Here is a 71,184-nt window from a genome sequence, read left to right as displayed (position 1 = left end):
AGACATAAAGAGGTGTCGGGCCCTGAGGCGATTTCCTCCCTGAGTACCTCCCCTGGGGGGTCACTTGTCCTTCGATGGGACTCCCAGGTGCGTGTGCACGTGTGCACGCACACACACACTCACGGGCACGGCAAGCACCACAGGTATCCGTGGATTCATCGACCTGAAATGGAGGCCTTCGCGGGTCTCACCCCCCCACCCCACCACCCCCCCCCCCCCCCCCCGCCGGCCTCCATGGTCAGGGGCACCCATCTCAGAGCCTGTCGCGGGACGGGGCCACAAGACAGTGACCTGTCAGCTCAGTCCAGCCTGCAATGCTCCATGTGGGCCGCACAGGGTTGGAGAGGACACCAGACGAGACGTCAACGCTCCACGTTGAGTCTTTCTTGAATAAGCCAGCAACCCAGACTCTGTCCTTACTGACATCACTTGGCTGGAGCCAAGCAGCTCGGGTGCCCGGCACGGCGCAGGAGGGAACCCCGCACTGGCCCCGAGGGGGGCTCTCTGCACGTGCGGCGGGGCTGGCTTCTCGCGGGCCCAACACCTCCATCTGTCTTCGCGTCAGCTTCCCCGGAATGAATTTCCTCAGGGCTAGAGAATTGCATCTTTCATTCTGCTCAGGTGGGAACCAGCTGGGGGCCTAAACACAGAGCCTGTGGGTGGCGGGGCCCTCTTGACCTTCAGTTACTAATTAAACCAGTGCCAGAGGCTGACCCGGGGCACGGGGACACGGCGCTATAGGAGTGCCCCTCTCGCAGAGGCTTCTTCCCGCGGTGTCCGCCCTGGTCTTGCTCCGACCTGCTGACAACCTGAGGCGGGGGGATGAGTGCCAAGGGAGCACCTGATCCTGGGCTGGCAAGTGTGTGGGGGGTGCAAACACCCCTGTCCCCTGGGAATCTGCGACAGTATCGGGGACAGTTCCGAAGAGTAAGGTCATCATATACATTAGCCTCATACATCAAGCATCCTATCTTACGTCGCGTGACCATGTCCCTTTCATCCTAACAGCTCATGAGGAAGACACTCACGGCCTGTTTCCATAGGGAGACCCTGGAGGCTCCGAGAGGGTCAGGCACTTCCTTGAGGCCACACAGCGGGTCTGGGGCGGCCCTGGGAACAGAGCCAGGCATCCCGTGGCCCCAGAGCCCAAGATATGTCTGCTGGCTGTCTCCTCACCCTCGTTCTCCTGCCTCTGAACACACACGCTCAGCCAGGTGCTGGGCTCCTGCCGTGTGCCTCAGAGACCGCAGAGAGTGGGGGACCCTCTTCTCGGACAGACCCTCTGTCACTGCCTCAGGGGGGCGGCCCCTGCCGGATGGAGGGGGACGTGGGAAGAAACAGCGGGGGAGCCTCCAGCGTGGAGTTCGGGGAAAGGTCCTCCGTGCCCCTCCGTGTTCCTGCCGATGGGTGCTGGGGCCAGTTCTGCTATTCTGTCAAGGCCGCAGAGAATAGCCTCACACCTGACCTACTGTGCACACGCGAGAGCCTCCCTGTAGGAGAAAGTCCTAGAACATCCTTCGGCACTTGGTGAGTCCTGGAGAAATACTCATTACGTAGATGAGTTTATCTAAGTCCGGCTGTGATCAGCAGGGTCACACGTGCGGTCGCTCATAGATGCGCCTGGTGGATTCTCCTTGCCCTTCCCCATCCGCCTACTCGTTCGTCACACCATCACATCACCGTGACACCGCCGTTACCGCGACCTCTACCGCTGCATCACCACCATGACCATCATCACCACTGTCGCCACCACCATAAGCACCATCATCACGATGACCACCGTGGCCATCGCCACCATCCCCATCGTCACCGCCATCACCATCGTCGTCATCATCATCCTCACAGTGAACACCTATTGGACGCTTCCGTTCGCACGGAGCTGGGCTACATCCTTTGCACACGTTCACGTACCTCAACTTCCCCCCACTCACTTGTTGAGTGAGCTCGGTTACTCAGCAACTCTCAGGAGGGATCTCACTCACCTTGGATGCTCTACGTCCGATAGTCATTCTCCTCCTGCATTATCCTCCCAGTAGCACGCATTGAATGCTTACTGTTTACCAGGAAGGATAAGCTACTCACGTAGTTCTCACGGGAGGGCCGTTGTCATTCCCGTTTTATACGAGAGGCAGCTGAGCCCCCAGGGAGGTAAACTCACCTTCCCAACAGCAACCAGCCACGGAGAGCAGAGCCTGCATTTGGACCAGGGAGTCTGGCCCCACGGTAGGGGTCATTAGGACCACCCCGCTCCCGGACACACAGGCCACTACCCTGTGACCTGGCCCCTCCTCCGTACAGAGACCGTCTCCCAAGTATCTGGAGACCCAGCAAGCGGGAGAGCCGTGGGGCAAATGCGTGGGCGTCGGATCCCAGATGGAAGAATGTCACACCGAGATGTGGTTGAGCTGGGAAAACGTGTCCAGGAAGCAGACACTCTGATCGGCCACAAGGCTGGCGGTTCCTCGGACGACTGTGTGAGGCTTCCGCGGCAGACGTCTTAGCATCTTGCCGGGAGCCTCTGCTGCTCACTTCCCTTCACTGCAGGGGAGCAGACAGAGAGACTCAGGTGCTCAGGTGCCGAACGGACAGAGCCCCGAGAACATGCCATGTCCCCTGTAGCCAGAGTAGGTGGTTTCCAGAAATAGACTTGGATGCCTACGGTTTCACCTCCAAATTCTCGTGTGTGTGCACGTGTGCGTGTGCGTGGAGGACGCTGTGTTTCCGTGTGTGCCCTCCAAAACAAACTCCCAGGACAACTGGGCTGGGAAGTGCTGTGTCTCTCCCTCCCTATTTGAGATTCATAAACACATTAGCTCATAAAATCTCTAAGCAACCCAGTGTCCTCTAGAAGAGAAGAGAGAGGTTCCCCGTGGTCAGGCCAGAGCTCCCCGGGGTGCTATTGAACTTGGGGCTCTTTATACAGAATGACTAAGAGCTCTGGGAAACGCTGATCCAGAGCAAGTTTTTAAATCTTCATTATTAGTACGAGAGTTTCTTCCAATTCCCAGTCCCCAAGCAGACCCTGACATGGCATTGAAAAATATCAGGCAGGTTTGTTTTTGTCGTAATACAATCTCAAGTGGCAGAAACACAACTCAAAGCAGCTCTCGCAAATACTAGAATTCACTGCCTCGTATAACAAAAACATCCAGGGTGACGGCTTCAGACGTGGCTCGATCCAGGGGCTCCTGTGACAGTTCCGCGGTTTTGTCTTCCCTTTCTGTCTCACAAATCTGATTCCCTTTTCGTGCCATGGGTCCCCATGTGGGATCCGAGTCTCACGAACACCTGCATCTTCTAGAAAGCTCAGCGCTCTTCTTTCTCAGTCATTTAGGTGAAAAATCAAGAGTGTCGTGCTCCGCCCAGGGCTCCGTGTCCGCCGCCGGGTGAGTCTCCGGCAGGGGAATCTGATGATGCGGTTAGCTGGGCTTGGGTCACAGAGCCATCCCAGCTCGGGGGAGGAGCCAGCCCCCACCGCACAGAACGACGGAGGCGATGGCGCTCCAGGGAAAATGCAGGCTCCGATCCCAGAAGGGCGTGGGTTGCGTGCGGATCCAGCAACGCCAGCGAATGCCCGTCATCCTTCTCGTCCCGGATCGCCCGTGTGCCCCTGCCTGCCTCCCCCGGCCTCCTCGGGCTGGACCCCGTCTTCCGTGTCTGCAGGCCACACCAGGCCCGTTCCCCCCGCTGTCCTCCCAGTGTGTGTGTGACACCTGCTCCGTGACACCAGCTCCTGGCACACACGCCCGCGGCTCCCAGGAGTCCTGTTGGCACTTACTGGGCAGGAGCATGAATGACTGAATGGAACTGGACACAAGTCAAGGCAGTTTTCTGCTCAGCAAGCGGTGGTGGAGGGAGTGAACGAGGCCGCCCGCGGGGACATCCACTGTGGAGGAGGTGGCCTGACCCTGGCCAGTGGTCAGGGCCCCCAGGGCTGTCCCCAGATGCGGGGGTGCCCTCTCCCGGGGAGCCCCAGGCTCTTGGCTGTCCTGATGCTCCGGAAAGAAGTGAAATAGCAGAGGAGCTGGTTTCTGTCCGGATTCCTGGAGTCACATCTCATAACTCTGGTGGCTGAGGGCCTTTTCTCAGGCAGCATCTGCCAGACGCCGGCCAGAAACTGTGTGAGGAGTCCACAAGGCAGACTCCCGCGGCGGACTTCTAGAAACTTCTAGAAACTTCTAGAACTCCTCCTCCTCCCAAGGCTTCCTCCTGGCTTTCTGTGGGCCATGGCAGGGAGTTGGGCAATTGTGAGTAACCCAGCCGGACTGTCCATGGAAAACCCTCGGGTTATTTTCGGCACCTGATAGTAACTTCCAGACCCCGAGGTGGTGGGGATTTCCGTGTTGTCCTACAGCCTCCGACCTCTGACCGGGTTGTGCGAAGCCAGGTGGAGCAGCTGGGGGCCTGCCTGGTCATCGTCACGCCCTGTACTGGGAGGGCCTCAGAGTGGCCCGAGTCGAGGGCGTGTGTACATTGGGACCACCTCGGATCGCCTTGCTTAGACCTGACCGGGTTCCATCTGTGGGGGCGGTTGACGTGCCAGACCCAGGGCAGGATCTTTACTCCCTGCCCAGCTTGGCCCCAGCACCCTCCCATCCGCAAACTGGCCCCAGGACTCTGTCTGACCGAGCGAGCGTGCAGCCCGCCGGCCTTCTGGTTCCTTCACCGGGACGTGCGTGGGTGGGGGCGGCAGTGTCCCCATATGCTCTCAAGTCCCCATGCAGGGTGCCCTTCCAGGGCTGTCTCCCCCTTGAGTGCATCATAGATAAATAGGCGTCCCAGCTGGAATGAGGCTTCCAGAACAAGAGGGGACGTGTGAGCAAGCTCACCCTGCGGCCGGCGGGCTGGGTGCACAGGGGACCCTCGCCTGGGGGCCAGGCTGGGGGCAGGGAAGGGGCCTGCGGTGTGAGAACGCAGAGGGCCTTCTCAGGGCGCCCGTCCCGCTGGCCTGAAATTTTGTCATGGACGGTCATTTCCATGCTCCAGAATTTAAAATAAAGTATTTGAAATGCCCGCAACTCTTAGGATTCCCAAGCACCCACATAATTAAAGTTGCTTTAGCTACACTGCATCTTTTCTGATCTGAAAGCAAAAGCAGTAAATATGTCAGCCGCAAATCGATAAGACAATTATTCTGTAATGAGTCCCAAACACCGTGAATTAAACTGACAAGTGGCTACGGGCCTCCTGGGCCTTCTCAGCCTCCGGACGCCGGCGAGGGCAGCACCGGGGGGCAGGAAGGGCCTCCCGGGTCAGGGAGCACGTCTGTCTCTCTTCCCTGGTGGGAGGAGGCAGTGCCATACTGCAAGGCTGGCCTGTCCCCGCCCCCCGGTGTCCTGGCCTGTCCCGCCCTCCTTGCAGCCGGGCTCCGGGTCAGCCAGTGTCCCCAGCCCCGGCTTCCAGCAGAAGCACCGGTTCCGCTGCCTGAGCCCGGCTCCACCAGGCTCCCAGCTCTCACCGCCCAGAGCCGCTGTGTGCTCGCCCCGCACCGTGTGTCCTGTTGTCCCCTGTTGTCCCCATCACGGCCCCAGGAAGCAGCTCCTGTCTCCACTGCTGCATCCCTGCTCCCCGAGGGGATGGTATCGGGAGCGCATTTCCATGTGTCTGGAACCTCTGCTGCCGACCTGACCACTGTGGTCCCTGTGTCCTGCGCCCAATGGCCCAGGGGTGAGAGGCCACCTGCAGGGGTGAAGGACGAAGATCGCTGGTTCTGTCCCGCCTCGGCCCTGCCAGCAGCCCCCAGCTCTCCCGTCTGTAAAGGGCTCTCACACGGAGGAAACTCCTCTTGGTGCAGCTGCCCGAGGCGCTCCCGGGCTGGTCTGTCTGCAGGAGGAGCAGGTGTCTCTGGGGAGGGACTCCACACCCCCCCCCCTGCTCCTTCCACACGTGACGAGTGGACCCCTACAGCCCTAGCCCAGTTAACAAGAGGCCTCAGTGAGCTTCAACTGGAAATACTATTCCCAAAAATCTTCTGTTTTGATGTTTCAATTTTTTTTTTTTTTTAAATTTTTTTTTCAACGTTTTTTATTTATTTTTGGGACAGAGAGAGACAGAGCATGAACGGGGGAGGGGCAGAGAGAGAGGGAGACACAGAATCGGAAACCGGCTCCAGGCTCCGAGCCATCAGCCCAGAGCCTGACGCGGGGCTCGAACTCACGGACCGCGAGATCGTGACCTGGCTGAAGTCGGACGCTTAACCGACTGCGCCACCCAGGCGCCCCATGATGTTTCAATTTTTAAGAAAAAGCCAGCATATTTTATGACCCATTTCTCACGACCGGTTCTCTCCCATACAGGTTTTCCAGGATCTAAAGTTGAAGGTAAATGGTCCATGACAGTTTGTTTCTGAGATGTGAGTGTTTTAATTGTATTAAATTTGGGAAATTTAGAACCATGCAAAAATGAATTTTTATTTTTACTTTTTTAGTATTCTGCCTAATCCAAATTTCTGCATCCAAATTAACTGCATCCAATTCAATATCCAGGCCTGGTCAGTTCTGAGTAAATGTGTCATATCACAATCAGATTCAGTCAGACTGTACCTCCACCTTCTTCACAGGAGATGTGGGTCTGGGTGCATCTGGTTTCATGACCGTCAGTTCCCTCTGCACAGACATCTGTGGAGATGTCCATCCGGAGCTGGTCCTTGTGGGCGGCTGGATGGAGGGATGCAGGGATGATGGGCTGATGGAGGATGGATGGGTGGAGGGATGCAGGGATGATGCACTAATGGAGGATAGATGGGTGGGGGGATGGAGGGATGATGGGCTGATGGAGGATGGACGGGTGGAGGGATGCAGGGATGATGGAATGAGGGAGGATGGATGGGTGGAGGGATGCAGGGATGGACAGACGGAGGATGGACGGATGGAGGGATGCAGGGATGGACAGACTGACAGAGGATGGATGGATGGAGGAATACAGGGATGGATGGAAAAATGGAGGATGGACAGTGGAGGGATGCAGGGATGATGGACTGATGGAGCATGGATGGGTGGAGGGATGCCAGGATGGACAGACTGATGGAGGATGGGTGGGTGGAAGGATTCGGGGATGATGATCTGATGGAGGATGGACAGGTGGAGGGATGCAGGGATCATGGACTGATGGAAGATGGTCGGGTGGAGGGATGCAGGGATGATGGACTGACAGAGGATGGATGGATGGAGGGATGCAGGGTTGGATGAACTGATGGAGGATGGATGGGTGGAGGGATGCAGGGATGGACCGACTTTTGGAGAATGGACAGGTGGAGGGATGCAGGGATGATGGACTGATGGAGGATGGGTTGAGGGATCAGGGATGATGGACTGATGGAAGATGGACGAGTGGAGGGATTCGGGGATGATGGACTGATGGAGGATGGACGGGTGGAAGGATGCAGGGATGAGGGACTGATGGAGGATGGGTGGAGGGATGCAGGGATGACGGAATGATGGAGGATGGATGGGTGTGGAGGGTTTCAGGGATGATGGACTGATGGAGGATGGACGGGTGGAGGGATGCAGGGATGACGGACTGATGGAGGATCGATGGGTGGAGGGATGTGCACAGTGGTGTATGATGTGTCTGTGACCCTCTCCTCCACACCCCACTTCAGGCCTCAGTGACCAGCTCTCTCTCACTTCCTAGCAGTGGCCAGCCTTTCAAAGGCAAGGACCTATGTGGCTTCATCCACAGTCTCACTACCACCAAAAACATCTTGAGGAAATCATCACAAAAGGAAACAGGGGAAGTCCGGGTCGGACATTCATTTGTCCCAAGGAGGATGTGAAAACTCAGTAGAAATTTAAGGTGAGTCATCGAATGAACAGGTTTCTTGTAAGATGGATTAAAGTGAGACAATTAAAATAGAGTAGGATCCCCTGGTGGTGTTTGGGGAATTGAGACATGGTTGGTTCACATAATCCCACCTTCCCAGTTGTGCCTCAAACCAATTACATCAGGATCTCTGGCCATTCCAAAGCCTCTCAGGTGATGCCAATGGGCAGCTACTTTGAGAACCATTAGAGCCCCTCTGTCCTCCTTGGGCTCTGGAGGTTTCTTTCCCACCCAAGCATAAGCACAGGGTGGAGTGGGGAGTGAGCAGAGATCTGGGGCAGTCTCCAGCTCTCCTCTCAGGACCTACTTTCCTTCCTCCTTCCTCCCCAGAGCCATGGACTCCAAGGGCCAGTGAGCTCAGAATACATGCCCTCTTTGGGTCGAGCCCTCATCCCTGGTCAAAGTCCTAGATGGGCCCAAAGAGTTACACTTGTCTCTTGGACATCCAGCCTCTATTTCCCTTTTCATAACCAGGTGTCCATTTCTCCCTGGGGCCATTCCCATGGCCCAGGACTTCAGATGTGGCCTCACTCCTGGTGTCCAGGGGTGGGTCATGCATCCAGGCCTGGGCCAATCAGACATTCCACCTGGACCACACCGATAGGAAAAGTGACAGGCATGTTACCCAAACCAGGACTTTCAGCCCAAGCAGACATTATGCTTGAATGGCTGGGAAGTGGTGGGCAATCTTTCTTGAAGCTTTAGAATTATGAATTGAGAGGATGGTAAGGTTTGAGTTGTTGGACAGAAATGCTCCAAGAACGAAGCCAGTATAGACAAGACGAGATGGGCCCCGTTTACATCACTTAAGCCCCTGAATCAAGCCAGATCAGAAACCCACCCCAGATATCTCAGGTACATACACCAATAGTATCTCCTTTCACTTGAGCTGGTTTGGTGTGGGTTTCCTTTTGTTGTTGCCGGCAGAAAGGATCCTGACATACTCGGCACCTGCAGGTCCTCGTGACCTGGCCCTGCCCTCCCCCAGTCTCTGGCACACCGTGCTCCCTGTCCTCTCGAAACTTGAGAAACAAACATCTTATAGAAGCTCAGCACGGGGAGCCAGATGGTCTGGTTCCGATCCCGGTCCTCTCACTCATTGTCGATGGAAATGTAGGCAGCCATTACTCCCCACGTGCCTCAGCATCCTCGTTTATAGCGTGGGGGTGTCGGTGTTACTGTGCTCGTTGCCTCTTTGCTCGGGCTGCGGTGGGAATTAAAATGCGAGGCGTACTTAAAGCAGTGAGCCCTGTGTTAGTGCCAGCTGTTGTTATGACAATGACTTTTGTGTCTAAGGGGTCTGGTCCTCCCACCTCGGGGCCTTTGCACCTGCTGTTTCCTCTGCCTGGAATGTCATCTATGCTGATTCCAGCTCTTTCAGATGTCAGCTCCCCAAGCATCCATTTAATGCTCCCAAAGATCCCTGTGTTTGCTAGCTCAATATCCACTACATTTTGCAATTCTATGTCTTCAGAGTAGTTATTGTGATTCTGTATCCCTCTCTAAACTGTACACTTGAAGGCGGGGAACCCATCTGTTTTGCTACTAGGATTTATAGCTTCAATATCAAGGACAGAATCTGGTCCCTGAGAAAATACATTCTGAATGAATGAGCTATATGCTCTGGTAATGGAGGCACAGCTTCTTTACTAGAAAAATGTGCCTGATGCCTGACTGTGGCTGACACCCCAGCGATTCCAGGGCCGAGGTCACCCCGGTGCACGGGCTGTGAGCCGCGGTCCAAGCACTCAGGGCTGCGGCAGGGGGCCTCGAGCCACACTGTGAACCCGCAGCAGTCTGGGGACTGTAGACCGTCCATAGTCTCGATCACCTGACCCGGAAAGCGCTCGTCCTTGGACCCGCTCAGCACCTGCAGGCAGTGACAAAGTCCAGCAAGGTCCACAGGGGACACGTGGGCTGTCATACACTCCCCGGATGCACTAAATGGCTCCAACAAGCACGTAATTAATCTCAGAGGAGAGAACGGTGTCCTTTTCCTTCTAAACACTCTCAGATGCTATGAGATTTTAATGAAAACTGAGACAGGTATCGGTCTGCACTAAGATCACACGTGAGACCTGTGAGAATGGAGACGTGCCGGGAGGGCCTGGTGACGAAAACACAAGGTCACTGCAGTGACGTTCCCGGACGTGTGTTTGGTTCTTGGCAATCAGAACAGACTTTGATGTCTTCTCAAAGCCTTGCTGCATTGTGAATTCGCACAGAGCCTTCTTTCTCGGCTCCCTCTGCTCTGTCAGCAGCACCGGGACCAGCGACATTCTGGGAGTGGAGCCGAGGGTGAGCCCGGGCAGAACTGTCCCAAGGGGATGGCCCAGCCCCCAAGCCCGTCCCAGGGTGGGCAGGCCTGGGGGATGCGGGGTCTGTGTGTAGGAGGTGAGGAGCCCCGCCCTACCGATGCCCCTCAGCGTGGCCCTGCCCAGATGTTCCCAGTGCCCCGGGGTGCAGGCATCTCTCTGTCCTCTCTCCTTGCTGTCCCCTCATCCCTCAGGAGGGCGGGAGCTGGTCCCACGCTGCCAAGCCCCGACCCACCCCACCCCTCCCTGCCCCAGCCTTCCTGGGGACAAACCAGCAGACGCATCACTAGCTCTGCTGGCTGACTCCAGAACGCTCCACGGTCCTGAGAGGCCAGGGTGATGGCCTCCAGTAGCCCAGCTGCCATCACCACCCATGGCTCTTCTTCCTCCTCTGCCCTGTTTGCTTCAGCAGAGGGCAGCGTGGGCCTCAGAAAGTGTGCGTCAATGGTGAAGAGGGGTTCACACCGGTCTGGGCTGACTCAGCCCGTCGTACCCTTCTGTAGACGGGGAGGCTACAGCTGAGGGGCCAGGCTCTGCCCGCCTCCCTGCAGAGCTGGGCTCCAGGCAGGAGCCTGGGGACACAACCTGCTGGCGACATGCAGGACGGCTTTTCCCTCACCCTCCTGCAGACCTCTCCCTGCATTCATCCGGAACCCAGCCCACATTCTCGGTGTCTAACCCGAGACAGACCGACAGACAGACAGGGCCTGACCCTGGACCTCCTCAGCGTCCGTCATCATCCATCATCATCGCTGTCGGTGTCCGCCGGAGGTCGGGCCCTTTAACGACGACGCTCACGTGAGGTTCAGCATGGCTCCCTTACGTGCTGGGGTCAAGGAGAAGTGTGGTCAGCCCTGAGAGAAAGGCACTTCAGCCACGCCCGCCAAGGGAGCCGCACACTCAGGGCCCCCACACCGCAGATCTGTGAGCAAACTGGGTCGGTGTATCCCCAGGCCCAGCCTGGGAAGGAGCCCTGCTGGGAGGAGCCCTGGTCTGTTGGGAAGCTGCCCCGGAGCATCCGTGGCGGGCGTCTGCCGGGGTCCTGACGTCTGCGAGAGCGAGGACGTGCCCCGTTTTGACCTTGCGTTGGAAGAGGTAGGGCGTGGTGAAGCCCCTGTGCAGCGTGGTCAGCGCTCGGGGCCTGGTGTGGTGTCCGGCAATGGCGGGGGTGCGGGTGCCAGCAGGGGACGTGCGGGAGCCTCTCGGGGGGGGGGGGGGGGGGGGGCGGCACGGGAGCTAGGCCTGGATGGGGCTGTGGGGAGAAAGTTCCAGACACGCAGGTGGGGCCGGGCCTGGTGCACTAGGACGGGGAGGGGACCACGCGTGGTGGGCGCAGAGCGGGGCCCACAGGTCCCGTCCCCGAGCTCGGGCTCCAGGAGAAGCCCGCGCGGACGGGGACGAGCCCGCGCGCCTCCCGGCACTCCCTTCCCACGTGGGCACGTCCAGGGTGGAAGCCACGCCGCTCTCCCGAAGGCCCTTGCAGCCGCCCTGCCCCCCGTGACCCGCGCCCGCCAACCAGAAGCCTCCCGTGAGCCTCCGCGCGGGAAGAGAGCCGGGGAGGAAGATGGCGCCGGGGTCTGTGAGGCCGCGTCGCCTGAGGGGACGGTGTCCCCGGGGGGGCGGGGACCCAGCGGCAGCCTGGGGTCCGTGGAGGAGCCCGTGCACGCGGCCCCCGAGTCTCTGCCCACGACGGGCCCGGGAGCGTCCCGACGTCCCCAGCGGCCGCCCAGGGCCACCTCCCGGGGCGAGTTGAAATGCGCGGGCTCAGACCCGTCCGCACCGCCTGCGTCCCAGGCCGCGTGTCCCCCAGGCGCAGGGGCCGCGTGTGCGCCTTGACCTCGGGGAGCACCTGCCCTGCGCCGTGCCTGGTCCCGCTGTCGGCGCTCCTGTCGCTACAGGTAAGACCCTGATGACGGAGGAGCCGCGGGCGGGACCCCGCCGGGGAAGGGGACCCGGTGTTCCCTGTGTGTGTCCCTCCTGCCGCTGGACGCCGGGGGCCACACCCCTGCACACTTAGACCCGAGCACGTACACGAGTCACGCGCGCCAATCCAGGAACATTCATTCACTCACACGCACGGGCAGAGCTACAGAGACACGGGCTGGGGTGACGTGGCCCCCCGCCTCCCTGGAACTGCAGGAGTGACCCGAGCCTGCCGGACTTCCGCCCCTCATGCCCGTCGTCCGACCTTCGCACTGACGTTGGACACCCACAAGGCCACGGGGCGGGGTGTGGGGGGAGGGTGCCGTAAGGAGCGGCCACCGCCCCAGGCCGGGTGGAATGTCCTCGTTCCTGCCTCGGGGGGATGGGGGGGGTGGTCACTGGGCTCAGCTCCGCTGGCCGCACGTCGCTGAGGATCAAACGCTAATAGGTTATTATCCTATTATCCGCGCAGGATGTGGGGGGGGGGGGCTGCACAGGGCAGAGCGGGCTGGGACCCCAGGAGGTGACACAGCGTGTGCCATTCGTGCTTCGGCAGGGGCCTCGCGTGTTCCTGATCGGCTTTGAGCACCGTTTGTAGCCGGGCCAGGTCTCTCCCAGTAATCCATTTCTGGGGAAGAAAATCACATTTGAGAGAGTCATTATGTAGTATACTGCACTTGAAATTATAATTCTACGAAATCTCATTACGTCTAGACTAAAAGGAATTGAATTTTGATTATTTAACTACATTTCCTGCTGCTCTAAGGAGACGGCTGTTCTTCTAAAGGCGCTCTGCCCCATTCGTTACGAGTGCTGTTTTCAGAGCAGCGCGCTTGGGGGCTTCCAGAAATCTCTGGCATCTCAGCGTTTGCCCAGGGCGTCGTTCTGGGTCCCCAGGCCCCCTTCCTTTCCCCCTGCATTTCCCAGGCCCCGGGCTGGGCTGGTCTCTGCCTGGACTAGTCCATCAGAGGCGGTGGTGGAGGGTCAGGGCGGAGCACCCGGAGTATCCCCTCTGCCTGCACCTGTTCCTGCAGGGGCTGCATCTCCGCCAGGGCTGGGGCGGGCGCTGTGGCCAAGCGCAGGGAGCCCCACCCCTCTCTCGGTCTCTCTGACCCCGGTGCTCGGGGGCAGGTCGCTGGGCTGACTGACCTTTGGCTTCTCGGCTTTTCCACACTGACCCCTGCATTAACCCTCCCCGGGTTGGAGCCCCCGCAGTGATTCCTGTTTACCCGGTTGGACCCTGGCGTGCATGCTCCTCACCAGGCCTCAGGCCTCTAAATCCTTCTCCTCCTCTTCCACCCCCACCCCTACAGACTCTCATCACCCTCCAAGCAGGCCCCAGGACCTTTGTTCATGCTGTCTGTTTTCAGGAGTCCTCCTGCAACCCCTACTCCTCTTTGAAGTCCCAGCCCAGGTGTGGTCTCCACAGGCCACCGGTCTTGAGCCTCCCAGGTGCAGAGATGAGATGTGCTGGGTCCTCCCAGAGCCCTCGTTTGTCCCCTCTGGGTGCTCAGCAAGAGCACGTGGTGGTCTTGTCACACATGTTCACGTTCATTCTTGTTTTCATCGGTTTCCCCCCAAGTGTCCATTGATGCTGACCAGTGTTCCCAGCTGCAGTGGAGCAGGACCGTCTGGACTTCCTCAGCTGTAAGTGCGGAAATGTCAGCTCAGACTGGCTCAAGACAGAGACTGTGTTGACTGACGTGAGCTAGCTCTCCGTAGTTTGTTGGCTTCAGGCACGGCTAGATCTAGGACATCAGCTTACGGTATCAGAATGCTGTCTCTTTACCCCTCTTGGCTCTGCTTTCCTCCGTGTGGGTGCTGGAGGTGCAACAGGGAATGAGAACTTCCGGTTGCAAGTGACAGAAACTCTGAGGAGAATTGGCTTAAACACAGAAATGTTCACTGATGTAGGTAACTGACCCGTCCGTGGGTAGTTAGCTGCAGGCACGGATGGATCTAGGAGACCCGTCGGCATCTCTGGGGATTCTCTGTCCTCGGCACTCAGCTTGCCTCTGTGTTCGCTGCGTTCTCGGACAGACGCTTTTCGCGTGGTGTCAGGATACCTTGGAAGGTGGCCAGGCTTATATCGTAGTCTCGGAAGCCCCGGCAGAAGTGCTTGACTTGTGCACCGGGTCCACGGAGAGTTTCAGAATTCAGTTTCCTGGTGTCCCCGTGGTCTGGCGTGAGTCACGCGTCCTTCCTTGAAGCATGGCTTGTTACCAGGCACGCGTGGCATTGTGCAGCGGGTGCCCGAGACACAGGCCCAAAGAGACCAGGCACAGAACTGAGACCACAGGAAAGGGTCTGGGCGTGCATATCGGTGGAGGTTTTGATTCAAGACCGTCGTAGGCTTGGGCTGTTGTGATGCGGAGAGGTGGCAGGCACTGGTTTCCCAGTTTTCCCCAGCGGTGACATCTGCGAAAAGTGTAGCAGGACGGCGTCACCGCCGGGGAACTGACAGTGAGGCCCAGTCAGGTGGCGGGCAAGGTGGTGGTCGTCCTGGACCAGGCGTCCAGACGCTTCTCAGCTGTGTATTCCCCGTGTGCCCTGTGCGTCTGTGGGGGTCTCTGGTGGGAGGGCACAGCGCCGATCGGCAAGGCCTTCCCTGAAGGTGCAGGTGACAGGGTCCTTCGAGGCGCGGATTGCCTGGGGACGTCGTCAGAGCCGCAGTAGTTAAGCTTTGGCTTTATAAGGAGGAGGTGTCCAGGCTCGTGTGTGCGACTGACGACTACCATAGACGTTTTCTCGAGAACCACCCCCCCCCAGGATGGCAGACTAGGAAGGGGTCCGTGTGTCCCCTGAAAGTTAACGTCTGACGTGGAAACCACGGAGGCAGCCTGCCTTTGTCCGAAGGGGAGTGTCTCTCACCTGGTGTGACGTCGGCTCCGTGACTGGCAGAGAGCGTGCCGTCTTCCGTCACTCCCTCCCTCGATCACTGTACATGATATTCCAGCACAACACAACGTCCGGCCCTTCCAGCCCCCGTAACGTGGGGCCGCTGAGGGTGTGGATCCGGCATTTTTGTGTCCCGTTTCTCACGCGGAGCGGGGTCCACACGGGGCCCCGGTAAATGCGTGTTGACTGCTGGCCGCCCACCGGCTGCGCCCGTCACTCCTGTTTGCCTGGTCTCTGAGCTGGTTGCTTTCTCGGTAACGTCCCCCCAGCTCTTGCCTCCTGGCTCCAGCCTGAAGTACGTGCAAGGTCCCCGCGTGTCCCAGCGGGTGCTCGGTGAGCTCAGGGTCATCCTGCTTGACGGTGGGAATGAGTCTGGCTGCGGTCAGCTCCCCTCGGGGCCTCTGAGCCGGGCGTGTGGGGAGAGCCGCCTGGAGAACGTCGCTGGGGAGCTGGCCTCACATGGACACAGGAAGGAAACAGATGCCCGTCATCAGTGTTCTGATTTCGTCTGTCTCTACAGTCCTGGGAGAAATCGGGCACTGGCTGCTGGAATGTTCCCTGAGGTCAGAAAGGGCCAGGGTTCCAGTGTAGCATTTGCTCGGCTGCAGACACACCTGGTGTCCCGTCAGGCAGGAGGCACGTCCCTCAGGAACCGTCTCCTCCTCCCGTGGGACACGGTCCTGAAGGAGGCCTCTGTCACCAGCGGGAGCTCCCTCTGCCCCAGCGCCGTCCCGTTTCCGTCCACCCTCCCCTGCGGGGCCCTCGTTCCTGGAGGTCAGTGCACTCAATGTATTCACACCTGGGCGGCGTCTGTCCTTGGGTCCTGTTCTGGGGCCGTGCGTGTCTCCAGGTCAGGCAGGGGCGGGGTGGAAAGTGGGGGCGTCTTGGGGAGGCGCCTGCTGAGAAGGAGGCTTCTGCCAGAGGGGCCTTCCTGCGGCAGGTGGAGGAGGCTGGAGCGCTCTGTGGGCTCGAGTCAGTTTACCTGGGAGTAGCGCCCGGAAACCACACCCGCCACATCCCACACACGCCGGTTTCGGTGGATTTGCTGCTGATCTCGGTGCTAGAAATTGCTGGGCCTCGGGAGACGCCTGATAAGCAGAATTTCACGAGGGAGACAACTTCAGACAAGCGACTGCAGTCCGGTCCGCTGCCAGCGTGGGGGTCTGTAATTTTACGAAGGCGAGTTTACCCTTTCGGGGCTCCTCGGCTAGAAGACGGCGGTGGCTCCTGGGGTGGAAGGAGCCGGCTCAGGTGGGAGGAGGTTGCAGTCCGGCACAGACCCGGCCCCACGATGACCGTTGTTCCTGCCGAGGTCACAGGTGTGACCCTGAGGTCACGCTGTCCCACGCTCCGCCAGCCCCGGGATGGACCTGCTCCTTCCCGCTCTGACTCGGTGGTGACAGAGCTCTGGCCGCCTCATTTCCTGCCAACACCTGGGCAGGGTCCTTCTAAACCTCATCTTGGGTGTCTACACCCCCTCTTGGGTATTTATCCTATATCCTGTCGTTTTGTGTCCAGGACGAAAGTCAGTGTTTATTGCCTAGAATGGAATGGACACTTGGACCCGGCGTGCGCAGTAGCCTTGGTCGTGCCCGGGCGTGGCCTCTGACCGAACCCCACCTGAGCACCCAGTGTCTTCCTGCCTCTGGCCAGCACATCCAGCAGGTGTGGGAGCTTCCTGGTCACAATACCGATATCCCCAACCCAATTTTGAGGAGAAACAGGTGCAGTAGAAGGCAGGGCTGGGAAGAGGTGGGACCCGAACGGAGTCTGGGAAGCCTACTGGGCTGGAGATGCAGCCTGGGGCCACCGGTCACAGGGGGGGATCAGAATGACCTTCCCAGACAGGCTGGGCGGCTGGAGGTTGCCGTGGGATCCGCTGCCATTTGGACACAGACTGGGCAGAAGGGGAGGGGAACCCCTGCCAGAAGGAAACGCACATCTCACCTGGTGGTTCCTCCCCAGTTGAAACACCCTCTGGGGTCAGTGACTCAGCTCCCCTGAGGGCTGTGAAACAGTGGTATCTGGTCATACCTGTTTGCCACCTCTGGTGGCTGCCATTCTCCTGCGAAGCAGAGCCATTGGGAGGCAGGTGTGGCTGAGTCCCGTCTCTGGAATCATCAGTGTACAAAGTAACGGTGGTCCTGGCTAGGACTTGCCTATAACACACGGACACAGAAAACCGTTATTGAGAATGTTTGGGAAAATTAGAATATAATCTGGGTGTCAGCCTGGGGATGTTATAAACTTTTGTAAACATGACGATGTTGTCTATAGGGAAAATGTTGCTCTCATGACTTACATGCAGGCCAGAAAACCCAAAAACTCTTTCCTTCCCTTAGTGACCCCTGAGAGTCACTCACTCCTCAAGAGTACGATGAAATCAGGAAGACTGCGGGCGTTTTGCACGCACATGTGCACACACGCTCACTAGCAGCGTGGGGTAGCCGGCACAGCTCAGAATGGCGCGGGATTTTACACGTCTGGACTTTGAGCCTCCTCTCCTTCAGTCCTGCCCGCGTCCCCTGTGACTGAGACTCAAGCTCATTTGAGGAGAAGGTTGACGGTTTAGGGTCGAACGTGGGCAGTTGTGTGCTGTTCTCGGGTCTTCGTCCCTCCCGTGTCCTCATTCATCCCGGACTTTGGGTTTGGACACGCGACTCGCTTTGGCCGACGGACGGAGTCAGATGGGACGGGGCCGATTCCACGCTGAGACTGAAGACGCCTTGGGTGTGTCCTGGGTCCTCTTACAGCTCTGCTCTTGTCCTGAGGACAGGCCTAGGCTAGCCTGCCGGTCCCAGGGAGACAAGGCACGTGGTGTGGGTTCAGACCAGGCCAGAGGTGCCGCAATGCTGACCCGTGAGTGGCTCCCACCAGACCACTGGAAACCCCCGCGAGGAAGGCCCGGGTTAGCCGACGTCAACAGGTCTGCAGGCCCGTGAAGGCAGACGGCTGCTGTTGCAGGGCCTGTTTCGGGGAGAGTCATGCTGTACCCCGTGGCAATAGCTGACCGACAGGGTCCCCTTCCAGTCCGGGCAGCCAGGAGTACGTGGGCGTCCCGGTCCTACAGGTGCCTGGGCCCCTCACCCCACCGAGACAGCAGCTCTGGAAAAGTTGGGGGAGCCTCCTCCCTACCGCATCAGTGAGGATACCAGGCTCTGTCGGGCTCCACTGCTTTCCAGACGCTTAACGGGCAATTTACACCTCCTGTAATAAACACGTAATTATTGCTTATGAAGGTTTTAGGACTGCATTATGGGAATGATCTATCTTTGCTCAGGAGTTAGTGGGAAAAAATACTGTCCCCAACCAAGCCTCCTCCTGGACGGTGATGTGCAACGTGTTTATCCACAGCAGGGGATCGGATCGCAACGGGCTTTTATGTTCAGACGCAGGACTCCCCACCCTCCCCCGCGAAAACCCTCCCCAGTGGGTGGACGATCAAGCTGGTAACACGTCAGACGGTGAGAAATCGTCCCGTTCCTGGGGAAGAGACTTCTAACCCTCCTCGCCAGCGCTGGACTGATGTGGGGACCCCGAGGCCGCAGAGCCTGCGGCAGGTTGTACGGACCTGGTGAGAATCTTCGTGCTTATCCAGTTGTCCTAGGAGGGCGGCAACACAGCCTACCACGTCATCAAGTCCCCGTGATGGGGCAGTGAGGGCCGGGACCCCCCAGCCAGCCGAGGACACAGGCGGGTCTGGGCTGGGAGAGCTGCCTGGAGGCCCCGGGCCCACACGCGCTGTGCTCTGGAGGACGTTACAGGACTTTCAGGAAGCGTTCAGAAGTACCCTGTCTGTGCTCCCCCGGGCATGGGCCTGACATTGGGTACAGCCACGTGATGTGTTTGGGCCCATTCCAGAAGATTGCCACCACAGTTAGAAAAGCGCTCCGTGATGAGCCCTGAGAACAGCCTGCTGGCCAGCACCCTAACCCAGGAGGACAGGAGACACAGGATCTGACCCCAGGCCTGCGGCTTAGTGGGAGCCTCACTTGGCTTAGCTGCTTCCACCCCCTTCCCCTGGGTGAGCCCCACTGCGCTCCCTGAGGGCCACCAGCCTGTGCCCCTCCAGCTACATCTTCCCCGCCACCACTGCCCAGAGGGCCCCCTGCTCCTGGTGCAGAGCGCCTGGTTTCAGGCTGATGAGCTGTCTGGGCTGAGCCAGAAATGGCCTTTGAGAGCAGGTCTAGCTCTTGCCCTGCCAGGGAGAACGCCCTGAGTGACGGCTCTCCAGCACGACGACATGGATAAACTAAGCCTCCCACATACAATAAAACCAGTCTTCCTTCCACAGGCTTTCCTCCTGAGGGCAGGCACTTAGCACAATCTACAGTTTTAAGATCAGGTTTGCAAACCATGGGTTTGCTCGTCCTGCTTCCAGAAGCTCGGGCACAGCAGGTTCTCTGGTCCACCTGCACAGCAGGGTATGTGCCCCCAACAGCCTGTTCCCGAGGGCAGCACCGCACCCTCTGACGTCACTCACGGGGAATCCAGGGGCTTGGGCAGGCCCCCGTGCTCCCTATTTCGGCCCTTTTGTCCCCAACACTTTCCTTGAGATCACGGGTCAGAACGACCGTGCTTGGTGTGGGCTTGTTCAGTTCACACGGGCTAGACCTGTGGGTACCTGGCCTTTCTGAGAAATGCTGTGAAATTCCCACTTTGCTTCTGTTCTCTGTTTCTACCTGCTCTGCTGAGTTACCACGCACGTAAAAGAGAAGGCGTGTGCTGATAAATTGGGCAAGTGTGTATCCATATAGAACCATCACACAAAGTGATGAGCGTATGTATGACCTCTCATTACTATGGCAGTGCTCGCAGGCTCAGGGCACTTAACAAGCTTTTAAAACACATAAGGGACAGAAGACTAGCCAAAATGTTGAAACAAAAGAATTCTCTTCAAAGGAAATTCCAGGAATAAATGACAGCCAAAGAATTGCTCAAAACAGATATAAATAATATAACTGAACAAGAATTTAGAATAATCATAAGATTAATCGCTGGGCTTGAACAAAGCATAGAAGACAGCAGAGAATCTATTGCTTCAGAGATCAAGGAACTAAAAAATAGTCATGATGAATTTAAAAATGCTGTAAATGAGGTGCAAAATAAACTAGAGGCGGTGACAGCAAGAATTGAAGAGGCAGAGTATAGGTGTAATAGAAGATAAAAATATGGAAAAATATGAAGCTGAGAAAAAGATAAATTCTGGACCACAAGGGGAGAATTAGAGAACTAAGTGATTCATGAAATGGAACAATATCTGTATCATAGGAGTTCCAGAAGAAGAGAGAGAAAGGGGCCAAAGGTGTGCTTGAACAAATCATAGCTGAGAACTTCTCTGACCTGGGGAAGGAAACAGGCATTGAAATCCAAGAGGCACAGAGAACTCCCTTCAGATGTAACTTGAATTGAACTGCATGACATATCATAGTGAAACTGGCAAAATAAAAAGATAAAGAGAGAATTCTGGAAGCATCTGGGGACAAACGGGCCTTAACCTAAAGGGTAGACACATAAGGGTAGTAGCAGACCTCTCTACTGAAACTTGGCAGGCCGGAAAGGAGTGGCAGGAAATTTTTCATGGGATGAATATGAAAAATATGCAACCAAGAATCCTTTATCCAGAAAGCCTGTCACTCAGAATAGAAGGAGAGATAAAGGTTTTCCCAAACAAACAAAAACTGAAGGAATTCATCACCACTAAACCAGCCCTACAAGAGATCCTAAGGGGGACTCCATGAGTGTTGCAAAGACTACAAAGAATCAGAGACATCACTACAAGCATGAAACCTACAGACATCACAATGACTCTAAACCCATATCTCTCAATAATAACACTGAATATAAATGGACTAAATGCTCCAACCAAAAGACATAGGGTATCAGAATGGATAAAAAAAAAAAAAAAAAAAAAACAAGACCCATCTATTTGCTGTCTATAAAAGACCCATTTTAGACCTGAGGACACTTTCAGATTGAAAGTGAGGGGATGGAGAACTATCTATCATGCTACCAGAAGTCAAAAGAAAGCTGGAGTAGCCATGCTTATATCAGACAAACTAGATTTTGAACTAAAGGCTGTAACAAGAGATGAAGAAGGGCATTATATCATAATTATGAGATCTACCCATTAAGAGAGCTAATAATTGTGAATGTTTATGCACCAAATTCAGAAGCACCCAAATCTGTAAAACAATCACAAACATAAGCAATCTTATTGGTAAGAATGTGGTAATTGCAGGGGACTTTAATATTCCAATTATAACAATGGACAGATCATCTAGACAGAAAATCAATAATGAAACAATGGCCCTGAATGATGCACTGGACCAGATGGACTTGACAGATATATTTAGAACTTTTCATCCTAACGCAGCAGAATATATAGTCTTCCCAAGTGCACATGTAACATTCTCCAAGGTAGATCACATACTGGGTCACAAAACAGCCCTCAATAAATACAAATGAATTGAGATCATACCATGCACACTTTCAGATCATAATGCTATAAAACTTGAAAGCAACCACGGGAAAAAGTTTGGAAAACCTCCAAATGCATGGAGGTTAAAAAACATCCTACTAAAGATTGAATGGGTCAACCAGGCAACTAGAGAAGAAATTTAAAAATATATGGAAAAAAATGAAAATGAAAACACAACAAACCAAACCCTTTGGGATGCAGCAAAGGCAGTCCTAAGAGGAAAATATGTTGCAACCCAGGCCTATCTCAAGAAATAAGAAAAATCCCAAATACAAAATCTAATAGCACTCATAAAGGAACTAGAAGCAGAACAAGAAAGAAACGCCAAACCCAGCAGAAGAAGATAAATAATAAAGATCAGAGCAGAAATAAACAATATAGAATCCAAACAAAAAACAAAAGCAGTAGAACAGGTCAATGAAACTAAGAGTTGGCTTTTTGAAACAAATAAAATTGATAAGCCCTAGCCAGACTTCTCAAAAGACAAAGAGAAAGGGCTCAAACAGATGAAATCACAAATGAAAATGGATTTATCACAACCACTCCCTCCAAAATACAAACAATTATCAGAGAATATATCAAAAAGTATATGCCAACAAACTGGACAACCTGGAATAAATGGAAAAATTCCTAGACACCCACACACTACCAAAACACCAACAGGAAGAAATAGAAAATTTGAACAGACCCATAACTAGTGAAGAAATTTAATCAGTTATCAAAATTCTCCCAACAAATAAGAGTCCTGGACCAGATGGCTTCCCTGGGGAATTCTAAAAGCAGAGTTAATACCTATTCTCAAGCTGTTCCAAAAAGTAGAAATGGTAGGAAAACTTCCAGACTCATTCTGTGAAGCCAGCATTACCTTGATTCCTAAACCAGACAGAGACCCCACAAAAGAGGAGAGCTACAGGCCAATATCCCTGATGAACATGGATGCAAAAATTCTCAACAAGATACTAGGAAATCAAATTGAACAGCATATAAAAAGAATTATTCACCATGATCAAGTGGGATTCATTCCTGGGCTGCAGGGCTCGTTCAGTATTCACAAATCAATCAATGTGATCTATCGTATTAATAGAAGAAAGGATAAGAACCATACGATCTTGTCAATAGATGCAGAAAAAGCATTTGACAAAATACAGCATTCTTTCTTAATAAAAATCCTCAAGAAAGTTGGGATAGAAAGAACATAAACATTATAAAAGCCACACATGAAAAGCCCACAGTTAATATCATCCTCAATGGGAAACAAACAATGAGAGCTTTCCCCCTGAGATCAGGAACACGACAGGGATGTCTACTCTAACCACTGTTGTTTAACATAGTGTTAGAAGTCCTAGCATCAGCAATCAGACAACAAAATGAAATAAAAGGCATCAAAATTGGCAAAGAAGTGAAGCTTTCACTTTCCACAGACGATGTGGTACTCTACATGGAAAACCCGAAAGACCCCGCCAAAAGGCTGCTGTAACTGATCTATGAATTCAGCAAAGTCACAGGGAACAAAATCAATGTACAGAAATCAGTGGCATTTTTATACACCAATAATGAAGCAACAGAAATAGAAATAAAGAAACTGATCCCACTTACAATTGCACCAAGAACTATAAAATGCCTAGGAATAAACCTAACCAAAGATGTAAAAGATCTGTATGCTGACAACTATAGAAAGCTTATGAAGGAAATTGAAGAAGACACACAGAAATGGAAAAACATTCTGTGCTCATGGATTAGAAGAGTAAATATTGTTAAAATGTCAGTACTACCCAAAGCAATCTACACATTCAATGCAATCACAATCAAAATTGCACTGGGATTCCTCTCAAAGCTAGAACAAACAATCCTAAAATTTGTATGGAACTACAAAAGACCCGAAAAACCAAAGTAATAATTGAAGAAGAAAACCAAACTGGGAGGCATCACAATGCCAGACTTTAGTCTCTACTACAAAGCTGTAATCATCAAGACAGTATGGTATTGGCACAAAAACAGACCCATAGGCCAATGGAATAGAATATAGAACCCAGAATTGGACCCAGAAATGTATGGCCAACTACTCTTTGACAAAGCAGGAAAGAGCATCCAATGGAAAAAATACAGTCTCTTTAGCAAATGGTCCTGGGAGAACTGGACAGCAACATGCAAAAGAATGAAACTAGATCAGTTTCTTACACCATACACAAACATAAACAAAATGGGTGAAAGACCTAAATGTGAGACAGGAGACCATCAAAACCCTAGAGGAGAAAGCAGGCAACAACCTCTTTGACCTTGGCCACAGCAACTTCTTACTCAATATATCTCCGGAGGCAAGGGAAACAAAAGCAAAAATGAACTATTGGGACCTCATCAAGATAAAAAGCTTCTGCAGAGTGAAGGAAACAGTCAACAAAACCAAAAGGCAACCGATGGAATGGGAAAAGATATTTGCAAATGACATACCAGATAAAGGGTTAGTATGCAAAATCTATAAAGAACATAACCAAACTCAACACCTGAAAAACAAATAATCTAGTGGAAAAATGAGAAGACATGAATAGGCACTTTTCCAAAGAAGACATCCAGATGGCCAACAGGCACATGAAAAGATGCTCAACATTACTCATCATCAGGGAAATACAAATCAAAGCCACACTGAGATACCATCTCACACTGGTCAGAGTGGCTAAAATGAACAACTCGGGAAACAACAGATGCTGGTGAGGATGTGGAGAAACGGGAACCCTCTTGCACTGTTGGTAAGAATGCAAACTGGCGCAGCTGCTCTAGAAAACACTGTGGAGTTTCCTTAAAAAATTAAAACTAGAACTACCGTATAACCCAGCAATAGCACTGCTAGGAATTTACCCAAGGGATACAGGAGTGCTGATGCATAGAGGCACATGTACCCCAATGTTTATAGCAATGCTTTAAATAATAGCCAGATTATGGAGAGAGCATAAATTTCCATCAACTGACTAATGGATAAAGAAGATTTGGTTGATATATACAATGGAATACTAATTGGTAATAAGAATGAAATCTTGCCATTTGCAGCAACATGGATGGAACCAGAGGTATTATGCTGAGTGAAATAAGTCAGCCAGAGAAAGACACATGTTTTTTCACTCATATGTGGATCTTAAGAAACATAACAGAAGACTATGGAAGAAAGGAAGGGGAAAAAATAGTTACAAACAGAGGGAGGGAGGCAGACCACAAGAGACTCTTAAATACAGAGAACAAACTAAGGGTGGAGGGGGGGGTGGGGGAGAAGGGAAAGTGGGTGATGGGCACTGAGGGAGGGCACTTATGAGGATGAGCACTGGGTGTTTATGCAAGCCAATTTGACAATAAATTACATTCATAAAAAATGATGCTTATAAAATAACAAAAAAAAAAAGTGATGAGCACATTCAGCACCCCCCAACTTCTCTCGTTCCCTTTTGTCACCCACTGGCCGCCCAGCATCAGGTGCTCTGCGTGCAGTCGCCATGATGTACTTTGACTTCCTAGAATGTTATGTGAACAGAGTCCTGCCATTGGTACTCACTTTGGCTTCTCTTCCTCAAAACAATGGTTTTGACCTTGTCCATGGATTTGCATGTCTGTGGCTCACCCCTCTGGTGCTGAGCAGGTGCCAGTGTGGAAAGACCGCAGCTTGTTGATCCAGTGAGCTGGGGATGGATGTTCGGTTATTTCCGGTTTTGCTGATGACAAACAAAGCTGCTCGTTTGTAGAGGTGTTTGTTTTTTTATTTTTTTAATATATTTTTTTAATGTTTATTTTTAAGAGAGAGAGAGATAGACCATGAGTGGGGGAAGAGCAGAGAGAGAGGAAGACACAGAATCTGAAGCAGGCTCCAGGCTCTGAGCCGTCAGCACAGAACCAGATGCAGGGCTCGAACTCACAAACTGTGAGATGATGACCTGAGCCGAAGTCGGACCCTGGACCGACCCAGGTGCCCCTGTAGAGGTGTTTTTATTGTAGGCATTTGCTCTCAGTTTCCCCGGTGAGAATGTGGGAATGAACTGGCTGGGTCGCATGCATGTGTGTGTGTGAGAGGGAGAGAGAGACCATCTGAGCAGCCGCCATATTGTTTTCTGGAATCGTACCATGTCACAGGATCACTCGCAGGGCATGAGACCTCTGGTTGGTTCACACCCTCAGCAGCACTCTGTCACAGGTGTGAGATGTTGGCCATTCTAATAAGCGCGCAAGGGCATGTTAAAACACCTTTCTGGGGTATAATGTACATACCACACATTCAAGGATTTTTAGTAAGTTTAAAGCGTTGCAGAGCGCCGCCACAATCCAATTTTGGAACGTTTGATCTGTGGTCTACTTTTGCCGTATTTTCGTAAAAGGTACAAGGCTTCGGGTTGATACTCAATTTGTATATGAGTGTCCAGTCTTTCCAACACCATTAGTTGCACAGACTATACTTACTCCATTGGATTACTATTCAACTTTGTAAAGAGTGAGTTTCCATGGTATTGCGGGTCTGTTTCTGGATTGTAGATTTTGTTCCCTCAATTACATTCCTACTCTTTGTCGATACCTCGCTCTCTTGATTCCTGTAATTTTATATGAATTACTAAGATTGGCTACAGCATCCTTCCAACTCTTTCTTCCTCAAAATTGTTCTGATTGTTCTCTTCCTTTGCCTTTCATATGAATTTTAGGATCAGCTTGTCACTCCCTACACATGACTCCTGTGAGAATTTACTGTTCTGCGTGATACACATAGGTTGTTTGGGGAAGAAGACGTCCCTACTCCCGCGTCCTCAAATACGTGAGCGTGGGTGCTCAGTCGGCAGACGGGGGTGGCCCTGGGGATCCGGCAGGAGGACCGAGTGGGTCTGCTCCCCAAATTAGCAGGCCTGAGCGTCCAGCACACAAGGCCTCATGTCACTTGTCCTCGGGCAGAATTGCCTTCATTGACCCGACGTCCGGGGCAGGTGCTTCAGGCTGTGTCTGGGTGCAGGCCCGCAGGGGTCTCCAGCAGGGAAGTGAATCTGGGGAGGATCAAGGGAAGGAGACAGTGGCCCAGTTGATAGAAGAACCATAGGCGGCCAGGCTGCCGGTACTTTTCAGTCCACAGACCCGATTGCGCCCAGGTGCACATTTCTCTATTTCCCATAACCGGACTCATTGTATGTTTGAGCCGATGTTATGACTGATGCGAACAATGTAATTTAGCAATGTCTAAGGGAATTCAGACAAGATCCAAGTAACGTTCCAGGGGGTGTAGTGGGAGCTTTGCGAAAAAACCCCAGGAGCTACCCGCAGCCGTGACCCTGAACAGGAGTGTGGGTGCTCAGGCAGCAGGAGGTGCCGTGTCCACTGCTGGAGCCCAAGGTGGGGACCCTCCTTGCCCCTGCCCTGCCCTGCCCTGGCTCTGCCCCTGCTGAGAGCAGAGTGGACAACTGTAGTGGGGGGGGTGGGGGATGGGACTGTGGGGTCTCGACCCTGCAGCCTGAGAACGCTTCTCGGGTCCCCGGTCCTGACTCCCTCCTAAGTCCAGCCTCTGTGTCAGGATGTTCATGACAGGGAAGGTGTAGAGGGAACTTTCCAGAGCCTCTCTGGACCCCATGATGGAAACGGTGCAGCCAGGAGACAAGGCCACAGGTGTCCCTGTGCCCAGTGCACATCCACTGCCGGGGCCACGCTGAAGGGTGAGCGTGTGCCCTGGGGTCACTCACACATCTCAGCGTGTGATATCAAAACATTGGGGTCCTCCAGGACCAAAAGCGGGAGCGTGCAGCGCACTCTGGGACAGCGCTCGATGGCAGGCCCTGCAGAGACTAGCTGGTCGTGCAGATGTGTCATTTACACCCGGGGTCTCTGCTGGGTGTGGAGTGACAGGGGCAGGTGGTGAAATGTGCTTTATAACACGGTTGCATGTAGGTGTGAGGAGGGGTGTATATATTCCACGCGGTACGCGTGTGCTCTTTTTTGACCCAAGCGGAATGGACACAGTGTTGTGTTAGCGAAGTGTGCGACGACGTAGTGATTGAGCAGTTCTGCGCACTACCGGGCGCTCACCGTGGGAAGCGTCGGCACGGCTGTCACCAGACGGCGTTGTTCCGGGCTTCTTGACCGTATGGCCTCCGCTGGGCTTTTCGTCTCCGTGACGTAAGCATATGGAACGCGTCGCGAATTTGCGTGTCCTCCTTGAACGAGGGCCGTGCTGACCCTCTGTACCGTTGCAGTTTCTGAATCTGTGCCTTTTTCTAAGACAAAGTAAAATTAAGAGATGCGGCGTTGATTGCTATGGGTGAGGGGTCTCCGATGGTGGAACTGTGGGTGGGCAGCTTCTCGGACCCCCTGCCTCGCCTGCTCTCCTCTGCGGTGCCGTCGATACGCGTTCCTTGTGCAGCTCTGAGAAGTTGGCTGTGCCTGCTGGCCCCTTCGTCCCTGGGCACGTGTCTTGGTGAGAATGGCCCCTGAATGTCCCCGTCGTGGTGAAATGCACGTCGACGTGTCTCACCGGCCCCGCAGACCCGCGAAGACCACCCAGGCGGCGCTCATCCTGAACAAGTCATCTGCACGCGTGGTGAATTTCAGAGTGTCTGAAAGTTCCGTGGTCTCGTCCGCGCACACACTTTAGTTTGCCTTATGTTTTCGTGCATGGACAGAAAGTCTCCGAGTGAATTATCCCCAGATGTTTGTGCTTACCCGTGAATAGGTTAATTCCCTTTGTATCAATCGTTTCATCCCACAAGAATTCCATTTAAAAACTCTCTGATGGGCAACTGGCAGGAGTTGGGTTCCCCTATTCACCCTGTGAGTGGCCAAGGGGCGGAGCATCCGGGGGCGGAGCTGAGCCAGAGGGGTGGGGTCAGGTGGGTCAGCCAGGCCAGGCTGAGGGCGGGGCAGGCAGGAGGGAGAGAGGTGGGGGTAGGGCAAAGCCTTGGGGCAAACCAGAGTGTGCAGCAGGGTAGGAAGGTGGGGCCAGACAGGGAGTAGAGCCTGTGAGGTGGGTGGGGCCAGGCTCGGGGGTGCGGCTGGAGTAGAGGGTCTCGGCTGGATAAGGATTGGGTCGGGTCAGAGGGTGGCGCCAGATAGGAGGGGCTGTGCTCTGTCGGTGGGTGGAGCCTTGCCGTGGGCGGAGTTAGGTTGGAGGGGGCGGGGCAGTTTATAGGGACTGCAGTAGGGAGGTCAGGCCAGAGAAGGTAGGATCAGAGGCCAGGGCCAGACAGCAAGGTGGGGTCATGCTGGTGGGTGGAGTCGGGTCTGAGGAAAGGCCTGGTTGGTGGGCGGGGGTGAGGAGAGTTTCCTGACTACATAATGGAGGGAGGGTGGTAATAGAGGAGAAGGGTGGGGGCAGGCCCGGTGGCTTGGCTGGAGCAGAGAGTTGGGCCATGCATCGTGGGAGGAGTTGGGTCAGGAGGCGGGGCCAGGCCGGAGGGTGGGGCCCACAGTCCTTCCCTGGGGATGGCACCTGTGATGTGAGGACCACCTCAGAGGGTCTCCCAGTTTCTGTCCTGGCATCTCCTTCGCTGGACCTCAGGGAAAGGGGCAGGGGAATCACACTGCTGTCTCAGCACATGCGCAGCAGCTGCCTGCAGGCACATCCCCCCAGCCCCTATTCCACTCCTTCACTGCTCATTCACTCTTGCCCTTAGGAAATCGTAAAGCTGAGTTTAATAGTATCCTTTTTATTTTTATTGAATTTGAGACTCCTAAGATTTTATTTTTAGGAAATCCGTGAAGTGTGTTTTATGCTTATCTTTTTATTTGGAACTATTCTTGCAAAATGTCCGTTGCTGTTTTGTGGGCATATATTTTAAACACACATCAACAGCCCTGTGTTATATCTTTCATTCTGTTTATGACACTTGTTTTTACAAATGATTGTTTGGCACACGTGCTCCCATGGCTAAGCGTACAGGAGCTCCGTGGTTCAAACCCGCGTCGTCCTCCGAGGCTCGCCCTCCCCGGGCTCCCTCTCCACTGTCCCAGGAGACCAGGAGGTGGCGGCCCCCACAACACGCTCAGGGAAGCCCCTGCTGCACGTCCCTGTGGGGCCGGGTCCACATCTCCCTAGGCGCGTGCTGGAGGGACAGGACCGCGAGCCCCTGGCCCCACCACCTCTCCCACAGACCCGAGGGTCCCACACACCCGCCAGCCAGACGCCGCGGGCCGCGAGGAGACCCCGGGCGGGGCGCGACAGTTCTCATCACAGAGACCTCTTCTCCACGGGGGCCACCCCCCATGCGCAGGTCAGGTGCACATCCCGACATGCAGCCGATACTGCAGAGGGACAGGATAGGGACACAGCCACGTCATCCCAGGTAGTTTCCTGGAGAGAGATACGCGATGCCCGTTATAGTTTGATTTCGGATGAAGGACGGAGAAAGTTCCCTCTATCTGGGTCCCCTGCGGTGTGCTCCTAAACACGTGGGGTCTGTTGGGAGGGGATGGGCACGTGGACGGGCTCCACCGCTGGTGATGCCCCCTGAGCCCCCGAACGCAGCCCACCTGGGTGGGGTGGGGGTGACCCCAGAGTGACAGGAGCCCGGGGGAGGGAAGAGCACTCAGATGATCCGTGAGACCGTGGTCCTGCGGCTCCCGTGTCCCTGGAAGATTCTGAGTGTGTGGGAACAAGCTGGAGCCCGCGGTTCGGGGGTGAGTGTGGCGGAGAAGCGGGTGTTCAGCGTGCAAAGGCCTGGCGCGTGTGTGCGTGTTTCAGTGCTGAGAGCATCCAGGAGAGCCGGCGGGGCCGCGGGGGAGGGGCGGTGTGGGAGTGCAGCTTCAGGGAGATGAACAATTCTGTGTGGGAGGAAAGGGGTAGAGGTGGGTGGGACCTTCTGCGTTGATGAACACGTGGACATCTGGGGGGTGTGGTGTGCCGGGATCAGGCGAGGAAGCCCCGGGCCCTGTCCCCTGCCCTTGCCCTGTGCAGCTGTCTCCTCTGTCTCTTCCTGAGTTGTAGCCTTTATGATAAAACAGTAATCTAGATGTTTGAAGGCAACGCAGTGAGTCATATTACTCATATTTTATTTCTGCTACCTCAATAAGTACACTGGAAGGCACTGCACATGCAGAAGAGGCAGCTTGTGCTGTAACACAAGTAACCAGCGTTTCTGATGCGTATCTCAATTTTCTTACTTGCGTTGTGTAATCAAAAGAAGGAGATGCTTGTATCGTGTAATTAACAGTCACGATTATTGCAGACACAGAAATGGAAACTATTGTGGATGCTATTGCTGACAGCCTCTTCTACTTTTTTGTCACACTGGGTCCTGTTCCTACAAGGGGTGTGGAGGGGAACGGCAGCAGAAAAGGTCTCAGGGAATCTAGATGAGGAACTCGGGCTGTGTGTGAGACATCCATGGAACGGTGTCCTTGCAGGGACACAACTGGAGCCGGCCTGTTCAGCCCCCCAAGGCCTTGCTCCGTCCTCTTGATGGGGACGCAGATTTGACAGCTCCTTTACACCAGCCCTGGTGCGTGATGGACTGATTTCCACATAAACAGAGTTAATCTGGAAGAATCTTTAGGAGCGGAAACTTTTCCAGCCGGTGCTAGACCAGGGAGAAAAAACAAGAAGTCTTGCGATTTAACTCGAGTTGATGAATTCTGGCAGCAACACAAAGGAAGTCCATTGGCAGAAGTTGTGGAATCAGTTTAGCGAGAAGCAGAATCTTACAGAGCACAGGAAATGAGGTCAAATGACTTAAAAGCCTTATGGGCCTGGAGGGGACAATGAAGCAGCCATGAGTGTGCTTTCTGAGAATCCGTCTGGGCTACGTCAGCCGTTGGTTCTTTGCCAAACTCCTTGGAAAACAGACTTCCTGATCTGCATTCAGACGTTGCCACTGCTGTCTGAAAACATATGAAGGCAAGAACACTGGGCATATGTTTTGAATGTGAAGAAAAAACACGGAGCAAAGCTACTCTGGATAGATCTCTTGTACATGCGATCAGACCATGATGCAGAAACTCCCAGAGGTCCAAGTGCTGCTGCTTCCCTGCCCTGTGGAGGCCCAGCAGGCAGCTTCCGAGGCCGATGTGGGGCGATACAGAAAGCTTCAAGTGATGTCGCATGAAACCTCAACCCCGATAACATAGAGGCTTTGGCTCCCGCCCCCTGGGGCATTATTGCCACCCAGGTGAAGGGCCTCTTGTCCCGAGTCATGAAGACAGGGGACAGCTGGGTGGTGGGGGGAAGGGCAGCTAGAGGACAAACAGCAAAATCTAGGCTTCTCTAGGCAGGGATGAATGAGGCCCTGAGGCAGGACTGTAGGTGCTGAACCCAAATACTATGTGGCAGTGGCAGCTCAGCTCCAGAGAACAAAAGTCTGTTCCAAGAGGCAACTGCTTCTGTGTTGGGAGAAGGCAACTATACCGAATACCAGAATCTTGTTGACCCCAGAAAGGGGAAACCAGGCAAACACATTTTATATGACTGCAGTCAACATCTTAATGCTCTCATAAAACCTCACAGCTGTCACAATTTGGACAAGAAAAAGTGGCTGGAGTGTCACCAGCAGGGAGGAGCTCCCAGGTTAGGCTATCATCTCCTCCCTGTCCCCGGATCCCCTCCCACTCAGCTGGTCAGCTACGGCTCTGGGGGGCGGGGTCACCCTGTGCACGCCCCCTTCTCCAGGAGGTGCTCTGTGACCCTCCTGGCAGTGACCTTTGGATTCCGCTTCAGCTTTAATGAGTCCTCCTAACAGCCTGCGGTGATGTGTCAAAATTACTTTCTCCACCTGACGCGGAAGGTTTGATCCTTGATTCCTCCTTATCCCCAGGACGCCTGCGGGCATGGCGATGTCTTGATTCATCTGTGATTTAACACATGGATCTCCCAGTGCGGGGAGTTGCATTCTGTGTCACACGTGCAACAGTGCAGGCCACACCCTGGCCAAGTAGGACCAGAGTCAGAGCTGCGTTCTAAGGAGCTGTCACTGGGGATGCCTGGGGGCAGGTGCGTCCCTCCTTGGGGACCTGTGCTCAAGGTCCGTCCACAGTGAAACAGCAGCGGCACATTGACTGTGACTACACGTCTGCGGTTGGGCGTCTGTCATTCATTTCCTCCCCGCTTTGCTGTAGGACACCACCTCTTCCCTTCGTTGGTTCTCACGATAGCTTTGGAATTGGTTTCTCCTTGACCCAAGGGTTTGATCACCAGATCTTCACATTCTTCAGGAGACAGAGGAAGCAGCAACTTGGGGACAAAAGATTTCCTAAGTCAGAGCCACCTGGGCAGTGACGTACACGCCGAGTCCCTCGCTGGGCTCTTGGGACAGATAAAGCCAAGCGTGTAGCATTCCCCAAGTCCGAACACACCGCACGTGAGCCGGGAGGGGGGAAGGCCACCGTCGCTATGGCTGTTTCTCTCTCAGGTGTCTCTCCTCCTCCCGGATCAGGGCCGCTGGTCACCTGCCCGAGGAGCCCCTTTCTCACCTGGGCCAGGTGCTCTCAGCAGTCAGTGCTCCTGGGCAACCTCTCTGTCTCAGCAGCCTGGGAGGCCTGCGAAAGTGTCCACAGAAAGATGATGAATATGGGAACATTCTCAGAGTTAACCCCGCCTCCCCAGGTGCAGACTTGCTCATGTTCACAGGGGCTCCCGGCGCCTCTCTGGAGAGACCAGTGTAGACGGCCCAGTGGTGGAGATGGTGTCAATAGCCTAACTTGGGAGCATGCTCCGCCCTCCGCTTGGCCTCACTCTGCTCTCTCCCTCCTCCCCCTGCACCTGCCTCTCCAGGGCTCCTTGCTGGGAAGCCCCAGGAGGGACCCCCACAGTACTGGCTGGGATGGCCCACTGTCTACGCCCACACAGTTGCACCAGGACAGGTGGGGTGGGGGGCTGGGTGTGAGACGCTGGAGGGAGCACCCTGGGGTGGGGTCTCTCTGAGGTGGTCGGGAGATTCCCGGCACAACTTGGTCTGCTAGAGGGTCTGATGATTCTCTGCCCTTACAGTCGTGAGTCCATGCACGTCTCCGTCTCCGGGTGACTGTCCGTGCTCTGCCCTCAGCACTCGCGAAGGTTGAATGGCTTTGTCCAGTGTTTATTCAAGTGCAGTAACGTTTGACCCCACCCAGCACGAGCGGCAGGACGCCAGCTGCAGAGACGGTCCCCTGGCAGGTCTGATTATCATGCCTGATGCCCCCGGTCACTGCCCATCAGAACAACACGCTCACATCCCGAGCCCAGCTCAGCTCCGAGCACTCAGCGCGCTGTGGGGATGCAGGGCCCTGGATGTGTCCTCGGGGACCCCACACAGGGTTGGAGGCCGCTTTCCTCAGCGAGGGATTCCTGCCGAGCACGTCAAGTGCGGCAAACGTTGAGAAACGAAACCGGTTCAGCCCTGCCCCCCGTGTTCTGGCAGGCTTGCTCGGGGCTCCTGGTCCCGGGCCCATCGGACACAGCATCGGCCTCAGAGTAGTCACTGCATGTAAACTATGGCATTTGAGAGGATCAGACAGCGACAGGCACTCATCCACGGGGTGTGGGTGGAACCCCAGGACCTCTCGACAGGGTCGGCTCACGAAGCAGGTTTCCTGAGAAATGTCAGAGGCGGCCTCTCCTCACATGCACTTTTAATCCTGACGTTTTACGTTTGTCTTATCCAGGAATTCTTCCTCTCAGAGGAGGGTGACACACACAGACGGATCCCCACTCAGGTGGTGTTTATCACTGTCAGCACCAGCGGCCGCTTCTCCTCTGTCGTCCTTTGTTCTAGCCCATCGCTGGAACGTCTTCACATGTTTCGGCCCCACCATGTGCTCTGTGTCCTTCCCCCTGCGCCTCCCTGGGCTCTGCTCCGGGACGACCTTGTGCTCCTGTCCCTGGGAGGGGCCGTGGCTTCGCGGAGAGCTGTGCAGAGTCTGGAGTCAGCCGGCCAGTGGGGGACCCGTGCCGCCCCCGCAGTGTAGCCTAGGTGACGTCACTCCATCTCTCTTAGCTCCGTCTCCTGTCTGTGAACTTGGGAGTTTGAAGAGGGCGTGTCACACAGAGGACGAGGGACGAGGCCTATACGTATGGAGTCAGCACTGAGCCTGAAACGTTAGCTATCTCTGTGGGCATTAGTGCAATTGTCTGACTCTTCTGCTTTGCAGATTTCTTTTTCCCCTCAGGAGACGTTGCTCCTCCACAGGATTTCCCTGCTGGCTCCTGGCTATTTGTAAACATCTAAGGTGACTGACTTTAGAACCGAAACAGAGGGAGACAGACGGGGCAGTCCCTGCTGAACAATCACAGTCCCCGTATCTCAGGCATCCATTGTGTGCCAAACACCGTGTCTGCTTGCGACCTTAATCCGCACAACATCCGCGGAGACAAGTACTGTGGTTGTGTCTGTTTGGCAGATGAAGGAAATGAGGTCAGAAGGTTGAAATCACGTGTCCAAGTCCCGTGGCCGGAAGGGGCAGAGCCCGTATTCGTACGAGAGATGGGGGTCTGAAGTCTGCGCTTCTCTGTGCCATGTTTTCTGTCTGCTCCGTTCATAATTCAGAAGTCCTCGGCCCTCGGTGTTCTGTAGCACAGTGCAAACCAAACGGCAGGAAAGCTTTTACTCTGGTTCACGGTTTGCTGAACACCAGCCTGGGTCAAAGAGGTGTTCGGTTCCTCGGTTTCCCTCTTTGAGCTGAATAGTTGGTCACTGGCCGGTTCATAGCGACCTGCCGTGTTCTTGGCTGTGAGCCGAGTTCATAGCCGAGTCTGAAAAGGATGCTCACGTGTGTTACTACGATGCACTTTCTCCCACGTGAGCATTATAGTCTCCGTCTCTCTAGAAATTTATTCCTTCGTATTCTCCATATTTTCGGCTAGAAGCTTTAATGTGATGGTCAGAGTTGTTCTAAATTCACTGACAGCTTTCCAACATCTGGGTCACATCTGAGTCTGGTCGTATCGATTGCTCTGTCTCTTGACCGTGAGCTTTCCCCCTGGTCTTCTCTTGTGTCTTGTACTTTTTAGTTGAAGGTTGGCCATGGGAATGGACAACGGAAATGGAGAGAATAATATTTACACCTGGAAATGTGCACGCCTCTTGTTTAGCGAGGGCCTCTCTTGGCGGCTGGGGGTGGGGGGCGGGAAGGGCGAGTGAATCCAGCAGGAGTTGAGCTGAGTTGGATGTTGCTGTTTCGTGGTTCCCGTCGGTGTGCCACAGCCGTCAGGTTCTTCTAGTGCTTCCTTGTGCCTCTGGTGGGGATGAAGGTGCTGGGGATTCGTCTCCGTGTCCGTGCTCCAGCCTCAGCGTTAGGCCATACCTATGAGCCTGTGCCTCAGGCGGGGTCTCTTTGCACACCGGCCCCTCTCCCGGGTCCTCTGCTGTGACTTGTACTCAGTGCCGGCTGACCTCTCGATGGGGGATGGGGCTTCTCTGCTGTCCTGGGTAGTGTCAGGATCAGGTAGGCTCTGTGTCACTAGGTCTCCACCAAGGCTTTCCCGGTGATCCTGGCCCCCCAGTGCCAGCCACACGCTGCCGCGTCATGGGAAAAAAAAATCTTTTTAACATTTATTCCTTTCTGAGAGACAGAGACAGAGCATGAGCTGGGAAGGGGCAGAGAGAGGGAGACACAGAATCGGAAGCAGGCTCCAGGCTCCGAGCTGTCAGCACAGAGCCCAACGCGGGGCTCGAACTCACGAACTGCACGATCATGACCTGAGCTGAAGTCAGACGCTCGACTGGCTGAGCCACCCGGGCGCCCCACACTGCCTTGTCATTTTGATGTGTCTTGCGTGGGGGTTTCCTGCCGACTGCCGGCAGAAGGTATCTCTTGTGGTTGGGGCCCGGGGTGTTTTTACAGCTCTTCCCCAGGAGGGTGTTTCTCTGCTTCTGTGACCCCTGCCCTTGGCCACAAAGGGTCTCTCTCCACATATGTCATGCAGGTGGCAGGGTTTGCTGGGCTCCCCGGGAAGTGTGAGGGTTTTGCTACATGGGTTGAGCCGGGGAGAAGGGCCTGGAAGGGCTTCATTCCTTTCCCACAGTGGGAAACTTCCTGCGAACCCCCGGGTCCCCCCTGGAGCTTGAAATACTCCGTAAAGCATGTGGGCGCCCAAGAGGAGCAACTGGTCTCCGAGAGGAAGGCGTTTTCCACAGAAAGACAAGTGAGCAGGATAGGGAACGCGCCAGTAGGTGGTGGAACAGCTTCTGGATGACCGTGGGTGTGCGCCTGCTGTTTCCCCTGCTGCGAGGAGGGCGTCCAGACTGTGCGCCCGGACCCACGAGGGTGCGCCTGACCTGGCCCACTGCCCTCCGCGCCCGACCTGGTGGGGCCGAGCCTGCCTCTCCCACCGTCCATGCCGCGCGCGCTCAGGTTCTTCTGGTTGGTCTCTTTCGCGTCTGGCGGAACGTCGCGTCTGCCTTCCTTCTGCCTAGAATGTTCCTTCTGATGCTCCTCCTTTCCGTCTTGGCACCAGAAGTCCCCTCGCGGAGCACTTCTCGGACGCTGTGAAGGTGGCCTCCCGCATTAGTCTCCCCTTTACTCACGGCCTTCATATCCGTCGTAGCCTCTTCCGCTGTCTGAAATCATCGCTTTGTTACGTATTTTGTTGCATGTTTCCCAGGCAGGAGGGACCTTGTCAGCTCCGGCCACCACTCATCAGCCCTGAGCAGACACTGCCAGGATCTCAGCACATGACTGGTGACACCCCGTGAACGACTGAAGGAGCCGGCGTCTGATGAGGAAGTTCTGTGCCAACTTCTGTCCTCCCAGAGTGGGGGGAGGCGGCTGCTCCCACATCGGGGGGGGGGGGGGGCACTGAGGAAAGGGTCAGCCCCCGGGATTTCCCCAACCCAGTGCTGCGTCCGCCAGCCCGGCTGTCTGTCCTCCTTTTCTCTCCGTCCTCTTCCCTCCATCTGTCCTGCGCCTCCCATCCCCGCCCTGCTACTCCCAGTCCTTGGCGGAACAGCCCTTCTGCCCACCCTGACGTCCCTGAAGGTCCCTCTAAACCCACCCTCCAGACTCCAGATGGGGTCACACCCACACCCGCCTCCTCGGCCCTGGGCAAACCCTGCTTCCTGGTTAAGAAGAAAAATTGATGTTGATCCTCCTGGGCCTTAGCGCAAATTTGATGTTTGTGAGGCTGACAGTAACTATTTTCCCCAAAGAAGTGTGCTTGTCAGTGTAGAGGCACAGAGTGCCAGGCAGTCAACTCAGGTGTGTAAAATAACTTGATTCCTTTAGAACTATAGTTTTCCTCCAGAGCCTTCACTCTGCCTAATGGCAGAAAAAGACAGATTCAGTTCCGGGTGAATGGCGTCCGTCAGGGTGTGAGATTCCTCTTCTAGACAACACAGGGCCTTCTGTGTCCTCTCTCAGGTTGACATGGGGTCAGGGTGGGACCCTCAGTCGTCACATCCTGTGCCGACGTCTACTGACCACACACGTCCCCGTTCGGGGTCTGGTCCTCATGGTCAGTGTGCCTGACCTCACGTCCCCTGACCCAGCACGTGTCCCTGGTGCCCCATCCCTTCTGTGGGACTCAGGGTGCCACACTGCCCCGCCCCCCCCCCCCCCCCCCCCCCCCCGCTCATCGGGATGTGCAAACCCAGAGGGTCTCTCCTGGGTCCTCTCTACCCTGAAGCCCCATCTGCCAGCTCTTCTCCCCCTGCCTTCGCTCTGGCTGTGCGCAGTCCCCTGAAGCCACCGCTCCCAGAATCCCAGGTGGGAGGCCAACCCAAGTCCCCTGTGTCCGGGCCTCAGATTTTGGGGTGGGGGGGGTGTCTGCGTTCTGCCTTTCAGAGCTGGTGTGGGGGAGGGTGCTGGGGGAGGGCCTCTCAGACCCTCCTCTCGCCTCCTCTTTCTTTCAGATTTCTCTTCCCCAGCCCAGAGATTGCCTTCCCCTGTGAGGGGTAGGAAACTTGAGCCTCTATTCCAGGAGTGAGGGCGTCACAGTGGGGCCGGCTGCTCCTCGCCCACGGTGACGCGACCTCATGTGACCCCGGCCGCCAGTCACTATCTCACATGGTGACTTTGCTGAGCAGGCAGGAGGCGGTTTCTGTGACGGGTCGGGTGTACACAGAATGGTCGAGGACTGCAGATGAGGGTTGGCCACGGGCCTCACCTGGCCCCCTCTGCTGCCCTGCCCAGCGCCGAGCACACCCTGGATGTGGGGGGCGGGGGACTTCCATTCTCTGAGTCCGCTCGTAATTATGTGTCTGGAAATTGGACCAGCACAGCCCGTCCCCAAGCTCTGCTGTCCCAGCCCTGGCCGAGCCTCCTGCTCCTCGTGACCCGAGATGGCGCACGCTCACCCATGACCGTCGGGGGAGGGCAGAGGAAGGAAGGGCGGGCTTCAGGGGCATAACCAGAGGCACCACGAGTCACTTCCTTCCTCATGCCATTGGTGGAAACTGTCTTGTGACACCGCCTTCCTGCGAGGGAGGCTGGGAATTGCAGTCTTCATTCCGGAAGAAAGTGTTCCTCTAAACCCGGGGGCTCAATTGCTCCAGCCCACAGGAAGGACCAGGGGATGTTTCCAAGCCCCGAGGGCCCTCTCCGCGTATCACTAGATAATCCGAGATGAAGAAGGCGGACCTGAGACCGCGACGCCAGCCGCGTGCAGGTGCTCGCCCACGATGTTAGGAAGAGATCAGACCGGTGCCTTCAGACAGGCTAGAGTTTGGGTCCGTGAGATCGGTGAGTCATTGGCTGATAAATCTCAGTCCGCAAACAAAAAGACAGCAGCTCCCGCTGGAAGGGAGATGGAAATCGCCTCTTAAAACGTTTGCGCCACAGCAGGCTGACGAGCCCGCGGGATGCCTGATGACGTCTTAAATGGCGCCAGCGCCGCTTCGCTCTCTTCAACAGTCATCGCTCTTGTTATTTGTCACGTGACAGTCACGTGACGCACTTCCCGGGACCCGTGTGTCAACCGTCCTTCCTCTGCCGTGGAAATCCAACACGCTGTTCCCTCAGACAGCCTTTCCCTCTCGCGGTCTCTGGTCCCACCGGGTGACTCTCGCCGTGGGGCAGGCGGGATGCTCCGTCCCCCCACCCGCGGGGATCCGGCCAGCCAGACGCCGCTAGTCTGTGCGCACCTGACCCAGACCGCGTGCGGGCAAGTCACTGTCTGAAAGGACTGGGCCGCGCGGCCCGTCTTGCCGAGCAGTGTCGTCCGGCTGAGCCATTTGTGAACGCGCAGTCCTCAGAGTGCACATGTGCGTCAGTCCCGACAGTGCGGGAGGACCAGGCCTCGGTCCCTGTGAGTGATTTTCCTGCACAGTCGCCTCTCACTTGCCTTTCAGTTCTAGGAACAGTTGTCCACCTGAATGTCAGATAAAGGCAGGATCGTCGCAAAGATACAGCCCCGGGAATGCAGTCACGCGTTCCCAGCATTCAGGCATTCGTCTCATTTTCCTGAACAAGCATCATTCTTTGTGCAGCCAGACACCCGAGCCTGTTCGTGGAGCGGCGGTCCCTGAAAGGGCCCAGACACAGCCAGACACCTGGGCCCAGATCTGGGGTGACGATCGAGAACCCCGACACCCAGGTGTGTTTCCAGTTGCTCATTTAAGTGGTTCTGCCTGCTTGGTACATTGCTCTTGGATTTAATGAAGAAAGAATTGGAGCCAGAGAGTCAGCAGTCTCTGGCTCATTCTCCGGAACGGTGAGAGGACATCGGGGAAGCAGTAGTGTCAGTCTGACTCACACGTGAACATTGACGACCATTCAGCGACCCCCAAGAAGCACTGACCTGAGCCTGACCTGTTGGGGCTCAAGATGGACCAAAGGAGTCGGAGCACTTCCTTGAAATTTTCCAAGGTGGAACACACACGGCGTGTATTTCTCTGGTGGCCGGGGCCCGATGGCATGAGGCTCCGGGTCTGTGGACCCCCACGTTTCCCACCACCTGGAGAGGCTGGCCCGTCATGGGAGAGTGTACGGAGCTGGAGCCGGGAGTGAGGGGACGGGAGGATGTTCAGTTGTCTGGTGTCTGCTGCTCCCGAAGCTCACGCCTCTCTGCCTCCCGTGGTGTGATGGCACACCTGACTCAGGTGGGGTCCGGGAGGGACCGGATGGCAACCCGACACGGATAACCAAAGAGTCCAGAGTTGTCAGGGGCGCAGGCAAGTGAAGGGGACCCGCGTACTGCCAGAGCAGCCCTGGGCCTCGCGAGAGCCGGGAGTCTTTATCCTGGTCCCGTCTGCGTGACGAGGGAAGAGCAAGGTTTCTGGGGGCCAGGGAGCGGTGTAGCCCCGGGAGAGCGGCGGCAGGCAGATCTGTGACCTTCGAGGAGCGCAGCCTCTGCCAGAGCCACAGGCCAGCAGGAAAGAGGCAGGAGAAATGCCCCAACTTCCCTCTCTTCCTGCCCTCCAGTCTCCTCCGACTCCCTCAGCTGGCTGAGCCAACCAGAAGGCGAGGAACTGCGTTCAGGCAGACTTGGGCCTCCCTGGACAGATCAGGGCAGGAAGGATGACGAGTGGAACATGAGGGGCGCCCAGAGAACAGCCAGCTCAGCACCCGTCCTCGTGGGCCTTGACCAACAAATGCCCTTGACTTCCGGCATTTGGAGTTCTGTTTCTTTTTTTTTTTTTCTTTAATGTTTATTTATTTTTGAGAGAGAGAGTATGAGCAGGGGAGGGACAGAGAGAGAGGAAGACACAGAATCCAAAGCAGGGTCCAGACTCCTAGCTGTCAGCACAGAGCCCGAGGCGGGGCTCGAAGCCGCGAACCTTGAGATCATGACCTGAGCCAAAGGCAGACGCTTACCCGACTGAGCCACCCAGGCGCCCCTGGAATTGTGTTGCTGTCACCCTGTCACCTGAAACCAGGAGTTCTGACCATTCAGTCTATTTCCATGGCTCTCTGTGGGGCCACAATCCGATCACGGACCGTACCTAGCTAGCCAGGGCCTGGTACACGGTACGTGCTACTAACATTCACTGAATGGCTGCTTGGAGGGACACTGAAACCTAATGTAGATGCTACGGGGAAAACTAGTCTGATGGATACTCCCTGCCCCGGTGGTATCACCTTCCTGCTCCTTAGGTGAGAAAAGCTTCCTCCACGTGCTGCTGTCACAGGGCTGGGGAGACGTTGGGCCATAGTCACGGAGCCTCTCCGTTGCACAGACCGCTGCCCAGCAGGGCACCGAGCTCTTAGCGGTTCTTCAGTTACTATGTTAGGGAAAAGAACAGAGGGTGTGAGTGACTGCTGCCGTGTCGACGGGAAGCCACGTGCACCTCCTACAGAAGTGCCACCCACACTAGGGCTTCAGGAGGGCAGCCGCGTCACGACAGGAGCGTCGGACACGGTGGCGCCTCGTTCCCTGGCCCCACTCATCCCTAACCAGACTAGGTGTGTAGGTCTGAGCCAGCCTCAGGCCTGGACACCAGCCACCTGTTTGCGTGGTGGACAGATCCACCCGATGGAAAACAGGCTCAGCCTGGCTGTGCTCCTGGAGCTGCGGTACGTGGCACCGTGCCTTTCGGAGAAGCGTGGCCGGGGCCGGAAGAGGACGGACGCATCTGTTCGGTTTCAGGGTAAAAGCTGGGAGAAACGCCGAGTTCACGACAGGTGGCCCTGGCTCCCCAGGGGAGTTACGGTTATCGGGAAGGAGTATTGATGGCTCTGATGGAGTCTGGAGTGTGTGTTGTCACGGTGTCCAGAGAGCCTCGACCAGTCCTCCCAGGCAGCTCCTCTGCCAGAGTGACTGTTTGCTGTGGAAACTTCTCCACACCTGGATGGCCTGTGACCCAGGCTCCCCTCCCCCTCCCCCACCGCCACCTCGGGACAGTAATGCCCTGGGCCCAGTTCCCTCTAACTCATGCTTTTTGCATTAGGAAGGATGCCTCTCTTGCAGAGAAACGATTTATCCCCAGCCCGTTTTAGCGGGAAGCTGCCCGGCACGCTCTTCCTTTTGCACACTAAGCAAGATGGTTTGAGCTCGGCTCAGGACCGATTCCAAGAGCCGCCGAGTGCCGGGCATCTCTCTGTGAGGACATGTGGTCAACCTGGCAGTGCTCCTCAAGCCACAGATCTTCGGGCTGTTCCCCCCAGCGTGCTGTCCTGTGGACTGTGAGCTGGCCCAGGCAGGGGGCTGTGGGTAGGAGACACAGGGAGACGTAGAGGCAGTGCCTGGAGGACTTTGGAGCGTATCATGCCAGGCCCCTCTGGGTGCGAGAGACAGAAAACCCAGGGCAGACTGGCCTAGAGAAAGTAGGAGATTTACCGACTCGTCTGACTGAACACAATCCAGGACTTCAAAAAGTTAGATCCATGGACGGTTTTCTCTGTCCATTTTATGGCTTCATCTTTGTATTGGTTTATATAATGCCAGCTGCTCCCTGAAGGTGGCTGCTGTGCTAGTTAAGAATAGTCCTTGTGTTAGTTTATGTAAAGGCACCCAGTGTATTAGTTTATATGGTGACAGTCCCTGTGTTTATACAGCAATTCCTGTATCAGTTTATAAAGGCAGCCCCTGCGGTAGTCTGTCTAACAGTCCCTCTATTAGTTTATCTAACGCCAGTCTCTGCATAAGTTTATGTAATGATAGCCCCCTCACCCATCCCCCACCGTACTAACTTACATAAACGCAACCCCTGTCTTACTTTACATAACGGGGCACCCGGGCAGATGGCCACCCCACCTCTAGGCCACCTGCCCAGGTTCAGATCCCACAGTATAGAGGCTCCCTCTGGGACCGGCCACGCAGCTCCCGGGGCTCTGCTTGGATGGACGTGAGTCGTAGGCATACTCTGAGCCAATCACGAGAGTCTGAGAACCGGGCTCCGATTGGCCAGGCCAGGCAGCAGGTCCGAGGTGGTCCCCATCAGGGACTGTTACCAGAGAGGGCTGGGCACTGGGCAGTCGCAGGGCAGGACACCGGACACTGGCTTTTCGCACCCTCTCTCCTGGCTGGCTGAGCTCCTGTCCTGGGAAAGCAGGAGCTCACAGAGAAGCTGAGACCCCGGCCTGATCCCCTGACGAGGACACAGCAGAGCTGCTTGTTCCCCAGGCTGCCTGGACCCCTGGCTGAGACCCCCCGTAGGGAGAAACCTGTACAGAAGGGACTGCCTGCAGGTCAGGGCTCAGCCTCATGGCGAACTGGGGTCTGGGACACCGGTGGCTGCTGGGCACGAGGATTCCCGGGGAGGGGTGCCCTCAAGCAGGCACTCACGTCATGGACTTGGTGTGGTCCACCGTGCACATCGGTGCGGTCCAGGAGCTCACACTGCCTGGGCCTACCCCGCCCCGCCTCAGGATCCCCACAGCTGTTGCCCGAGCCCAGGGCCCGCGGGAGTCCCGTCCAGCAAGGCCGAGGTCCCCACCGCGCGTCCCGACAAGGCCCCAGCGGGTCTCTCTGTGACTGACACTCCAGGCCCAGGGTCTGCAAGGAAAAGGCCGGGCCGTCAAGCGTGGGCTGGTGGGCTGCCAGGGACTCTCTCGGGGCCCTGCACCCCGCGTCTGCGGGCACGGCCCGGCCACGAGCTTGTGCGGCCTCCTGCCAGCGCTGTCTGAGCTCTGGTGGAGCCCGGGGCTTGGGAGGAGGAGCTGCCGGGTCTGTGGACGCCGTCGGGGGGACGGGAGGACGTACGCCCTGCGGCTACCCTAGATGGCAGCCACAGACGTGCGGCTCTGGATGTGATGTGCAACCTGGGAAGGTAACAGGTGGTGACCCTCTGATGTGCGGCTCAAGGACGTTGGCCTGCGGATACAATGGACCATCGAACGTGGGGACCCGGGACGTGAGGTGGACTGTGGGGCTCTGAGAAAGCACGCGGACAGGGTGACACGGAGGTGTGACGTGCAGCCCAGCAGAGGACATTGGATGGCTGATACTGGCCGTGAGGTGCGCGACCTGTGGATACAACAGACGGCATCAGAGGTGGGGATCCAGGACAGGACATGCGACCTGCGGCTCTAGCACGTGACATGCCCTGCGCTGCTCTGACAGGTGACATCACAAGTGGGGATCCAGACATGACCTGTGCCGGGCGGCTCTGCAGGCAACGCCAGACGTGTGGCTCCGGGACGTGAAATGCATGATACAACAGATGACGTCAGACGTGCGGCTCTAGAACAGGACTTGGGACGTGCGGCTCTGGCAGATGACGTGGACGGGCTGATACAGGAGGGGACATGCGCCCTGCGCCTGTGACAGATGACGTCACACGTGGGGATCTGAGACCTGACGTGCCAGACGTGCCGATATCACAGATGGGGACACACGTGGGGATCCGGACGTGACTGCGCCCCGCGGCTCCGATGACGACGACGTCGGAGAGCCGCACCCCGAGCCGCGTCCCCGCAGGATGCCCATCCAGCCCGAGCGGCCGGGAGGTCCCCGCGCGGAGCCCCCTTCCCCTCCCGGGCCGAACTCCTCCTTAGCGGCCGGTCCGCGGAGTCCCCTCCGCGCCAGCACCGCCCGGGGCAGGTGTTCCCCGCCACCCCCCACCTCCCCCACTCAGAGCGGGTCTCCGGGCGGCAGGTCCAGACCCGTTTCGGCCGGTGGGCCCGTGTCAGACGGACCGGGGGACGGGGCGGCGGACCCGGGGGAGGCGGTGCCCACACCCTTCCTCTGCCTCAGCACACGTCCTCCCGACGGAGCCCGAGGGCCATCGCCAGGCCCCAGAGGAGGCGCCCCGACGTGCCCGGGGCGACGTGGTCCCCGCCGGTGTCATCTGCCAGCCGCCGCCGCGGGGAGGCCCGCGTGTGCCGGGGAGGCAGATGGTTCTCTCCTCTGCCCAAGGTGCCTCCTGGCAGTTCGGCCAGCTCAGGGGCGGGAGCAGCAGGTGTTTTCCTGCCCTGCGTGTCAGCCTGGAGCAAGCCCCGCCCCCGCCCCGCCCCCCGGACAGGTGCGCCTCCTGCCCTCCCCCCAGCGGGGCCCCTGAGCGCCAGAGCAGAGGCCCTGTGGCTGGGAGAGGACTCCCTTCCTCCACCCCGACCCGGCCCCCTGTCCCAGGAGGGAGCGGCGGTGCCCGCGGCCCGTGACCCAGGCACCGAGCCCGACGGAAGGGAGGTGAGGTGGGGTCAGCGGTCGAAGCGACAGGCCTGGCCGAGTCTCAGACGCCTGTCCCTGCATCTCAGGCCGCAGCCCCGAGGGTTCGGGCCCCTTCCCCAGTCGGGGCCTCTGACAGCCCCCTTGAGGCCCCCCCAGGTGAGGCCCCCTAAGTGTGGACCGCCCCCCCCTAGTTATGGACCCCGGGTGAGGATCCCTCGGTATGGACCCCCCCTAGATACGGACCCCAGGTAAGGTTCCCCCAGATGTGGGCTCCCAGGTGAGGCCCCTTGAGAAGCCCCTACAGGTGAGGGCCCAGAGAGCTGCCTTCGGGGGTCTGAGCTCATGGACTTGACGGGGAGCAGGCCTGGCCACGCACGGGGTCTTCTGGGAGGGAGGCCCATGCGTCCCCTGCGCTCACCCTCAGGCCGGTCTCTGGGAACGGGGCTGCGCGTCTCTAGACAGTGGGGTTGGCACCAGCAGTCGGGACGCCTGGGTCCCCGCGGTTCCCTGGCGTCTGTGCCCCCTGGGGAACTCAGGGCGGGGTCCGTGCATCGCCCACACTTGCCTGAGTCCCCAGGTGAGTGGCTTTGCAGCAAATGCCCGAGCGTGGGTGGGAGGGAGGGAGCCCAGCCAGGGGCGGCCCAGCGCCCTGCTGGGTGTCACCTGCAGCTCAGCCCAGGGATGAAGGGCAGGTGTGTTTGCTGTGCTCCGTGGCCTTAACTGCAGGTGTGAGCAGCAGCAGCAGGAGGAGGAGGAGGAGCGTGTGTCAGGAAGGAGTAAGGAGCTCTGTAGGGAGAGGCTCCAGGTTTCCAGAATATGGAGCCTGCGTCCTGCCTCAGGGCCCAGCCCGCGACTGGATCACAAGGGGACCTGCGTCGTAGACCTCAGGCCGTGGGGCCGCGTTCGGGGGCAGCAGAGCCCGGCTCCAGGGCGAGGACGTCGTCCTTGCGTGATGAACGTGGGTGCAGGTTAGAAGCCGCGCACGGGCAGAAAGCAAGCGGGACGTGCGGCAGGACCCCCCGAGCCCCAACGGTTCCCTCTGAGCCGTCAGATGGAGCCCCGGCTGGTGCCTGGGTGGGCGCTGGGGGGTTTGCTCTGCCCCTGAGGCTGCAGGAGGGAAGGGTCTGTGGGGAGCAGGGGCCCTGGGCACCTGCCTGCTCTGGGACCCGAGGGGCTGTGGGGGCGGCTGGGAGCAGGGGCCCCGCCGGAGAAGACCCGACTCAGGAGAGCAGGAAGTGGGGGTGCAGGATGGAGCGGTGCTGTCTGCAGGGCTGGGCCAGCAGGGAGGGGTTTCCCACTGTCCCATGGGAGGCTGCCCGACGGGTGGTGAGCCCCCCCCCCCCATCACCGGGAGGATTCGAGCACACATGGGTGATTGGGGCTCTCCTGGCCCCGGGCTCTGAGACAGGAGCCCTGGGAGGGGGGGGGGGGGGTGGCTGGAACGTCCCGTCTGTGGAGAGGAGCCCTGGTCGGGGATGACCCGGCCTGGAAGGCACTGGCAGGAGGCAGGACTGGGAGAAGTCTGGGGGGGTCCCTCGGGAGGGGTCTTCCTGTGGGACAGCTCGGGATGTGCTGAGTCACCCCCTCCCTGAGCAGTTAGTTGTGTTTGGTGAACTGATAGGGAGGCTCGTTTCTGATTCAGGACCTGGTTCCCCCCAGTCCCTCTGTCACAGGTGGGGGACGGGGAAGGAGGAAGCCAGGGAGCCCTGTCCCTGTGGCAGCCCCCCTTGTCATGGCTCCTGTGTCAGGCCAGGGTCCTGGGGAATGGTACCTGGGAGGGGCAGGGGCTCAGGAGGAGCAAGTGTGGTGGGTATGGTGGTGGCTGCATTTGCATTTTAAATCCGTTTTAAACTAGGAGAGAGGAGGCTGAGTCTCAGAGCCCTCACAGGCTGTATTTGGTTAGCAATTAGTAAGAGGGCAATTTGGGGCCATTTACATGAATTTAAGCTTAAAAATGAGTCATTATTTTAAAATATTTATTAAAAAAATTTTTTTAACGTTTATTTATTTTTGAGACAGAGAGAGAGAGAGAGAGAGAGAGCATGAATGGGGGGAGGGCCAGAGAGAGAGGGAGACACAGAATCTGAAACAGGCTCCAGGCTCCGAGCTGTCAGCACAACCCGACGTGGGGCTCAAGCTCACAGACCGCGAGATCACGACCTGAGCCGAAGTTGGATGCTTAACTGATGGAGCCACCCAGGCGCCCCTAAAATAGTTTGTTTTGGGTGCCTGGCTGGCGTAGTTGGTGGAGCATGGCATTCTCGATCTTGGGGTGGTGAGTTCAAGCCCCAAGTTGGCGTGGGGCCTACTTAAAGCCCGTCTCAGAGCAGTCTGTGCAACAGCAGGTCACTTGTGCAAATAAGCATTTATGAATCCATGTGTAATAACCAACTCCGTAAACTTAGCTTAAAACAACTATCATTAAAAAAAGGAAACAGTTTAATTTTTTTAGGGTAGCATTAGGTCCACAGCAAAATTGAGAGGCAGGTACAGATTCCCATGTTTCCCTGCCCCGTGCACACCCCCCACCCCCCCCCCCCCCCCCCCCCCGCCTTTATCAACCTCCTCTGCCGGCTGAGCCATTCATTACTTCTCAACCTACAACCACAGCTCATCACGGAGGCCACGGTTTGCCCTAGGGTTTGCTCCTGGTGGTGGACGTTCCGTGGGCTTGCTGTTGGACAAGGGTATGATAGAAAGTATCCACCACGACGGGGCCGCACACAGTATTCTCACTCCCGTAAGAATCCCCTGTTCATCCTCACCGAGCCCTGGCAACACTGATCCTTTACTGTCTCCTTGGTTTTGCCTTGTCCAGATGCCATACGGTTGGAATCATGCAGCCCGTGGCCTTTCCAGGGCGGCTGCTCTCACTTAGTGATACGCGTCCAAGGTTCCTCCGCGTCTCTTCGGGGCTTGAGGGCTCACTTCCTTTTCTTTCCCAGCCTTCCCGAGTTATAATCGGCATTGTGTGAGTTTAAGGTGAATGTGTGTTGATGCGGAACTTTGATGGAGGTGTCAGCTTTTGCATTACATTCACATAATTAGCATTGTTTGTGGTGAGAACAGTCAAGATTTACTCTCTTCCAGCTTGCAGGTTTACTCTACAGTATTAACTATAATTGCCATGCTGTACCTCAGATCCCCAGAATTTACCTTCTAACTGGAAGTCTGGCCCTTTGACCAACTTCTCCCTACTTCCCCCAGCCCCCGAGCCCCTGATAACCACCATTCTTTCTCTGAGTTCACTCTGCCTCTGAGTTATTTTTTGTTTGTAAGATTCCACATGAGTGAGATCATACAGTATTTGTTTTTCTCTGACTTTTTTTTTTAGCTTAATGCCCTCAGGGCCCATCCATGTTGTTGAAAATGGCAGCATTTTCTTTTTTTCTTGAGGCCGAACTCCATTGTCCACACATCTTTGTCCACTCACCTGCCTGTGGAGGCTTAGGCTGTTAACGTGTCTTGACTGTTGCGAATAATGCTTCAGTGAACGTGGGAGTGCAGACACTTCTCTGAGACCGTGTTTCATTCCCTCTGGAAACACACCCGGAAGTGGACCGTTGGACCATTGGGTAGTTCAGCTGTTAACATTCCGAGGAGGCTCCATGCTGTTTTCCATGGCAACCCTAGCGCTTCCATTTCCCACCAGCAGTGCGCCAAGGCTCCCTTCTCTCCGCATCCTCACCGACATTTGTTATCTCCACTGGTTTTGACGATGACCATCCTAACAGGTGTGAGGTGATGTCTCCTTGTGGGTTTGACTTGCATTTCCCTGATGCTGAGTGATGCTGAGCATCTTTTCACGTACCTGCTGGCCATCTGGATGTTTTCTTTGGAGAAAACATTTATTCACTTCTTTTGCCCATTTTTAAATCGGCTGTTTTGGCTTTGAGTTGTAGGAGTTCTTTATATATATTAACATCCCCTTATCAGATATCTGATTCATGAATTTTTTTTTTTCATTCTGTAGGTTGTCTTTGATTTTGTGGATTTTCATTTGCTGACACAGCTTTTCAGTTTGTGGTAATCCCACTTATTAATTTTCACTTTTGTTGCTTGTGATTTTGGTGTCCTAGACAAAGAAAGCATCATTACCAAGACCAATGTCAGGGTGCTTCTTCACTGTGTTCCCTTCTGTCGTAGACTCTGGGTCTGGAGTTCTCTCTTGTCCAGCAAGAGAGTGGACACAGGATTGAAATGTGAGAGAGGCTAATGTCCGGGAGGAGACAAGAGACTTGAGTAAAGGTCCTTGCTCCATTTTTATTAGTTCAGAAGGCCTACAAGTGTAATGGACGTGCACAAAGAGACAATGAAACCATGGATGTTAACTCATAGATATGAGGGAAAGAGGGTTTTGAAGGTATGCGGTCTTAGGGGTTTGGGTCAATACAAAACAAAGTCTGGTGTTGGGCAGATGGTTGTTTACAGCAGGCATGAGGCACCACATCTGTTTATCTTAGCTAGCTTGGGGGATGAGAGGGAGATGCTACCTCAGGGTCAACAAGGCACCTTTCTGTCGCTAATTAGCTCCTCTCTGGGCAACTTCATACCATAGAGGTCTAAAGTCCTATTTACCTGTTTACCTGTTTTGGTCCTTCCTTCCTGTGAAAGCAGCTTTCTGCTGTTGTACTAAGTTGGGAAGCATTTCCACCCTGCATACCTAATCTTGTTTACCTCATCTTGGAGGTTTTCATCCTGAGATTTCTTATTCCTATACCTTTGTCCTATACTGGTAGCCTTTGCCGTTTACCTAATCTTGGACGCATACATCCTGTGGCTTTCTACTTCTTTATGCCTTATTGACCCATTGGTGCAAGCTCAGGGGATCCCTAAGCCTATTCCCCATACCCTTCCGGAAGGTTTCCGTGGTTTCAGGTATTCTGCATCACTAATCAGCTTCACATTATTTGGTGGATGGTGTAAGCTAGGGGTCCAGTTTTGTTCTTGTTCACGAGGCTAGACAGCTTTCCCAACACGGTTGATTGAAGAGACCAGCCTTTTCCCATTGAGTAATCTTGGTTCTTCTGTCAAATATGAGTTGACTGTATATGCAAGGGTGTATTTCGGTGCTCTCTGTTCCATTCCATTATTGGTCGGTGTGTTTAATTTTAGATCAGTGCCATGTTGTTTTAATCACTACAGCTTTGTATTTTAACTTGAAATCAGGAAGTGTGATGCCTTCAGGTCTGTTCTTTTCTCAGGATTGTCTTGACTCTTAAGGGTCTTTTGTGCTTCCATACGTTTACAGATTTTTTTTTCTATTTATGTGAAAAATGACATTCAAATTTTGATAGGGATGGCCTTATAGATGGCTTTGTGTGGTATGGCCATTTTAACAACAGTAATTTTTCTGATCCACGAACACAGAACATCTTTCCACTTGTGTCTTTTTCAGTTTCCTCCTGGGTCTTAGAGTTTTCATTGTGCAGAACTTTCACCTCCTTGGCTAAATTTATTCCTAAATATTTTCTTGGTTTTGGTGCCATTGTGAATGGGATACTTGTCTTTATTTGCTTTTTGGATATTTCATTGGTAGTGTCTAGAAACCAGCTGATTTCTGTGGGTTGATTTTGTATCTGGAAACTTAATTCATTGGTTCTAATTTTTTTTGTTGGAGTCCTTCAGATCTTCTGTGTTTCAGAGCATATCGTCTATAAAGACAATTTTACTTTTTTTCCAATTTGGATGCCTTTTATTTCTTTTTCTTGCCAGACTGCTCTAGTTGAGAGTTCCAGTGCTGTGTTGAACAGGAGTGTGAGAGTGGGCATCCTGTCCTGATGGCAGAGGAAAAGCTTTAACCTTCACTATTGAGTATGATGTTCACCGTGGGCTTGTCGTAGGCCACCTGTATTACGTTGAGGTATGTTCTGTACCTAGTTTGTTGAGGGATTTTATCATGAAAGGATATTGTATTGTGCCAAATGTGTTTTCTGCATCTGTTGATATGATTGTATGATTTTTATCTTGATTCTTTTAACGTGCATCTTCAGGTTTATTGGTTTGTGTGTGTTGAACCCATCCTGGCATCCCAGGGATGAATCATAGTATATCATAATGTCTGATCCTTTTAGTTGTGCTGATGGATTCAGTTTGCTAATATTGTGTTGAGACTTTTTGCATCTGTATTTATCAGGAATATTGCTCTGTAGTTTTCTTTCCTTGTATCATTCTTACTTGCCTTTAGCCAGGTAATGGTGGCCTTGTAAAATGAGTTTGGGAGTGTTTTCTCCTCTTGAAGTTTTTGCAAGAATTTGAGAAAGACTGGTGTTGATTTCTCTTCAGATGTTTGGTAGAATTCACCAGGAAAGTCATCTGGTCCTGGGCTTTTCTGTGTTGATGCATTTTTGGTCACTGATTAAATCTCTTCTTATTGGTCTGTTCCTGTTTTTTAATTCATTTTGATTCAATCTTGGTAGGTTGTGTGTATCTAGGAATTTGTCCATACTTCTAGGTTATCTAGTTTGGTGGTTTCCAATTATTTGTAGCAGTCTCTTAGGATCCTTTTTATTATTGAGGTATCTATCGTAATGTCTCTCCATTTCTGATTTTGAGTCTTAGCATCACTAAATATTTGTCAATTTTGTTTATCTTCGTTAATTTTCATTGTTGGAGGGGACAAAAACAAGGGCTGTCTTAGGCCGCCATGGTGACATACCTTCAAACTCATTTCTTTTTATCACCGAACAATATTCCATTTTCTGTATGTTCCACAGTTTACCTGTTCACTTGCTGAAGAACATCTTTGTTGCTTCTAAGGCGAGGCAGTTATGATTAAAGATGCTATAAATGTGTGCAGGTTTTGTGTGGACATAAATTTTCAACTCCAGTGGGTAGATACCAGGGAGCTTGCTGGACTTAGGCCAAGACTATGTTTAGTTTTTTAAGAAACCACCAAACTGTCTTCCAGAGTGGTTGCGCCATTTTGCATCCCTGCCAGCCATGAGCAAGAGTTCTGGCTTCGCCATGTCCTCTCCAGAAATTGGTGTTGTCTGTGATCTGGGCTTTCTGGACTTGGGCTGTTCTACAGGTGCCTAGTGATATGTGTTTATTTGCTTTTCTCTGACGGATGATGTGGGGCATTTTTTTAAATGCTTATTTGCCATCAGTCTGTCTCCTTTGGTGAGGTGTCTCTTCTAGTCAGTGACCCATTTTTTCATTGGGTTGTTTGTGACCGCTGAGTTTCAAGAAGTCTTTGTAGGGGCGCCTGGGTGGCGCAGTCGGTTAAGCGTCCGACTTCAGCCAGGTCACGATCTCGCGGTCCGTGAGTTCGAGCCCCGCGTCAGGCTCTGGGCCGATGGCTCGGAGCCTGGAGCCTGTTTCCGATTCTGTGTCTCCCTCTCTCTCTGCCCCTCCCCCGTTCATGCTCTGTCTCTCTCTGTCCCAAAAATAAATAAAAAAAAAAAAAAAAAAAAAAAAGAAGTCTTTGTATATGTATCTTGGTGACAAAATCCCGTGTCAGGGGTGGTTTTCCTTCCCCGTGTGACAGTGTTCTTCATGGAACAAAAGTTTGAAAACTTAATTCCAGATTATCAGTTATTTCCTTCACTGCTGAAAAGTCCTCACCTTGCTCAAGGTCACCTGCGTTTTCTCCTGAGTTTCTTCTAGAAACTTTATAGAATTTTGCACTTCAGGCCTATGATCCTTTTTGAGTCAGTCTTCATGAGATGTGTAAGGTCTGCATCAGGCTCGTTCATTTTCCTAGGAGGACGTCCGGGTGTTCCAGCACGTTTGTTGCCGGAACTGCCCTTGCTCCAATGCTTGCTTTCCTTCCTGTGTCAGAGGCGGGCTGGCGGTGTTCATGTGGGTCGACTGCTGGGTCCTCTTCTGTCCTATCGATGTGTGTGTGTTCTCCCCAACGCCACACTGTGTGAGTACTGGAGTGTTTCAGTACATCTCCAAGTTAGGTAGGCAGTCCTCCCCACCTCCCCTCCTCTTCATCCTCACCCCTCCTCCTCCTCCTCCTCCCTCTCCCCCTCCTCCTCCCTCTCCCTCTCCCTCTCCCTCTCCCTCTCCCTCTCCCTCTCCCTCTCCCTCTCCCTGCTGTGACTCCAGGCCACCTTTAACGCACACCATTGTTGCTGGCTTTCCCCCTCTGCCTCTTGCCCATGCGAAGCCATCCACTGGCACAGGTAAGGCACCACCGACCAGTGGACCAGCAAGAGGAGGAGGGAGGAGGAGGGAGGAAAGAAGGAGGAGGAAGGAGAAGGGAGGAGGAGGGAGAGAATGGCGGGAGCAGCCTCTGAAAGGAAGAAGTGACACACATAACTCCCCCCCCCACACTTACTTGGCCACAGCAGGGTCTCTGGGGCGCGCCTGAGTCCGGCAGGGTTGGGACCCATAACCCTGTCCCAAGGAGGAGATGCCGATAAAAACAGTGAGACCCGTCCCAGTCCCTTTCCTAAAAGAGAGCGTCCCCGATCGTCTCCGGGAATGACCCGTGTGTCTTCCTTCTACTAAAGTTTACGTCACAAATCCCAAGTGAACGACGCAGCAGATTTTCACAGTGAGCACCGGGTGTGACCTGCGCTCGGGTCAGAAACGAGGCCGCCCGCGGACAGGACCCCGCGGCCTTTCCTCCGGCATCGGCAGGTGCGGAGGCCCCGCAGAAACACCTGCCCCGTGTGTCTGGCAACAGTAGCCGGAAGCAGTGGGCTGGAAACGTCCCAGGGCCTTCGAACGAGCGGGGCGGCGCTTCTGCAGGAGAAGGGGCCGGGTCTGGGCCGGGTGGGCTCCAGCGACGGGTGCGCCGGGACTCTTCCCACGGGTCCTCGTTGCTGGTGACTCGGGCTGTGTCTATATCGCTTCACGTCCGCCCTTGTTCCCGAGGAGTCCGTTCCAGAAAAGCTGCTTAGAACCTGAGGGGGAGAGTGGTGCTCAGTGTCCCCGCGTGGGCACTTCCATGGGCACCGGGAGCAGGCAGCCGCGAGCCCCTCCATCAGATTGAGCAGACGCTGCACATTCGCCTGCTCTCCCCGGTGGATTCTGGGTGGTTTCTGTGGCACGTGCTCCTGCCCGGCTTGGGGTCCTTCGCCTCCATCCCCACAGCCCCTCGCCAAGGCTCCTGCCGGTGGGGGAAGCAGCCTTGTGTGAAGGCCCATGTGGTGCTGGAAGCAGAAGAGCGGCTTCAGGGCCATCTGCACGCGGTCTCGGGGGGAACAGAGCGCCATGTCCCCAGATTCCTTCTGCTGCGTGGCCTTGCGTCTCTGCAGCGGGGCGGCCCCAGGCCTCTTTGGGCCGCAGGACAAGCCCGGGGTCCGACGGCGGTGGGGAACTCAGACACCGCGTGATCGGAGCCTGGAGAGAAAACCCCAGCCGGACGCGGCCCGTCGAGCAGGTGAGTTGAGCCGAGTGAGCGCATCTACTTAGTTCCTCTGAACAGACCGGACTCCGCGGCCTCGAGAAGCAGAAACTGGCAGCCGGGACTGTGGGCGGGCAGGGGGCCACCGGGGGGGGGCCGCGGGGGGACAGCTGTGTGTGTGGGGGAGGTGGCCTGGGAAGGGAGACCCGAGGTCCCGTGTTCACAGCAGCGCGGTCTCACATGTAGGAAACCCTGAAGTCTCCAACGGGAAACCACCGTCAGCGCTGACAGACTCAGGAAGGCGGCAGAAGTCACTCACGTTTCAGATTAAGGAAACGATTCCTTTTAAAATGGCGTCAAAAAGAGTAAGACATTTAGAAACAAGTTAGGCCAACGAGACAGGAGACTTGTTCACGGGAACTACACCGTGTTACTGAACGACCACGGAAGGCGTTAATACGCGGACAGATGTCCCGTGTTCACGGCCGGGTGACGGGACGCCGCTAGGACGACAGTGTTCCCGAAATGCTGGTTCCTCTGCAGGTTCACTGCCATCACCCCCGAAGCCCTGGACACTTTTTTTGTAGATACAGAAAAATACGTTCCAAATTTCATACGGCGTTTCAAGGGACCCGGAATACGCGAAATAATTTTGACAAGGGAAAAGTTGGAGGACTCACGCTTCTTGATTTCAAAATTCACTGCAAAATTACAGCAATAGAAACAGTGTTGTTCTGCCATAAAACACAAGTAGAGACGAGCGGATTGGAGGAGAAAACCCAGAAAGAAGGCCGCATAAACTTGGTCAACGGATTTCCAACAAGAGTGCCAAAACTATTCAACGGGGGAAAAGACAGGTTTTTCTTTAACAAATGGTGTTGGGAAAACTGGACATCCACACGTGCGCGAGAGAAAGAGGCTGGACCCTTACGTGACACCATATGCCCAAATCAGCAGAAATGGGGTCAAATACCCAAGCGTAAGAGCTAAGACCTAAGACTCTTAGAAGAACACACAGGAGAGAAGATTCGTGACGTTGCATTTGTGGTGATTTATTGGCTCTAACACCCGAAGCACAGGCAACTAGAAAAACAGATAAATTGGACTTTCACAAAAGGAAGCACTTTGGGGCGCCATCAGGGGAGTTAAAGAGCCCACAGAACGGGAGAAAACGTCTCCCTCACCTGATGAGGGGCCGACACCCAGGATCTGTAAAAACTGCTCAGCGACAAAGGAACGATCCCATTAAAAGATGGGCCAAGTCTGTCTCCAGAGACGACGCACAGATGGCCGGTCAGCGCCCGACTGGAACTCCCCTCACTCCTCACCAGGGGACACAGGACAATCGCGAGGTCCCACAACCATCAGAAGCGCAGCACAGCGAGCGTCGGCCGGGACGTGACGCCCAGGATGTGACGCCGACGGCCGAGCGCGTTGCCGGTGGGCGCGGGAGACGAACATCCCCCACGGAAACACAGGGGAGTCTCGGAAAGACCCATGTGGCCCAGCGATCCCACTCCTAGGGGTTTACGAGGTACTTGTAGTTCGTGAGCACGGCGGCCGCGAGGGAGAAGTGACCCCCGTGTGGCCTCCCCGGCATCGGCCGGCCCGGGGGACACCACGGCCACCTGCGCCTGCTCGTGCGGTCAGCTCTGCGGCGGGGTCCCTTCCCCGACCCCGTCTCTCCCTGGGGGGCCGGCCTCCCGCCCCTGGAGAGCGGCCAAGACCCAGGTCTTGAGATCTGGCGCTTTGCAAAACTACGTTTCTCTGCAGACCAGAGGCGTTCCGCTCAAGCAGCAGACTCTCGTAATGGCTCATCTTGGGATCCGAGCAGATAATCCTTCCCGAGAGCCTGTGGAGGGGAAGTTAAGGCAAAAAGTTACTGCATTTCTGGGCTCCTCTTGCCAAAGGCACGAGGCCCCGCTTCTTATTGGTTTTCCGCGGGCAGGTTTATTATTGCGCTTCCTCTTTACTGCTGGTCTCGGTGGAACCAGGGCAGTTGGAGGAGAGAGTCAGATTCCCCACCTCTGTGCCGTGTGGTTCTTCCACATTGCGCGGCAATGCAGAGCCTCGGTGGCAGAGGGCCGTCGGGACACGGGACGGGGCAGCCAGGCGGGGCGGTGGGGACCAGAGCTTGCGCCCCCCCTACCCCCACCCCGAGGGGACCCTGGTGGTTGCCCGGTGGACGGAGTCCAGCGTTGACGAGCCCGCGACCGTTCAAGAGCGTCCAGGTGTGGCACCCTCAGGTGAGAGCTCGGGTGTGTCCAGGTGGCTCTCGTGCAGCACACCCTCTGTCGCCCCGGATCCACTGTCCCCCTGTTCACCCCACTCCCTCCCCGCACCTTGACCTGCGGGCCGTGTGGCCGGGGCTCCCACCTCCTGCCTTGTGGTCAGGCCCCACCCGCGGGAGCCCCCAGAGCTGCGGCTGGGGAGAGAGGTGTGTCTACACCGGCCTGCTACGTCTACCAGATACACCTTGTGTCCCCATGCTGACCAGGGAAGTGTCACTTATTCCCCAGGTTTGTCTGCCCTGTCCTAGGATGTCTCCCACGTTTCCAAGGTGTGTCTTAGAACCTGGAACGTCTCTCAGAACTCTGGTGTCCCTACTGTGAACCGTGATAGCTCCCTCTCTCCCGACTGTGTCTCACCTGACCCGGTGTATCTGCTCATAGTTCAGGTACGTCTATACTGACCTGACAGAGGATGTTTCGGTGACCCATGTTTACCATTACCTGGCTGCCCTCACCTGGCAGGTGTTCAGCTCTCCCCAGCTGTGGCTACCTTCACCTTGTATGTTTTCTCCAAGCCTGTGTGTGTCTCCACGACCAGGGACGCCTCCCTCGTGCCCCGGGTGTGTCCGTACTCAGCGGGAGCATCTCTGGCCGTGACTGTCGTGTCTAGTGTTGCCCGAGACGTGCACCTCATTCCCCAGGTCTGTCTTAGTGGAAGGTTCCCCGTTTCCCAGGGCTGGCTGCCTCATCTTGGGTATTGCCTGGTTGCACAGGTGAGTCTACCTGACCTGCGGCGTCTCCCGAAATCCCCGGCCACGTCTGCCCTGGCTGGGTAGGTCGTGTCCACTAGGTGTGTGTGTCCTGACCGGACGTCTGCCTGTCGCAGGTGTTGATCTCCTGACCTGGGATGTCTCCCTGGTCCTGAGGTGTGTCTACACCATGCTGGGATACCTCCCTTTATCTGCACTTGGGTCTACCCTGACCGGCAGTGCTTTAACAGCTTAAGTGCCCACCATAACCTGGTATGTCTGCCTGATATCCCACTGCGTCCACACTGACCTGGAAGGTCTCTGTACAGGCATGTCAGAGCAGCTCTGTGCCATGGGTTCTCCAGGTGTTTACTCTGACCTGCGACGTTTTCTGTTGCCCCCTTGTGCATAGACCCTGACCATGTCTCCTGAATTCATCAAATGCCAGTGTACTCAGTTGATCTTTTTAGTTGGTTAAATTCAGTTTTTATTTTTATAAGCCAATCTGCGCTTTTCATGATGGGTTTCAATTTTTTGCGCGTTGTTTATATAAGCAAAACCTGTATTAGACTCTTTACTCTCTGAATAAGACTGGTACTGCTAAGGGAGGGAACGAGCTAACTACTGCACAAACACTTACTGTAACTGTAGATATTCTGCGATAGAGAAAGTCACTTCTGTGGAGTTCCAGTGAGATACAGCTGGGGAATTCTGGAGACTAACTTGTAAAGGTAGACACCCCAGGGGAACAGAGTCCACCTCCCCGCTAGGACCAGCAACACTGGAGCGTGGAGGGAGTCCTCGCTCAGGCCAGACACCATCCTGGGTCACGGAGACGTCACAAGCCTGGAGAATTGGAGTGACAACCCAGGTCGGGACAGATGCCCCTCCAGGCACGTGCACACACACCTGACTTACTAGGGAGGCCTCAGTGCTTACAGCCTGAACCTGTCTCCCTGATCAGGGTAGACAGAACTGGGGGGTTAGGGACACTTCCCGGGTCCATGTGGAAATACCTGAGGAATCAAGGTGACATCCTAGATCATGGTAGCTCCCCTTGGGGAACGAGAGCATCACGTTAGAATTGGGGGACACCCCAAGTCAGAGTTGAACTACCCGAGGAAGCACTCACTACGCGTCACGTTAGACTTTGTGTGGGGTAAAGAGGCGCCCTGGTAGACAGCCAGAGTGACAAGGGAGACGGCAGGGTGGACATCCCGCCAGATCAGCGTGGACATGCCTGGGGAACTGGGGAAACGTCCAGGTCTGGTTAGACAGGGGACTAGACATCATAGGTCAGCGTAGATATACCTGGAAAATGAGGAACACACCCCAGGTCAGGATAGGCACACCCTGAGGATTTAGAAAGTCGTCCTTGTTCGGTGTAGACTCGTCTGCATAATTAGACATCCCAGCTATAAACAGCCACACCTCAGCAGTTAGCTGAGATTAAGGTGGGTGCACCTGGGGAATAGGGAGGTAAACCGTGTCAGCGTAACACGTGGGGTATTAAGTAGACACAGCAGGTCAAGTGCGGACACCAGGGGGGATGAGGGGAACATCCCGGGCTAGTGTAGACGTAACTGGAGTATCAGAAAGGCCTTCAGAGCATCATGGCAGTGTAAGACATCCCTGCTTTGTGTCTCCCTTTTTGAATAACTCGTCAGGCATCCATCTTTGAACGCAAGTGCCTCTGGGATCCAGCCCCATACGCCTAAGGATCTGGGAGGAGCGTCACCCAACCGTGTACCTGGAAATAGGCAGACAGACCTCCGAGGGACTGCAAACCAGCGGGAGCCCTCTTGCCGCTAGTGGGGAAGCCTCGAGCATGCTGACTTGGACAGAAATGCACAGACAAGGAAGGCCGGGGTGGGGGTGGGGTCCAAGCTGCCCCAGGGGCGGCTCCAGCACATCCCTGGAGTCTGGATCCACTGGAAATAGAGGAACTTTGCCGGTGCCACCCCTCCCCAAAGGTGACGCCACGTGGGGCTCAGTGAGCAGCAGCAGCCTCTCCCACGTGGGAGGGAGCACCGGGAGTGCCGGCTTCTCCAGCTGTGTGGGGGCTGCAGGAGAACCCCATTTCTCTCCAGCAGCACCCAGAGTACTGAGGGACGTCCATGACTCCGGGGGAGAGAGGATCAGCAAACAGACAGATGAGAATATTAGCACTGAAGTCCAAATGTGAGCTTCTGGAAGAACCCTACCTGAGGATCCACCACACCTAGAGTACTGAGCCCACACCTGCCCAGTCTGCCCCTGTGGGCGGAGGATGCACCACACAAGTGTCTGTAGGGCCACCTTCCGGGAAATGAGGGGAGTTCTCCAGACCAGAGAAGGCCTACAAGCTCAAGAATTCTGCTACAGGACAGGGCAAGAAGCAAGGACAGGGATGTCCACACAAGGACAGAAAAAGCCCAGACCCGACAGGCTCAACTAACAGCATCTCCCACCTGAAGGGGATCACAAAGACTGAGGCGATGTCCGCCACTCCTACACCAGAGCAGCACCGCAAAAGTACAAGGAACGTGAGTGAAGAATCAAGGAACGCATCGTCACCATAAGGCAACAGTAACCCTCCAACAACCAAACACAAAGGCTGAAGTTTGTGACCCAGCTGATAAGGGGCCCAAAGAAAACACACAAAAGACAATTTAACAAAAATCAGAAAAGCTGTATGTACATGAACAAAATGAGAAATTTAACAATGAGAAATCACAAAAAACTGGGACTAAAGAATTCAATGAATAGGATGAAAAATGCAATAGAGGGCACTCACAGCAGAGTGTATAAAATGAAAGACAGAATCAGTGAGCTACAGGATAGGAACTTTGAAATAACCCAATCGGGATTACAAAGAATTAAAAAGCATTACAAAAGCCTAGAAGATCCATGCGACTCCATCAAAAGTACAAGTATCAGAAAAATTGCATTCTGGAAAGAGAAAAGGAGCACGGAGTTTATTTAAGAAATAATGGCTGAAACGTCCCAGACCTGGGGAGACACTTGGGCAGCCAAGTTCAGGAAGCCGATAGACCACCCTCCTATCCCGGTGGCAACAGGCCTTCCCCAAAACACACTCACCGTGACAAAACTGTCAAAAATCCAAGACAAAGAATCCGAAAAGCATGCAGAGAATATTGTAATCTACAAAGGAACCCTCACTGGGTAGTCAGTGCATTTCTCAGCAGAAAGCCTATGGGCCAGGAGAGAGTGGATGATAATTCAAAGTGCTGTAGGAAAAAAACTGCCTGCCAAGAATATCTGGTAAAGTTATCCTTCAGAAATGAAGAAATAGACACTTTTCCAACAAAAGCTGAGCGAGTTCATCGCACTAGACCCTCCTTACAAGAAATGCTGAGAAGAGTTATTCCAGCTGAGTGAGGGGACGTTAATCAGCGACACGACACATGAGTCAGATTGCGATGGTAGATTAGCCACTTTGCTGGAACATAAAGGTCCAGGGGAAAGAATATAAAAATTACAGCTACTATGATTGATTAATACACAATACAAAAGAGAAAAACTGTGACATCAAAAATATACAAGTGGTAAAGAGTGAGGATTCTGTATGTGGAGTCACTGTCAACTTCAAATGGGCTGTTTTATCTGAGATAGATCATGTCAGCCTCCTGGTAACCACAGAGCAAAATTCTGAAATAGATGCACAAAAGAGCAAAGGGAAAAGAGAGCGGACCACCACAGAAAATTGAGATACAAAAATGGGCAAAACAGCACAGGGAAAATTGAAGTGTGAAACAACCAGGAAACAGGTAATAAGGGCTTCCTATAGCCACTCTGTTACCAGTAATCACACTAAATACAAATGGACTGAATTCTCCAATCGACACACACACGGTGGCTGAATGGATTTCTGAAAAGAGCCAACTGCATGCTGGCTGTAAGAGACTTGCTTCAGGTTTAAGGACACACATAGGCTCAAAGTCAAGGGACAGAAAATGATATTTCATGAGGGTGTAATCCAAAAGAAAGCAAGGGTATTTATATCAGAGAAAATAGATTTTAAGCCAAAAACAGTAACAAAAGAGGTCATTACATAATGATAAAGGGAGTTTACCAAGAATATGACAGTCAAACTTACACACGTTAAAGCACCTAAATATATTAAGTAAATGCCAACAGATCTGAAAGGGAAAAAAAGACAACACAATAATAGACTCTAATAGCCCTCTTTCGGCCATGGGTATAGATCATCCAGACAGAAAATCAACAAGGAGACATTGGACTTGAACCATACATTAGACCAAATGGACCTAATAGACATTTATAGAACATTCTAGCTACAGCAGCAGAATGCACATTGTTCCCTAATACACACATTCTCCAGGACAGATCATATGACAGGCTGCAAAATGAGTCCTAGCAAATTTAAGAAGACAAATTATATCAAGTATCTCTTCTCACTGAAATGGTACAAAACTGGAAATCAACACAGAGAGTAAAGCTGGGAAATCTACAAATGTGTAAACTAAACATCGCATTCCTGAACAATGAATGGGTCAAAGAAGAAATCAATAGGAAATTAAACAAAATACCTGCAAATGACAACAGAAACATAATGCACCAAAACCCACGGCATGCTCCAAAACAAGCTCTGAGAGGGAGGTTTATAGTAACTAGTGCAAATGTTAAAATAAAAGCACCTTAAATAAACAATGTAACTTTATGCTTCAAGGAACTAGAAAGGTAAGAACTAAACCCAAAGTCTGCATAGGGAAGGAAGTAGATTCTCCAAGATCAGAGCTGAAACAAATGAAATAGAGACCAGAAAAGCAACAGACAAGATCAATGACACTAAGAGCTGGGTTTCTGGAAAGATAAACTTGACAAACCTTTAGCTAGACTAAGAAAAGAAGACTCAAAATCAGAAATGAAAGAGAAGATATTGCAACTGATACGACAGAAATGCAAAGGATCATAAGAGACTACTACCAAGCCTGATCAGGAAGAAATAGAAAATTTGAATAGGCCAATAATGAGTCAGGAGATTGAATCAACAACCAAAAACCTCTCAACACAGAAAACCCTGGGACCAGGTGGCTTCACTGCTGCAATCTACCAAACGTTTACAGAAGAATTAATGCTGTTCCTCCCCCAACACAGTCCCAAAAACTGAAGAGGAGGGGACACTTCCAAACTTATTTTACAAGGCAAGCATTACCCCGATAGTAGGTTGACAAAATATTAGTAAACTAAGTTCAACACCTAAGACCAGTTATATAATACCACAAGCAACAGACTTATCCGTGAGATGCGGGGGTGGTTCAACATACACTAAGTGATACATGTGAGAGTAAAAGAAAAAAATTCCTATCATTTCAGTTAATGCAGAATAAGCATTCAACAGACTATACCTTTGATGATAAAACCTGTTAACAAGTCATGTGCAGAAGGAACACACTTCAACATAATTAAGCTGGTCAACAACGAGCCCACAGCAAACCTCATACCCAGAAGAAACACTTTGAGTCTTTCACCATCAAGATCGGGAACAAGAAAAGAGTTCACTATTCCTATTCAACCCACAGCAATGGAAATTCCAGCCAGAGAAATCAAGCAACAAAGAAAGAAAATGCATCCAAATCAGAAAGGAAGAAGTAAAATTGTCATTCTTTGTACGTGATACGATGTTATACATAGAAAACCTAAAGACTCCACTAAAAAAGCTATTAGAACTAATCAATGAATTTAGTAAAATTTCAGGATACAAAATCAGCACACAGAAATCAGTGTCTGTTTACACTGACAGTGGAACATCTGAAAAAGAAAACTATTGCATTCACAAGAGCAACTTTTTAACAATAAAAATAGGAATACATTTAACCAAGCAGGTGAAAAATGTGCACAATGAAAACTACAAGAGCTTGATGAAAGAAATTGAAGAAACAAAAGGAAAGATGCCCCATGTTCACGGAAGCAAAGAATTAACATTGTTAAAATAGCTATACTACCCAAAGCCATATGCAGATTTAACATAACCCCTGTCAGAACTCCAATGGCATTTTTCACAGAAACAGAAAAAATCCTAAAATTTATATGGAACTCTCCCCAAAGAATGACCCAAATAGAACAATCTTTTTTTTTTTTTAAGTTTATTTATTTTTGAGAGAGAAACAGAGTGAGTGGAGGAGGGACAGAGAGAGGGAGAGAATCCCAAGCAGGCTCCACACTGTCAGCACAGACCCCGGTGAGGGAGTTGAACTCACAAACCGTGAGATCATGACCTAAGCCAAAAACAATAGTCCAATGCTTAACCAACTGAGCCACCCAGGCACCCCCAAATATAATGCTCCTGATTAAAAAAAAAAAGGAAATCCAGAGACATCACACTGCCTGGTTTCAAACTCTACTACAAAACCATGCAATTAAAACAATATGGTACTGGCATAAAAACAAAGACCAATAAAACAGGACAGAGAACCCTGAAATAAACCCACACATTTATGATCCACTACTCTTTGACAAGGGGGCCAAAAATACCTAATAGGAAGAGGAGGGTCTCTTCGGCAAATGGTGTTGGGAAAACTAGACAGCTGTTTGCTGAGAAATGAAATTGGACCCCTATCCTACACCACTCAACTCTCCAAAATTAACTCTAAATACATTAAGGACTTAAACATAAAGGCTGATGCCACAGAACTCCCAGAAGAAAACGCAGGAAGAAGCTCCCTGAGGTTGGTCTTGGAAATGGTTTTGGGGATACGACAGCAAAAGCACAACAAAAGCAAAAAGCCAGCAGGACGGTGTCAAACTAACCAGCCTCTGCACTGCAAAGGAACAGTAAAAAACAAAAAACAAAACAAACAAACAAACAAAAAAAAACCAACAAAAAGGCAGTCTGTGGAATGAGAAAAATATTTGCAAACCATTGAGGAAAGGGTTAAAACTGAAAATATATAAAGAACATACTACTCAGTAATAACACCAAACAATCTTTTAAAAAATAGAGGAACTAACATTTTTCCAAAGAAGACATTCAAATGGTCAGCAGGTACATACATGAAAAGATATTCCACAACCCTAATAATCAGGCAAATACAGATCAAGATCATAATGAGCTACCACCTGGCACCTGCTGGAACAGCTGTCACCAAGACGACAAGGGAGAAGTGTTGGCGAGGACGCCCAGACACGGGAACCATGTGCGTCGTGGTGGGAGTGTTCAGCCCCCATGGAAAACATGGAGGCTACTTTAAAAACGCAGAACAACTGTATGACCCACGAGACCCATTTCTGGGTATACACCTGAAGGAAACGAAGATACGATATCGAAAAGATATCTGCGCCCCATTATAGTAATTATTATTCACAATAGCCAAGATATGGAAACACCTGAAATGTTCACCAATGAGTGAGTGGATAAGAAGGATGGTGTGTGGGGCGCCTGGGTGGCTCAGTCGATGAAGCATCTGACTGCAGCTCAGGTCATGATCTCAGTTTGTGAGTTCGAGCCCCGCATCGGGCTCTGTGCTGACAGTGCAGAGCCTGGACCTGCTTTGCATTGTGTCTCCTTCTCTCGCTGCCCCTCCCCTGCTCATGCTGTCTCTCTCTCTCTCAAAAATTAATAAACATTAAAAAAAAAAACAGCTTTAAAGGTGTGGTGTGGACATACCATGGAATACTGGGACACGAGAAAGAAGGAAATCCTGACATTTGTACCACAGGATGGACCTTGAGAACATTACAGTAAGTGAAATAAATCAGAGAAAGACAAATACTGTATACCCTCATATGTAAAGTAAGGAGTCAAACTTGCAAAACCAGGGCAAACTGTGGCTGCAGTGGCTGGGGGGTGAGAGAACTGGGGAGATGTCAGGGTGGAAACTTGTAACCAGGAGATAAAGCAGCTCGGGAATCGAATGTACGGCTAGTGTTTATAGCCAACAGGACTGTGTTACAAACGTCAGGGCTGCTGACTAGATCTCAACTGTTCTCATTGCAAAAAAGAAATAATCTGTGGTGGGATAAATGTATTAACTAATGCTACAGTGGTAATCCTATTGCAACACAAAAACGTATCAAATCAATGTGCTAAAACTTAATGTTATATTACGTCAATTATATCCCAATAAAAAATTTTAAAAACCCAACACATCTAATGTTGAGGTATACATACCTGGAAACCTATGGAGTTATAGTAGCACAGTGTTAAAACACCTAGGGAATTAAGAAACTGTCCCAGGTCAGTGTAGACACCCCTGATAAATTAGGAAAAGATACCATTTTTGGTAGATATACCTGAGGAATTAGTGAAACGGTCCAAGTCAGTCTAGATGCATCTCAGGAATTAGGAAGACACTGAGGTTCAAGACAGCCAACACCTGTGCAGTTAGGAGACACTTCCAGTGTAGGGACAACAGAGAAAACAGACTCCATAGCAGTACAGATAAGCCCCTGTTTTAATGACATATCCCAGGTCAGTGGACACACACCTTAGGAATTAGTGACATGTGCCGGGTCAGAGCAGACATACTTGGGGAAGGAGGGTGACATCCCAAGTCCTAGTAGAAACATCTGGGAATTAGGAATTTGTTCGTGTTAGTGTGGACACAAGTGGGCTACAAGGGGGTATCAGAGAAAACATGCCTAGGAATTTTCAGAGGTATTTAAGTTTAGGGCAGACATACTTGGTGAATGAAGGAAACATTCCAGGTCAGGGTAGAAATATCTAGGGTATTAGAGGGAGATCCCAGGTCAGCGCAGACATAGCTGGTGAATTAAGAGGATATCCAAGGTTATTGAAGACACATCTGGAAAATGAGCAATACGTCCCACATCAGTGTAGACACAGCTGAGGAATTAGTGGCACATTCCAGATCAGAGTAGGCACAACACGAGGAGGGAGACATCCAGGTCAAAAACATGCCTGGTGATTAGGGAGACCTATTAGGTCAGTATGGAAACAGCTGGGAAATTAGAATTTCTAGGTCAACAGAGACACACGTGGGTTATTAGATGTCCCAGCTCAAGGTATAGATAACCAGGTGTCTACACAATTAGGGAAACATCCCGCGTCTGTGTAGACAAACCGGGGGAATCGGCAACCGATCCCAAATCAAAGTACCCACACTTGGGTTATGTGGCAGAAACACTAGGTTAAGTTAGAGACACCTCAGGAATTCTGTAGACATCCCAGGATGACGTATATATACCTGGGGTTTGGGAGACCATCAAGTTAAAGTAAACACACGTGGAGAGCTAGAGAGATTTTTTTTTTTTTTCTAATTCAGCGTAAACACACTGTTATTAAGGTGGCTTTCCAGGTCAACGTAGATACACACAAGGAATGAGGGGTATGAAACAGTTTATAGTAGCCACTCCTAAGTAGATACATCCCAGGTCAGTGTGGATACATCTGGAATAGGAAGATATCCATGTTCATGGTAGACACACCTAGGCAGTTATAGGGCAATGCCAGGTAAGGTGGGACACATCTGGGGAGATACAGATAAATCCCAGAAGGAGGGAGACTTCACAGATCAGTGCATACACACTCCTGGAATTCGGGAGAGATCCGAGATTGCGGTATATAGAACCGAGACTTACAAAGACATCACAGGTTAAAAAGACACAACTTGGGAAATACACATCCCGATACAATTTAGACCCACCCGGGCACTATGAACAACATGCCTGGTAAGTCTAAACACACCTGATGAAGCAGCGGGACCCCCCCAGGTCAGGATGCACACACTGGTGAAGCAGGGGGACCCCCCAGGTCACTGTATACACATCTAGCTTCTCCAAGAAGATTCCCAGGTCTTAAGTAGGTTTCTTAGGGTGATTCCTGGGGACTCGGGGGAAGTTCCCAGGTCGGTGGAGACACACAGTGGCAGTAACGAGACATCCTAGACCACATTCTCCATCCTGGGGAAACTAGGAAGACATCCTGGTCCGGGTAAGACACACCCAGGGAATTCAAGTGACATCCAGTGAGTAAAGACACTCCTGGGGGCATTACTGGGATTTCAAAGTCACTAGAGAAACTCTTGCAAAATCAGGGAGACCACTCAAGTCAATGCAGCCTGGGAATTTAGGGACACAGCACGTATCAGAGTATAGACACTTGGGGATTAAGGGAGATGCCCCAACACAGTGTAGACACATCACTGTGTGCACCTCGAACACAGTGTAGACACATTGAGAGAGAGATCCCAAGTCCGTGTAGACACACTTGGACAATTGTGTGGGAAACATCAAAGGTGAGTATAATTAGGGAGACATCCAAGTTCATGCTGGACACACTTTAGAGATTATGGAGAATCGCAGGCTAGTGATGGCGCACCTGGGGAAGCTGGGAGACATTCACAGCAGTGTAGACTAGTCTAGGAAACGTGCTTCCATGTCTGCCAGGTCAGGGTAGAGACACCTGTGGTATGAGGGAGACATTCTACGTAGGAGTAGACACAACTGGAGAGTTAGAAAGTCATCCAGGTTCAGGGTAGACACCTCTAGGGAATTAGGACACCCTAGGTCAAAGCCAAAAAGCCTGCACAACGGGGTAACATCAGAAGTCATTGTACGTACACTCGTGAATTCAGGCGTAACCGGTGTAAGAGTAAACACAACAGATTAGTCATCACAGGTCAGAGTAGATACACCTGGGGAATAAGAACTACCAGTGTAGACACCTGTGGTGAATTGGGGAGCTCCCAGGCCAGTTCAGACACACCTGGGAATAAAGGAGACATCCGAGGTCACGTTAGACACACCTTGGGTATCACAGGACATCACAGGCCAGAGGAGATGTGCCTGATTGCGGAGACCGGTCGGGTCACTGTGGATGTACCCCAGGAATTAGGCATCCCAGTCAGAGCAGAAGTGCCAGGGAATATGAGGGACGTCCTAGGACTGTCCTGGGACAGGGAAGGTCCCTGCTCTCCCCCGCTGCATCACGCGGTGGTCCCTCCCAGCTCCGGAACTCAGAACTGTGCGGCACAGGCCCCTCCAGGGAGCGGTGCCTGGTTCCAGGGAACCGCCACCACCCCAGCAGGCGTCCTGCACACACACCCCTGTGCCTCTGCCCCCTGGAGGAGGGCGCGCTTGAGGCCGGCTGTGAGGGAGACTGACTGGGAGCCGGCCCAGGGCTCTCTCCGGCCCCGTACACCGAGCCCACACGCTGACTTCACAGCATGCACTGCCCTCCAGCCCACGCCTGCCAGATGCCAAGGCTGACACATCTCATTGCTTTAAATGGAGACAGAGGAGCAACTTTCAGCCTTTTAGGGCTCGCCTGCTTCGCACAGGCAGCGAAACTACAGCCAGCCTCTGTGGCAGACCACGCACACCGTGGGGCAGGAAAGAGCCCAGACCCCTCTGGCCCCTGCGGTCCTGCGACCCAGGCTCCTCCGTGAAGGTCTTCAGACACCAGAGCCCCTCTGCGGCCCCACCTGGGCTCCCCCCCTCTGCTGGCTGGAGGGGACGCCCCTGCAGGCACCTGTCCACAACACCCACCTGGTCCTTTCCTTGATCAGCCTCAAGTGCCCACACAGGGAAGGCCTCCACCCCACAAGCACCTGGTCAGGGTGGGCGGTGCCTGACTTCCCATGGCGGGGGGGGGGGGGGGGGGGGGGGGTCTGTTGTTAATTACAGTCAGAAACTCCGCTGCCTGCTGAGCACACAGGATGTGGGATCCGGGGTCTGAGCCTCCTTTGGGCTTTGACCCTGAGTTTGAATGAGCTCACCTTGCACCAGGCCATGCTCAGAGCACTTCCTTGTCTCATTTTGGGGGAGGCATTTATCATCACCCCCATTTGCGGGCGGGAACCCACAAGTGCAGACAGGCTCGATCAAGGATGCCTCAACCTCACCTCCAGGGGGTGGTGGCCCCGGGGGTCAAGCCCAGGCAGCCTGGCCAGAGCCCAGGGCCCCGACCTGTGCCTCAGCGGCCTCGCTGGTGACCTGGGGCTGCCTGCCCGGCTAGGGGACCAGGCTCCCCCTGCACGGGGTCCACCCGCCCAGCCCCCTGGGCAGCCCCAAGCCCCCACAGGAGCCACCCGGAGCCTCAGACCCATGTCCTGGAGGCCAAGGGAGGCTCAGTCAGCACCCCCAGGGTGGCCTCTCCCGGGGAACCAATCAGGCCTTGCTGAGGATGCTGCGGGACAGGAGACCCCCCTCAGCAGGGAGGCACGCGGTTACTGCCCGGTCCTCGTCCCTGAGTGGCTGATAATTACAGGACGAGACTGCAGGTCACGGCCCACGGCTCTCCAGGGTGAACAGCCCAGCCGGACTGTGGGACAGGCGCTGCCCGGAGCTAAGTGTCGAGGGCCCGGGAGTACCGGCTGGGACTCACGAGGACCACTGCAGTTCTGAGCCAGCTGCCGGAGGACGGAGCTGGCCTCCCACCGAGCTCCCCCGGAGCCCCTGACCCCGCAACGCACCCGCTCAGGCCCCACCGGCCCTCCAGCGGGCCGGGCTCACGCCTGATCTGGGGGACCTGCACCCAGCGAGCCGCACCCCGAGGCCTGGACGGGCCCCTAAGGCTCAGAGCCGAAACTTCTGCTTGAGCAGACCTGCTCCACGGAACCGTGATGGCTCCATGGAACCCCTCCTCAGGGGCAGGGGAGGCGCCGCTCCTTCCTGTAAAGACCCCAGACCCACGCGGCTGGTGGGCCTGCCCCGGGGGCTCCGGGTACCAGGACCTGCCCTCGGAGTCGGCGCCTCCGGAGCCTGACAGATGCACTCTGCCCTCTCCCTCGGCCTCTCCGAGAAGAGCAGAAACTTGACTTTCATTTGAGAAGTTAATATTCGTTAAAAATCTAATAATAAGGATTTACGGTTGCATTTCAGGAGAATTAAGGGAATAAATAATCCATAAGTATTTAAAATATGTTGTCCTTAAGCAGAAATATGCCCAGCTTGATTTTCATGCTTCCTGCTGAACTATTTAAATTAAAATACCCAGCCACCTGGGGTCATTCTGTGCAAACACAGGTGCAGCCCCCCCCCCACAACCCCCCCCCACCGTGCCGGCCCCCTCAGCTGGGCGGAGGCTGTCAGGGCAGCCCTGGGCAGGAGGCAATGGGGAGAGACGCTCCCACCCCCTGGGAGAGTCAGCTCCTGGGGCACGAAGCCCAGGTGACCCTGAGGGCTGCAGGCACTGCCTGCCCGGGGCTCAGTCAGGTACCCAGGGGTGTTCGAACCTCACCTGATGACCCTGCCCAGGCCCCCCTCCCACCCCTGCGGGGACTCGAACAAGCAGGACAAACCCTGGCGGGGTCAACAGAGCCCACGGGCCGTCCCGACCACCGTGCCCCGCTGGCGACACCACGAGCACCTGGCGCTGGGATCACTTCCCGTGGGAATCTGGGGGTCCCTCCTTGCCGTGGCCCCAGGTGCAGGGACTGTCCCAGAGGGAACAGGTTCCGCTCCAGGCAGGGCCTGCAGGCCGGGCTGGGGGCCCTTCCTGGGGCTGCACTGTGTCCTGCCATCTCTGCTTCTGTCCACCTGCCTAGCACGGGGAGCAGTCAGCATCCTGAGCACCTCGCCTGCCCCCCTCCCCCCAGCCCTGCGTGGCATCCCCTGCCACGCCTGAGACCACACCCTGCCCTGGCC

The 71,184-nt window shown here is 54.1% G+C and overlaps 1 long non-coding RNA gene and 1 pseudogene across 1 annotated transcript; one reads left to right on the top strand and one right to left on the bottom strand.

Moving 5' to 3' along the window:
* Nucleotides 1-30,411: 30,411 nt before the first annotated feature.
* On the top strand, nt 30,412-33,026 carry LOC131489516 (sec1 family domain-containing protein 1-like; annotated as a pseudogene).
* A 22,637-nt stretch (nt 33,027-55,663) lies between these two features.
* On the bottom strand, nt 55,664-58,373 carry LOC131489515 (uncharacterized). The gene is made up of 2 exons (XR_009250613.1): nt 57,009-58,373; nt 55,664-56,484 (listed from the first exon to the last, which is right to left on the bottom strand). It is a non-coding gene; the product is annotated as an uncharacterized LOC131489515 (long non-coding RNA).
* Nucleotides 58,374-71,184: the final 12,811 nt, after the last annotated feature.

The sequence above is a fragment of the Neofelis nebulosa genome, chromosome 11 (genome assembly GCF_028018385.1).
Source record: "Neofelis nebulosa isolate mNeoNeb1 chromosome 11, mNeoNeb1.pri, whole genome shotgun sequence".
Lineage (NCBI taxonomy): Eukaryota > Metazoa > Chordata > Mammalia > Carnivora > Felidae > Neofelis > Neofelis nebulosa.
This window is presented reverse-complemented; position numbering and strand designations above follow the sequence as displayed.